Genomic DNA, 66,599 nt, shown 5'->3' with positions numbered 1-66,599 from the left:
TTTTTATTTTTATGCAATCAGTTTTTTTATTTATAGGCAAGTAATTTTTCTTTACTTTTTATTTTCAAATTTTCTATTTTTTAAATTTTTAATCAAAATTTAGATTTGGATAAAACCACCAATGGTGGTTATAATTTTTCAAATTTCAATCTTTTAGATTTTTAACCGTTTATTTTAGTTTTTATTTTCCCAATTTTTACTTATGATTTTTTTATCAATTTTTTATAATTTTTAATTATTGATTTAAGCACTTTTAAAATTTTAATTTTTTAATTATGATTTTTCGGCATATAGTTTCAACTTTTTTCCTCGAAAATTTTAATTATTTTAATTGAAATTAAAATATATTAGAAATGATATCATATGTAATTAAGTGTAGAATAACATTTATATGTCATTAAAAATTAATGATATGATATTATTTTATTGGTACCTGAAATTTATATATTTTAGAAATATATTAATATAAGTTATTCCCATAAAATTTACAAACTATAATATATAAATATATATATTTTTAAAATTATAAATTTATAAAAATATATAAATATATAAAAGAATTAAAATTACATCTGCAATGAATCTGGACAACTAATTATCTGAATATATTTGAATTTGGATAATTACGTTTGTTCTTAATGTATTTGCTATTAGCCTTTATACCTTTTGAAAGTTAAGGATTTAGTTCTTTTTTCTTTGTATTTTTAGTTTTTGTACTTTTCAAATTTTAAAATTTCAGTCCTTGTCAAACGATAATGGTTAAATTCATTAAGTTAAATTCTGTTATTTCCAAAATCTAACACGACAAACATATTATTATATTTGTAATGCCATATCAATTTAACCAAACTGATTTAAAAATTATTATTTGGATTAAAATTAAAATTTCAAACTTTAAAAGATACAATGACTAAATTTTAATCAAATTAAAATAAAAAAACTAAATATATAATTTTCATAAAATGAGAGAACTAATAACATAATTTAACATTATAGATGTTATACTTTTGAAAATTATCATAAAGTAGTAGTGAAGCGCGAGCAACCTTTAGTTAAACAAAATTTAAGAGTGATAACGAAATTGTTGTGAAGAGGATTTTGTCAAACAAAGGAGATAACAATGTGGGTATGCTAGTAGAGACTTAGGAGTTATGCCATCGTGATTGGATAGTTAGTTTCAAACATGTGTTTGGAGTGGCCAATAAAGTTGCTAATTTTATGACTAAATTTGTACAATAGTGGGATGTAAAGGAGATAGCAATAAATTTGTACTCGTAAGTTATTTAAGTTTAACATGAAAAATTTCAATAGGATTCAATAATTATCAAGTCAAACTCAAGTTATCGATAAAATTGGATTTGAACTTAGTAATGCTTAACTCGAACAACTTACGAGCTTTTCATATTTTTACATTATTAAATTGTGTCATTGTCCTTAAAATATATTATTAATCCTGAACTTAATTATTGAGTTGAGCTCAAACTCGAGTAGCTCGATTATATCTAGAGTTGATATTGAGTTTAAAAGTAGGTATTCGATAAAACTCAAGCCGAGTATCTAATTTCATATCGAAGTCAAGCTTGACAGTAGTCGAATTTGGTTCAGCTTGATTACACCCTAATAAGGGACAAGATCTAGAAAAAGGTTCGATGTTCCTCCTACGGGTTGTAGCCTTCTTTGGATGTAGGATTTTGCCAGTTTGGATGGTTTGATTTTTTATTTTTTTGGGAAAAGGGTAATATAAGCTCATAAGCTTTGGCAAAAAAGCTAATTAAGTCCATTCGTGAAAAATGCATTCAATTAAGTTTTCAAATTCTCAAATAGCATCAATTAAATTTTTTAATCAATGTTTTCAACTTTTTACTATTACCTCAATGATGTGGCGTTAACAGCGCTGATGTGTCATATCAATAAAAAAGTAATTTAAAATTTTTATGTATGGAATAGATATGAACAATCAGATTCATTCAAATTTGGACAAATGCAACAATTTGTCCAAATTCATTCTAGACTTAATTTTTAAAATTCTAAAATTAATTTTTTAAATTTATAAATATGTGAAACATTATTAAAATTTATATAAAATATTAAATAAATTCAAAACAACAAAATTATTAAAAATCATTAAAAAGTTTAAGTTGAATGATCATCCAAATTTATACATAATCATTAACAATAAACTTAATTTTGTACACGTTCTAATGAATCTGAACAATTATTTATTCAAGTTAGTTTCATACATAAAAATTTTAAATATATATTTTTAATTTTTAAAATTTGTGTCCATGGTTATCTAGATTTATTTTGGACTCAACTTTTAAAAGATTTTTTATTAATTGGAATTTTATTTAATATTTTTATGAATTTTAATAATATTTTACAAATTTATAATTTTTTTAAAAATAATAATTGGACAACTATTTGTCTAGGTTTACTCTAATAAAAAAATTTAAATAAATTTTTTTAATTTTCTATTTTTATGGATGTAACATTGTCACTAATATAATGTGCTATGTCAATATCACTAACGGTCATATCAACAAAGTAACAATTAAATAAATTGATGCACTTCGAGAATTTAAAGACTTAATTAAATGCGTTTTTGAGAACTAATTTTTCAACAATATATTACCTTTTTCCTTTTTTTATTTATTTAAAGTTTTGCTTTATATATAAAATTCATAATTATCAATACTATATATTGAGATTGTTTACCTATTAAAAGTCAGATCATCCATGTAAGGCAATTGTCCTTTTTTTTTAATTTAAAGTTAAGATTATATATAGAGATTATAGGAAAGGATATTTTAAATTACTTTTTATAAAGTAAATAAAAATTTAAAAATATAAATTAATTAAAATTTAAAAGTATATAATACATAAGGTAAATCAATTCAAAAATTAAAGTAAATAAATAAGTCAAATTTAATTTTATTATATAGAACATTTTTGAAAAAAAAACAATGAAGGAAACATTGTGACATTGTCAACAATCTACATAAGATATTTCCATTTTTACCAAATGTTATGGTTTATAATAATAATAATAATAATAATAATAATAATAATGATAATAATTTAAAACTAACATAAATAATATTTTTGAATTAAAAGTTTGGTAATGGATTTAGCGGTTGAAAATAAGATATCGTTTTTGAATTATATTATTATTTATCTTAATTTTTTTTTAAAATAAATCAAAAGAAAATATTTTATAGTTATAAATGTATATAAATAGGAGTAATCCTCACCCTACTTTGCATTACACATTACAAAGATGAAGAGTTCATTTGCAGCCTTCCTATTTGTTCTTCTGGCTATTTTGATCACCTTGGGTGAACAAGGTGTAGCAGCTGACCGATGGTGGTATCCATCATCGCCACCACCTCCGCCGCAAAATGGTTGGGTTTGGACATGGCCATGGCCTGTGTATAGCTATCCACCACCCCCAACCGCCGTAAAGCCACCTTCACATCATGGTCAAAAATCTCCTCCTCTTCCTCCTCCTCCGCAGCCACCGATGGTTAATGGCAAGTGCTTGGGAACAACCCTGGCGAGCAAACTAACCTGTCTTCAAGATGTCATAAGTTCGATCCTGATGTTTAGACCTTACGTTAGTCCAGAATGTTGCGCTGCTGTTCAAGCGACTCATGAAGATTGCTTGAACACTATTTTCGACGAGTTTAATAATCCATTCCTCGCTCCTCTGGTTCAACAACAGTGTTTTCAAACACCCAATCCCAATCCTAAGCCTAAGCCTAAGCCCCACCATGGCGGCCATCACCGCCACGGCGGGCACCACCACCATGGCGGGCACCACCCCCACCACCATGGCCACCCTTAATAATTTTCCACCATAGGTGATTAGATTTAGCTGTTAATAAGAGTTTTAATGGAATAAATTTATATATATAATCTAGATTGCTCTATTAGTTCTATTAGGTTTGTTTAGATTTGAATATGATAATCTTTTAATACAAATTTATTTACTGTTTTCATGCTCTCTTTTTTATTTATTATTAATTTTATTTTCATTTTGTTCAATCCTTATTAATTTCATAATCATTTTGATGTTATGTTTTATTTGTAGCTTAATTCATAAATTAATAAATTAATAAATTATTAGAATTTTAAATTCTGGTTAAAATGCTTCCAAACCAATTATTTCATTTATAATTATTTTATTTGAATAAATATTTTTAAGAAAAAAATTAAGTTATTAAAATTTAACGAGTTAAAATAATCATTGTCAAAGAAAAATAATAATATAAAAATATGAGTTAAATAAAAAGTATATTTGTTGCTAAAAACTAATTTTTTACATTTATAGATTTATTCTCCCTTATTAAGGAAATTATTTTTTAATAATTTTTATGAAATAATGTAATTAAATTGAAACTTATAATACTTAGTTCTTAACATTTTTAATTTTAAATGCTCCTATTTATTTTCTATTGTTATAATTCCGATTTGATTTTTTCTTGAATCATAATTGAGTTGGGTGTAACTAATATATAATTTAATTTTATATAAAAAAATCAAATTTCAATTTTAATCCCTATGGTTATTAATCATCAAATTTCAACTGTATATCAATAAGTAAGATATATATTACATAAAGTAAATTATTTGAAAAATATTTATATTTAGTAAATAGTAAATTTGGTTAATTGCTTAATTAAAAAATTTTAAGTAATCCTAAATCCTAAATGATTAATCTATTTATATTAAAATTTTGATTTTAAATTAACAACTTTTGTATTTGCTATCGAGTATTGTGAAATAATTTAATATGTGATAAAAATTTATGATAAAAATTTAATGAATGTGTTATGAAATATGCATAAAATATTATAAAAGTGAAAATGTGAAAAAATATAGAATTTTTATGATGGCAATGACTAAATTGTTAAATTTGAGAAAATATGTGGATAAAAAATAATATATGAGAAATACATAGAAATTTGATATGTGAAGAGATATTGAGATAAATTATTTGATTAAAGTGTAACAAGAAAGAAAATTGATTTAATATGATTAATTAATGAATATTGAACTTTTATGACAAAAAAGGACTAAATTGAAAGGTTATGAAAGTTTATAAGAGAATATTTGATAAGTGAAAATGTAGTAGAGAATGTAACATCCCAGTGCTTTGACCCGATGTTCTAGTCGGATAGACTAGAAATATTTTCCGTAAAAACTTTTACGATGAAATAAACGAAGCGATAATTTATTTATTATATATTTAATTAAAATTATTTTTTAAATGATACGATTATATACCTTTTTGGCTGTTAATTAATTTCCTTAATCACTAAGTTACATCTTTTTTTTATTATGATAAATTATTATTAAGTACTTAAGTGAATACAAATGTTAGGCATCTAAAATTTGACATCAAACAACAACTGCTTGAGAGATTAAGAAATGAATTTACCTTTGCTTAAACTCAACTCTAACTTGATTATAATCATTATGTACTCAGTTTTTAATTATTTCATGCTTATATGTGTACTTTATTTTTAATTTTTGTTTAGTCTAAGTGCTTATTGATGTATATATTATTATTAAATTTTTGTAGTTCAGTGATCAATTTTGTAATTTTTTGAAGTTAAGTAACTAAAACATAAATTTATTAATAGTTTAGTGACCTTAGTTGAATTTAACTTAATTTAAATAGTGAAATTGAAGAAAAAGAAAAAATAGTTAAAATATATCATCGTCCTTATACTCTTCATAAATTTAGAATTTAATCCATGTGTTTTTATTTTCATGAATTTTTCTCCCTCTACTTTTCAGATTTTAAAATTCAAGTTTAATTTTTTAACACCATTATAAATTTATTTTAAATTTGTAGGTTTGACATTTTGAAATTAAACAAAAATTTACTTGGTAGCCGTATAATTAAGAAAATAACTTTGTAATGAACCTGAATTTAACAAAATAATTTTAACTTTATTAACAATTGGACCTGGAGTTTGAAATATGACAGGTAGAGGGACTGAATTCCTAAAATAAAAGTACAAGGACTGAAATTTGAATTTATAAAAAAGTACAAGGACTATAACCGAAAAAATAGCAGAAAGAGTTAGTGTAGTTTTCCCCATTTGACTCTCAGCTGAAGGCAATCCTTGGTACCCCACTACCCCTTATCTTTTTTCATCGTTCAAAATTCTCTTTCTCCTTCTTCTCTTCCTGTTTCCCTTCAACTCGGCACCGCCTTATTAACACCCATTATTCCCTTTCTTCGAATGAAAAATATCAATAAGGTGTCGAAGAAGAAAACTTAATTTTGCTTTATTTATTTTTGTTTTTTGTTTTTATGTTGTTCAGCAAGGAAGAAGGAAATCAGGAAGGGAATAAAAACGGGAGAGGATGTCTTGTTTATTGCCACAGTTCAAGTGCCAACCTGACACTTTCTCTATCAATTTCAGGACTCACCACTCTCACCATTGTAAGTTTCCACACTTTTTTTGAATTAGAATTCAAATGATTAGTTGCTTATTTATTAACTTGATTGAATGTGGGAGACTTTATTCAATCAGAATCGAACTGGGTGTGCTATTTTGTACTAGTTTTGAATTTGGTATAGTGTTATTTACTCATAAATGCATTTGTTTTCCTTTTGCTAAAATTGAGACTGTGTTTGAAGTTAGAGACTTTTTAATTCAAGGTGAAAAGGGTGTGCTTTGTCTTTTTTGCTAGTTTTGTGTAGCATTCTCCACTTTTGGATTTGTTTTCAACATGAATCGTAATTTGGGTGCTTTATCTTTGGTAGTAATTTTGATGCCATAAAGCCATTTTATCTTATCTCATTCTATTTTGCTTGGACTGTGGGTAAATCTAGGATATGGGTATGTGTCTGACGTCAGAATGCTCGATTTTTACTAAGTTTTGGAGGATCAAACCCCATTCCATGTCGGAATGTGTCTAATATGTGCCGGATATGGGTACTACAAAGAAAATCCAGAGTTTGAATAACGTAGATCCCAAATAATATGAATGATCTCTAATAGGTTATCAGATGAATTTATTTCTCATCCTCTTATTTCTACCATATTTCAGATCAGTTTTTGCTGGTTTTGTGTATTTTCAAATAAAAGGCACTTTAAAAAAAAAATCAGAAATAGGAGTGTGTTTAATGCAGCTTTGTCACTTTTCGACCTATGTTGCTCAGTACGAATCTTCATTTTTATTGTGGTACTTGGGTTTGACACCAGAGCCCTACACAAGTCAAGAGTCAGGACATAGGTATTGGGATATGATCATCCAAGATTGTCCAAACACATGGAAATCTTGTAAAGAATACATCTGTGTTGGAAACGTGCCTTTGTCCAGCACTCACATCCGAGTCCAAGTAGCGTAGTTTATAACAACATAAGTTATGCCAATACCGCATGGTTTTCACTCTGAACGGGTTTCATTATGCTTTCCCTTTATTTTAGTAGTCAATGCCTTGCTTAAGAGGCAAAGAGTGAACTGTCTTCCTCAGCCTCTGAGGAACTAATTCCCTTAATTTGGTTTTAGAATTATTACACCATTTTATATTTCCCTTGTGGTTAGTTTTACTTTCTTTTGCTAGAATGGGTATTACATTTCTCCTGAGCAACACAATTGTGGAAATTTTACCGATACTTGTATGGTTAGTGGATATATCTTCAAGGGCTTAGGTGTCACTGTTCATATGTTTCTCTCTTTGACAGAAGGATCTAAAAATATGTTTACAAATCCATTTTTCCTTTTTACTGAACTATTTCCAATGCCCTCTGCTGCAGCTAGCCCCTTAACTGGTTGATCTTGTATAAAATTCTGTAGCTCGTAAGGCTTCCCTTTGGATGATTATTAGATGTAAAGCTAAAAAGCTTCATTGTCTTGTAACGTGTCTTGTATGCTCATTATCCTAATTGGTTATGGTATGATTTGTTTTTAATTGTTTTTTTTCCCTAATGATTTCTTGGCTGAATCTACAGCAAGACATAAAGAATCTATATGTTTTCGGGCACATTGTGTTTTATCTACCACTTCACCATCAGCATCAACGAGGACAACTTCAGTGCTTGATGTAGAGAAGCTAAGGTTGCCATTTTTTGAAGCTCAGCCAAATTCAATTGTGGCAGACAGAGAACGGACCTATATTGGGGGAACTGGTCCACCCTCAGAGGTCAGTTGTGTTATCTTGGAGGATATGCAGTTGAGAATTTCAGTGAATGAAATCTGTATTTTCTGTTGCACTTCTCGAAATAGACGTGTTTCTTCCTTCATCTAGTTCATTGCCTCCCGATAAACTTATGAATCATTTATTGCATATGAAGTTCATGCTCAGCAACGAGTCGTAACTTCCAATGAACTGCATTTGGTTAGAAGTGCATAGGTTTTTCTTAGATCCATTTGAGTACGTGTTTTAATTCCAGCAATTATGTTTTCTCAGTGATTTTTTTAAAATTGAGCCAGTTACAGGCAACAGACTTCTGCCCATATTGTCTTGCTATGCCATATATAAATTGGGCCTGTGTATTTAGAGTTATAGCATCTGGTTGAATAATCTCGTTGTCAAAGAGTTAAATTTTACAACCACCTTTTGGTGCTTGTTATGAGGTCAAACCATGATATATGGGATACAGTTATAATTTCACCATCTTTGGCATACCTGCAGGCATGCTTTGGAACAACTTTAGGAACTGAAAATCTTCTTACAAGTGATGAGGCTGTAATTGCTGCCGCCGCCGCTGAAGCCGTAGCTCTTGCACGAGCAGCTGTTAAGGTTTCAAAGGATGCTGTATTGATGTTTAAGAACTACAGTTCTGCTAAAACAGAAAGTAAATCCGCAACTGATACTTCAACTTCCAATTGGGTCATCTTTACTGAAGCAGAGAGGGCTGGAATTGTTGGAGATTCCCTCGAAGATGACTGTGAATTTGAAGAAGGTGATTCAGAGCAAAATTCCACAAAAGAATCTGATGAACCAGAGCCAACAAATGAAGAACTTGAACTTCTTGAGGAACAATTATCTGGAAACATAGCAGTGAGGTCAAAGGGCCAACCTGAACGAAAAGCCAGAAGAATGAGAGCAGCAGAGAAGGCTGCTGCCAATGTTGTTTCTGTGAAATCCAGTTCCACCAATAAAAAAAGGCATGGTGCTGTCCGAGATGGCAATTCTGATCCATTGCGTTTTTTGAGAGGGACTAATGATACTTCCAGGCTTCTCACTGCTAATGAAGAACTCGAGTTGTCGGAAGGAATACAGGTATGATAATTTAAGACTCTTAGGAAGATAACGATCTTGTAATCATGTAATCTGTCACTGAGAGTATATTTCTTATCTTGATATTTATCTGAGATGAAGCCATAATTGGCTTGAGATTTCTGAATGTTCTACTTGGTGCACTTTGTACTGAAAATTTGATGAGTGCTTACTTCTACCCTTTTCATTATGTTAGTTTCTAATTTCCCCCCATGTTCAGGACCTATTGAAACTGGAAAGTGTCCAGGAAGAGCTTGCAAAGCGATTCGGAGAATTGCCGACCTTTGCACGGTGGGCTGCCGCTGCTGGAGTTGATCAGAAGACCCTGAGGAGGCGCTTAGATTATGGTGTACTTTGCAAGGACAAAATGATTAAAAGCAACATACGACTTGTTATTTCTATTGCAAAAAATTATCTGGGAACCGGAATGAATTTCCAAGATCTTGTTCAGGTATGCAATCTCATACATGTGGCCAAACTTCTTGTGAGAAAGGAACTGTGGGGAAAAAAATAGAAGAGAGAGAGTTGCTTTAGGTTACTTTTTAGTTTCTGATTGTTGCTGGTTCACTTGCAGGAAGGATGCCGGGGCCTTATAAAAGGTGCTGAGAAGTTTGATGCCTCTAAAGGTTTCAAGTTCTCAACTTACGCTCACTGGTGGATTAAGCAAGCTGTACGGAAGTTTCTTTCTGAACAGTCAAGGACAATTCGCTTGCCAGTAAGTTCTATAGTGTTCTGGTCCTAAATGCATTGCCATGGAAGTCAGTAAGATAAATTAGACACTACTGATTATTGCCTATCATATTAATATTCCTTGATAAATGCAGTTATTGAAATTAAGGCATCGCATCGGTTAACTTTGCTGACTTTTTCGGCTTTGCAGTTATACATGGTTGAGGCAACATATAGAGTGAAAGAAGCTAGAAAGCAGTTGTACAGTGAAAATGGAAGGCAGCCCGACAACAAAGAAGTTGCAGAGGCAACAGGGCTCTCCATGAAGAGGCTCACCACCGTTCTTCTCACTCCGAAGGCTCCTCGATCTCTTGATCAGAAGATCGGGATCTACCAAAATCTCAAACCTTCGGTCCGTCCTACTTCAAATCCAGCTATTACTGTTTATCTTTTAAAATTTCAACCTGTGAGCATTCTGGAACTTTTTTATTTCAGTTTCTGATGGGTGGATGTTATTTTTAGTTTCTTTCAGGAAGTAATTGCGGACCCTGAAGCTGATACATCGGAAGATATCTTGACAAAACAATTGATGAAGGAGGATCTCGAGAAAGTGTTGGAAAGCTTGAGTCCTAGAGAGAGACAGGTTATCAGATGGAGGTTCGGAATGGAGGATGGGAGGACAAAAACTTTGCAAGAAATCGGGGAATCCATCGGTGTAAGCCGAGAAAGAATCCGGCAAATCGAGATGTCTGCTTTCCGAAAGCTGAAGAGTAAAACTAGAACAAAACATCTGCAGCAGTATTTGATTTCATTTGCCTCGTAATATCAAGCATAAGGATCTATGTTACTCCGACTCTTCATTTTTCTTAAAGTACCCGAGTCAGAGTATCATAATTAAGTAGTACAGATGAATCTGGCAGCATGCGTGGTTGAGGGTCAAAAGGATTGTTTAAGAAACACATATTTCTTCTTTAACCAGAGGTACAAATATATCAAAGGCTGTTCATAGAAAAACAGATGTTCTTTTCAATGATGCATTACCACGTAGCAGTTTATTTTTCTCATTACTCGATTTAGATTCAACAATTCGTGTGTATTGTATTTAGTATTTTTTTTTCATTATATATATAAGATTTAATGTATCATTTAATATTTTTAACATCAAAAGGATATAATTCATATAACTTTGATATTTTAGAGATATAATTTGAACACTTAACAATTTTAAGACCAATTTAAAATGAATATCATAATTTGGTGATATTTAGTGCAATTAACTCATCTATGTATATAATAACCCACAGAAGCTGTGATTGACTGTGTAAGGCATAATATTTGGAAAAGGATAAAAATAGAGTTAAAATATATTATATTTTTTATTTAAAAAATAAATAAATTAGTTTATGTCTAGATTAAAAAGTAAATTGATTTTTTGGTAAAAATTTTATTTATTTTTACTTTTAAAAATTTCTCCTTGTATGTTAGCATGACTTTTGTTGTTAAAAATTAGTCCTAATATGTCACTATGAGGTATATGTAACATGTTATATGATATTGTTTAGTTATTTTTTCAACTTCACTAATTTTTAATAGTATAAATTGATAAAATTTTTGAAAAATATTAATTTATTCTTTAATTTAATATATAAAAACTAATTTTTTTAATAAAAAATAAAATGTAATACAAAGGTATTTTACCATAATGAAGCCGAGAAAGGTGTAGAATTCTCTAAACTTGGGAGTCTAACACGTCAGAAATATATAAAATCTAAAAGAAAAAAAAACAAAATTACAACTACAACCCAAACAAAATTGAATCGAGAAAAAGAAAGAAACTGTAAAATTTTCGATCATCCATAGCTGCAAAAATGGCTCTAAATCCTCAGCTTTTCCCTAATGGCATGCCCATCCCTTTCACTAACGAGATGTTTGTTCTCGTCAGACATGGCGTCGAATTCGAAGTTGACAAGATTCCTGGGTACCCTTCTTTCTTAAATCTTTTTTCTTTCCTGAGAATTTAGATGGAGTCCTTATTCAATTTGATAAATTGGGTTTCGGTTTTTTTTCAGATCTCAAGGAGGTCGTGTTAAAGCATGGGGCATAATATATTTGTCAAATATACGGATGGTCTTTGTTGCAAGTCGCCCTGTTGGGAATTTCTTTGCTTTTGATATGCCTCTGGTATTTTATCCTTTCTTTTCTGTGTTTTGAAATTACTAAATTTAGATGCAGATTAATTATTCGACCCTTTGTCAGGGGCCAGGATACTTTTCTTGATAGCGTTGTTGATAGGCCATTGTTGCGCCTGAAAACCCAAGGTGTCTTATCATTAAAGACAATTTAACTCACTGATTGAATCAATCCATCGTTGCCCATGAATTTTGATTTTCCTATTATTATTTATGTTTTATCTTTGCATTTTAATGTTGTTGTTGGCTGGGGATTTTGCCTTTATCTATCTTTTTGTCAAGGTTTTAGGGTTCGTGCCTCCGGTCTGGTTTATGTTATACTTATTTGTTAGAGAGTTTCGGACCTGGGTATGCATTAAAAAAAAAAAAGTTTGATCATATAGTTGAAAGAATCATACCTTCATAACCATATTTGAAAACTAGTCTCAGGATGTTGGACTAGAACATTTTAGGGACATTAAAAGTTCAAGCAAAATAAATTCTTCCACCAACAAGTGTTGCTTGCAGTGGTAAGGCAAGTTTGCACTTTTAGGAAAATAATTCAAGTTCGAATCTTGGAGATAAAATTGTTAGGAGGGGCTGCTACGAATCCTGAAATAATTAATCTTTATGGACAGAACATGGAGGATACTTTTATTATGCCAAAAAAAACATAATTTCTTCTTACATCAATCATTGTGTACCTTTCAAATGACTGGATAGCAAATATGGCATATGGCTTGGCATTGCTTGTTTGCCTGACATGCATGGCATCTGATGTTTCTACCACAACCAACTTGCTAGAGCTTTATATGTTTTAGTACTTCATATTGTTAATTATGGTGCTGTAAATCTATGTGGCATTATATAATGATATTACCCCTAGTTCTTAGCATAAATAATTTGGTTTTGGATTTTGGCTTTTGCTTTCTTAAACTACAATTCTGTTCTTTTTTCTTTATGTGTTAGTTTTCCAATGGTCTAAGTTGATAATATTGAAGCTGAGTATTTGAGCTATGTTGCTACTTGGGTGAGTATTTGGTATTGGTATATGTTCCACACGGGTGTGCTTAAATCTTTCAAAATTTTTCTATATATTTGGAGGATTATTCCTCATGTTCGATTTCAAATGTGTGCCGGGTAAGACTATTTCAAGAAGATTGAAGAGTCAGAATAACATAGCATATGTGTCTTTTGAAGAGTCAAGAGTAACCTTGCCAGTCTTTCCTATACTTTGAGACTGATTCGATATATTTATTTATATTTTTGCAGCTTTATGTGCATGATGAAAAGTTCAACCAACCAATATTTCATTGCAATAACATCTCTGGTCAAGTGGAGCCTGTAAGTAGATTGGGAAACCGCTTTCTTCCCTTAACTGTCAACAGATCTTTTAGTAGTTCCTGAATGTGTCAATTTATGAAATTCTAGGTGGTCCCTGAAAATGAGCATAGGGCTCTCTACTCCACTCATTCATTCAAGATTTTGTTCAAAGAAGGTGGATGCGGAACCTTTGTTCCACTTTTCTTGAACTTGATTGCTTCAGTGAGACGATATAATCAACAAGTAAATCATGAACCACAGCCTCGTGTGGATCCTTTACAAGCAGCACAAACTCCAGTCGATGAAATGATGCGACATGCGTAAGTAAACTAGTTAGCAACAACATAATCTATGTTTATCCGGGTGTTGTATGAGTATAATGTCCGAATGTGTAAAAATGAAGGGCACGGGTATCCTAGCACATACTATAGCTAAGTAAATTCTGAAATAGCTTATAAGTAACTGTTCTCTCTCTGTTTTTGCAGATATGTTGATCCTAATGATCCAACAAAAATCTTCTTACAGCAGCCAACTACGGAGTCTCAGTTAAGGCGACGTACGTACCAATCCCAACCGGTTGAAGGTTTGATGTAAATTTAACCTTGGCGTTTTATAACATCATATTGCTAAGAAACTTAAGTGATGTTTATTGTGTTGTGTGATTAAATGCTGCATCATGGCATGGCATAATGCTACAATTTCATTTTCCTCTCGTCCTTTATCTTTATGAGTGAATAGCAGTCGCTTGTTTATATATAAAATTTATGTTAGTTCGTTGGTTTCATGTCCCATTTGTAATTTTGCATCAAATTGTTTGTTATTGAGGGGCAAGAAAATAATATTAACAGTTTAAATTAACTCCAAACTCAACCTTAAAAATTAGCTTTATGCTTAAGATTAAATCCATTTATTCGAGAAAAAAAATCTATTTATAGTAAATGTTTTTTTTCTACCCAATTTCATCTGAATATTGAGCAAACTTTAATATTTGAATGATCAATATATTAAGAAAACCTTGAATTCTTATGCTTTTCATAAAAGGCTTTGATTTTAGATAAAAATTAATTTTAGTACCCAAAGTTACAGACAATTTTCTTGAAATATTAAGTTGTCAATATTCAATTTTAGTGTGTGTGTGTGTATTAAAATTTGAGAGTTTGAAACAATTTTAATCACGTAGAAATTTAGATTAAATGTTTTGGTAATATTTTATAATCAATAAAATCCTAACCAAAATAAACATAAAAATATTTTATGCGTTCTTCAAAATCAGCAAAATTTTATCATATTAGTATGTTCTAAATAGTTTATTAATTTTAATCAAAATTAATTTTATTTTTAGTCCAACTTAAGGAGATTATTATTTAGTAGCTAACCTCTACCGATACTAGAAAAGGATTCTGGTGAAGAAAGATAAATGCAACGGACATTATTTCTAGCATTTTTGCTATAATGTAAGGTAGGGTTTGAAAATTAAAATTTCAGAATTTGGATTTACATTCCAAAAATAGTATCAAGAAATTAATATAAATCTTTGACTCTGCGTATGTCACCTAATTCTAAGCCAAAAACTAAATAGTAGGGTCAAAATTAAATTAGAATTTTTATAATAATAAAAATATAATTTTTAAAAGATTAAATGAAATTTTTTAAAAAAATTAAAATAAAATTAAACTTTTATTAAATTAAAATTTTAAAAAATTAAAAGGGCTGCTGGCATCCTAGATTGGCCCCTTCCTAGATGGTACAACACCTAGCAGCTGATAGTACTCTGACTTCGGGTTATTGCTATTATCTCTAATTATTGTTTGTTCGTTGATTGGAAGGCGAAATATTAAAGTGATATCTTTTAGTATTATAATGGTTTCTTCGCACAATAAATGAAGTAGGTGTTTTTGGTATTATTTCATAGATATTGTAAATAAATAACACTTGAAAGCTATGTTGGAGAAGACCTGACACTGGTATTAAGTACTTTGTATCAAATAATTTATTTGATTCAACAAATAAATAAATAACTCGATCAAAGTTGGCTAACTTGAACTCAGAGGTCCTATACCCTAGACATTACGCTGCTTTTCTCTTGACAAACATACAAATTTCGTGGTGATTTCACTATCCCTAAGCTTAAAGCCATACTCCTAAACCCAAAAAAAAAAAAAAAAGAAAGAAGACGGCAAAATACCTATTTTAATGCTTAATTAATATTTTCTATCAGATTCATATAAAAAAAAACAATTTTAGATGATGAATAATTTTTAAAAAATTTCCCCTTCCCTCTAATGGACCACGTTTAAAAATTTTGGGTAGTATACGACGTTATAAAATTTAACATGATATTGTTAAATGAGTTTTTAACTCAATTGGAATGAATATTGTTATTAATATAAGAGGATGTAGGTTCGAGTGCGTTGAAACGCATTATCCTTCTATTTATGGGTTGGGGAGGAGCTATAAGTAGTTTTAAGCATTATGCCAAAAAGAGTAGATATGATCATAACCTATAATGAGATTGTTTAAAAAAAACATGATATTAGAAAATAGTATTAATATAATATAAATATATGGATATGTTAAAATATATAATAAATTCTTTTTGATATAATTTCCAAACTTATTTATATCCTAAATTCTTATATGAAAGGAAAATGTGTATTTGAGTACAATTAAATTCACGTTGATTTAGTTATTGCAATAGTAACAATGCTAAATGAGCTGAAACTCAATTTATATAATAAGAATTATCAATGTATTAAAATTATAAAATATTTTATTTATATAATATATATAATATTTTATTTATTTAATATTTGTTTAATTATTAAATTGATATTAAATAAATATTTTATTAGTAATAGAGTTTTTATTTATTTGAACTATATAGTTAAGAATAATATATAAAATATTTTTATAAAAAAATAATAGATTGAATCATATCAATAGTTTTTTTTTTGTACCATTGAGTATATAATTATTATCAGGAAAAATATTTGGTGTACTCTCAGTAGAGTTTTTAGATTCCACAACCATAGTTAAAGGGTTGACAAGTGTCTATAAAGATATGGTAAAATATTAAAAAAATTAAAACAAAAAATTTAATAATTTTTTAAAGCTACTTACAGAATAAAAATAAGGACATTGCTAGTGTACCAAATATTAATCCTTATTAATAAATATATTATTTTAAATCAATTATTATTTAATTAGTATTATAATTATATACTAATTAAAATTAAAATTTATGATTATAAATAGTATTCAACAATCAGATATTATTAACATTGGTAATTTGAAGTGTGTCAAAAATAGTAGACTACTAAAGAAATGATTTTTGGAAGAGTAAATTTCAAGTCATAGTCAATTTTGAAGGCCATCAGAAAGATTGAAGTAGAAAATTTAAATATACTTGTAATGTTGGTATTTGTTTTTAATTAGATTTTATTTTAACTTTTTAGGAAGTTGGATTTTTGATTTATCATTAATTTATTCCATTTTTTAATAATACAATTAGATTATTTAATCTAAATAACTGTTCCACTTACAAAAATAAAATATTAAAAAATTAGAAATTATATTTTGATTCATAAAATTTAATTTGATTATATTTAAGTTTACAGTTTAATTAATAACATTTTTATTTGATTTTAAATTAGAAACAAATATAAGATGTTAAAATAGTTTTTAAAATAAAATGAAATAAAACAACTGAAACAATAATTTTAAATTAATAGTTAATTTAATAAATTTAATACATTAAAATCATAATTAATTTTATGCACATACAAACTAAACTAAACCAAACTCTAAACTCAATTCTCAAAATACCTTTTATTTTTTTATAAGATATTTACATATATTTTCAGGTAGAATCCTTTTATACTTATTCAAATTATTTTCACCATTTTAAATATAAATAGTTGGTCTATAGTATAAAAAAAATTAAATAAAATGAGCTCTGATTTTGAGTAATCACAAATTCTTAACTTGTATTCCATAATCTATTTAAATATTTCAGTTCGGGTCAATTTTACGATACACAAACATATTAAAATATATAGAAGACTAATTATTAATAATTAATAATACTTAGAACATAAAAAAAAATACGAACACGTTATAAATTAATAAATTTTTTTTTCTAAATTGAATTACAATAAAAAAAATAGACAAAATATGTTAGCGATTGAGAGACAACATAAACATAAAAAATTGTCTCTACATTGAACAAATATAAGAATTGACAAGTTATACAAAATATGAAAATGATGAAGACATGACCTGAAATCAATATAGAAAAAGTAACAATAAAACAAAAATAGCATAAATACAAATGTGTAAGTTTTTCATAAAATGAAGTATTAGAATGTAAAATTTTATACGTGTTTATAACGTTTTACACATTTTTAATACTTTGACTGACCTGTACTAACCCAAAAAGGCTTAATTAATATATATATATATATATATTTGAAAATAAAAAACACACACACACATACACAAAAATTTCTTATTTTCCATATTTCCTTTTTCTTATTTTTTGTTACATTTCTCTATTTTCTTATATGCATACATTTTAAAATACTTAAAAATATTTTAAACACTTGTCAATTGAGTATTGGTATTGACATTATTGTCAATATAGGAGTATGTGAGTTTGAGTATTCTAAAACGTATTATCCTCCTATTTATAGATAATTTTAGGTATCTTTATGATTCCAGTCCAGAGTATCTTCCTATTTACCGATTAAAGTAATGACTATCATAAACGAAATAATCTTTTATTATTTTTTAGCTTAAGTCTATTATTTTCGTAAAATCTAAATTTAAATCTACACATTTATTTTAAAATTATTATTATATAGCAATCTTTCATGGTTACTAACTTTTTTTTATAGTACATAGGTACTATCTGTAAAGAAAACAATTAAAAAAAAATCCGATTACCACTGTTTTATAACAAACAAACAAATTATTGGATGAACTCAAACAACTATCACATAATGGTTCAACTAACACATATAAACCAAAGGATTGGATAATCAAAATTCCATATCCATCTTCAACAGAACTGACCCACTTCCACAGTACAAATAGACCCCATTTTTAACTCCCGAGGGAACATTACTGTTCTTAGCTTTTCGAAAAGAACCCCAGAGAGAGAGAGAGCAATGAGTAGTGAAGGGCCATCGCCATTGGTGCCATCTTTAATGGTGGGAGCGCTGGGATGGGTGATCTTTGGCCCTAGTTTTCTATCCATTATGGACTCTGTTCTGCCATGGGCTCAAGCTGGAGATCCAGATAGTGGCAACTTTTATGTGCTGTTGGTGCTTGTGCTTCTTTTATTGTTGGTTCTTGTGCAGTTGTTGTCCAAGTTTTTCCCAACTCCACGGCTACGCATTGGTATGTTTCAGCAAACAAGAAGTGGCTCTGCTGGTTCTGATGATGGGTTTGGACTTGGAACTCTTCTTTTTGTTTTGATGTTCTTAGTTTTGTATAATTTTTGGTCTGATTGAAGCCCTTCAATTCATTCTTCCACGTGAAGAAAGCAAAATGTCTTTTTCCTTCTTTCTTTATGAACTTAACTTGCATGTACAAAGTTTGTATCGATTCAGATTTTAATCCAATGAATATATATCAACAAATCTATATGTAAAATAATATAGAAAGCGAACATACCAAATTATCAAGTAAATATGATTCAATATACTGATCAGAAACAAAATCACGAACGAAGATTATTTATATACCCATATCACTATCTTCCCGAAAAAATTAGAGAATAAGTGAAATGCTTAACAACTTAGAAAAATATATTTTTCTTGTTATTTTCTTCTCAAAAACGTGGAGGGTCAAGTTAAAGAGACTAACTCCTTATTTTTATGCTATATATCCATGAAATTGCCTCGGACGGTTTATTCACTATGTGAGGAGTTATTCAGTGATACATAATGGTCACTATTATTCTCGCATTTAAGCATTAAGAGATTCTCATCTCTTTTCATTTTTCTTTAAATTTCATACTAGGAAGTGACCAACATACATTATTCTTGAAAGTTGATTGCTATATAATTGTTAGACGTATGTAGCAGCTCGTGAATATAAGTAGAGTTTATATGTAATATCCTAAATTCATTTAGTCACATTTCTAATTGCTCATGAACTCTTTTATTATTAAATTATAATGAATGTTTTTGTATTCACAATTATGTTCACTATTAGAACATAGTTGATTGGTACATGAATACAATTAAAATAAACACTATAATTATCTTCTCTTTTCCTCAATCTTTCTATTTCAATTTAACTACTCTCCATATATGTTCAGTTAGAACGAATCATATTTGATCATTAATAACATTCTAAGATAACTAACATTGAACTGAAACTTCAACAAACAATCAAAGGTCATAAAGGTACTTTTGTAGAGATATCTAGTTGATCTCATGGGTCTCACACAACTTAGAAGCAAAGATCAAATCTTTTTTTATGAGACACATGCTAAGATATTACCCTCTCATTTCTTGGGATGTATGTCTATTATTGAGATTTCAATATCGTACAGGTGAAAGTTTAAATACACTTAATATCCATAACTCTACTTTTAATGAATATATCAACAGGACTCCCACTCAACAATAAAGGCAGAGAAAAGTGAATTTTGGGGTATATTATTCACTTTCAATCATAACTTCATCACCATATGACTTCATCATCATCTGTTATCAAGGCGATTCTATTTTGAGCTTGAGATCTCATTAAAAACTTTCAATTTTGTAAAGCTTAAAACCAATCTCATCTCTATGTGACACTAAACGATAGAGATGATTACCTATGTGAGTAGGTCAATCAATTGTCCAACATACCTTAATTATTCATATATATATTTATATATATAAATATGCTCAACATATATAGGCACTTATATAGTGCACCTCGTGTGTACTACCCGTATATCCAATGATATTTAAATAGTTTAACGGGCACAGTTCTATTACGAGTTTATAAGAGTTTGATACGAACTAGTACAGGTATTTACATGAATTACATGGAAATGATTTATATATGATATATAGATACATGGTATAGATGTTACATGTATATGAAATTTGAATAGTGGTTGAATTACATGATTAAAATGGTTGTTGAGGATATGTGTTTAGGCTTTTGGCCAAATTGAGTTGGATATGTTTTGAATGCTTACCTTAAATGTGATTAAATGGTAAGTTAATTCCTTTGTTATACAAACTTACTAAGCTTTAATGCTTACTCTGTATTATTTTCCATGTTTTATAGTGATTCGGAGGCTCGTTCGAGTTGGAAGCTTGTCGAAGCTATATCACATTATCTAATAGCTCTTTTCGTACTTTCAATTAATTAATTCCGATTATAATGGCATGTATAGGTTAATTTAGCCAATGTTGGCATATAAGTGTTTTGTTGAGACTAACCACTAATTTGACTTGTGTTTGGTATATTTTGAGGTGTATATATATGTGACTTTACCATATTGGTTGTATGTGATGATATTACTTGTTTTAAACTTGATCTTGGCTGGTTTTGGATGTCTATTTATGACTTGGTTATATGTAAATTGTTGTGTTTAGGTTGGTACCAAATTGGGTAAGAAATATGGCTTGGAAAATGGCATATTTTTGTCCACATGGGCAAAGACACGGGCGTGTGTCTCAGCTATGTGTGACACACAGCCAAGTGACACGACCATGTGACCCCTGTATCTTCTTAAGAATGCAAGTCAGTATGCTTACATGACCTAGCACACGGGTATGTGACTTGGCCGTGTAACACCCCTTACCCGTGTTTGACACCAAGACAGGATACGAGGTAGTACCGGACTTTAACATAAGCACTCAGCCAAAATCGGGCCATAAAGAAAATTTCATTCTATTTCCCAAGTACAACGTCCTTTAAACGGGCTTATGAGGCCCAAATTATACGTTGAGGTGGTTCGAGACCAAACCGAAGACTTTGGAAATGTTTGAGGACTTAGAAAATTTTCATCATGAAACAAGGCCACATGTTCGTGTGGGAGCGCAACACGCCCGTGTCCCAAACCTGTGTGAATTTAATTCCAAATTTGAACCTACAGGGGTTTTCACATAGCCGACCACACGCCCGAGTCCACAGCCCATGTCCTTCACACGGCCATGACATGCCCGTGTTGTAGCCCTGTGTAAAAACCTTGACATTCTGTTTCTGATGTCATCAACTTTTAAGGGTCACATGGCCAAGGCACACGCCCGTGTGCCAGGTCGTGCCCTTTATACGGCTGAGACACACAGCCGTGTCTTTGTTCGTGTGTTTACTACCATGCATACTGACTTGTAAAATTGAAGTGTAGGGGACACACGATCGGACTCCACGCCTGTGGGGCAAACCATGTGTCACACACGATTTAGACACACGCCCGTGTGTCTGCTCGTGTGGACAAAAATAAGGCTATTTACCAAGCCTTTTTGCGACCCTTACTTGCACTAACTTACACAAGATCAACCAAACCAATACAAGCATAATATATATAACCAAATCAGCCACAATCGTTGGAAATTTGCATCAAATGAATCTAATAATAATTAATATTAGCCAACATTAATGGCCTATACAAAATGTTATCACATCCATCATAAGAGCCAACACTTGTGGCTGATCGAACAAGACACTAAACCAAAGATTTGAGTCCCTATACATGCCAAAATTACAACATTTAAATTAACTATACCAAAAGCTTCAAGTGATAGTGTGACCAATGCCTCCGACGTCCCTTGATCCCCGATACGAGCTTGACAACACTATAAGAAAATGGAAAGGAATAGAGTAAGCATAAAGCTTAGTAAGTACATATATACAAATAATGTATAAGAAGGAACTCATTCGTCAGATGATAATTTATTAAACTTGAATGATATATATCATTTAGACCTTTCTATCTTACTCTTCACTTCATTTACACATACTTGCTACATCTTGTCACATAATAAGGCCTTATTCATAAGTTTAGTACACATACCTGTAATCACCCATAAAAATAACTCAAGTTCATTCTCTCTAATGACATAATTCATCGAAATTATCACCAACTCACCTTTCGAGTTACCCGTTGAACACTCAAAATACTAATGGATACACGGGAAGTTTGCACCTAAGTGCCATATAAGTAGCCAAAGCTACCTCATACTATGTAATGCTTGCATTTTGAGCTACTCACGGGCATTTTTACCTAGTCAGTACCCGGACTCCATAGCATTATCACGTAACGCCTGCTCATTAAGCTACTCACGGGCTTATACACAAAGTCACCACCCGGACCCATATAGCGTTAACATGAAATGCTCGTTCAGCGAGTTACTCACGGGTTTAGTCACGAAGCCACATTATATATAACATTCATCTCATGAACTTAGACACAACTCATGAGTTCAGACCACATAATTTCTCATGACCTACTTTGTGTATTCTATACTATTCCTGAGGTTCAATGGGATTTCAAATCTAACCCGATGTCATCGCACTTGCTCATAATGTAGGTTACTCTTATATCACATTATTCATAACAATAAAATTATGATACATGATAACAATAAAACATTTAAATATATATATCAACACATTTAAAAGTAAGCTACAATGACATATTATTTACATATGTACTTACCTCGGTACAAAACGATGGGAACAAGCTTAATCCTTATAAACTTTGTTCTTTCCCTGATCAAGACCCGAATCACATTTCTCTTGATCTAAAATGTCAAAATTTAGCTTATTTAATACTCAAATAATTCAATTCAACTCAAGACTCATACTTTGGCAAAAATGACCGTTTTGCCCTTAAACTTTACAAAAATTACAATTTTACCCCTAGGCTCGTAAATCACTTTTTATCAGATTTCTTTAAGTCTTAAGCCTAGAAGATCCCTTTTTACTCTTATAGTGACCCAAAATTCCCATTATTTCACCACATTACTATTTATTTTACAATCTTTACAAAATGGTCATATTAGGGTTTTCATGAGAAGTTCTTTCACAAAAGTTGTTTATTTAACAACCAAGATTCATTTTCTTCCCTAAAAACTTAGAAAACATCATAAATACTTTCATGGAAAATCCCTAGACTATCAACCATTTTGGAAAATGGTCCCCCCATTATCTAGCTCATGCCATAAGGGTTCCAAAAGTACAAAAATTATAAAAAATAAGCATCTTAAGCACTTACTTGCAAGAGGATAACCTAGCTGAAATTTTAAAGCTTCAAAACCCTTCCCTTTGCTGAAAATTTCGGTGGTGGTGAAGAAGATGAGAAGGTGATATCATCTTCCCTTTATTTTATTTCTATTTTATCAATTAAGCCACAAAAACCTACCTAACATTTGACCATTTGAATTTTTCTTGTCTCTTGGCCGGCCATCACTTATCCATTGGCCTAATTTCACTTTAAAGACCCCCAATATAGGTTCTTCAGCAATTTGACACCTTTTTCTATTAAAACAGGACTTTTGCACTTTATGCGATTTAGTCCTTTTTCACAATTAAGCTCATAAACGCTAAAATTACTTCATCAAAATTTTCATACACTCAAATAATCATGATATGACACCAAAATAATAATAAAAATAATTTCTAAACCTCGTATTTGTGGTCCTGAAACCACTGTTCCGACTAAGTCCAAAATCAGATTGTTACAGGCCGTGTGACATAAGTCAGTGAGTTACACAGACACGAACACGGGCTGGGACACGACCATGTGTTCTTATTTCGAATGTCCACACGGCCTAAAACACGAGCGTGTCTCTTGGCCGTGTGACCCCTACAGCTTTGAAAAATTTTAATGTTTTCTGAAAAATTCTTTGAGTATCTGATTTAGTCCCGACTTGTTTCTAACGCGTATTTTGGGCCTCAAAGGCTCGTATAAGGGACAATATGCTTGATTTAGATTGGTTTCTGACATGAATATTATATGATATGAAATGTTTGAAATGTGTGTTTATTTGATCTGTAAACTCTGATAATGCTCCGTAACCCTATTCCGACAATAGATACGGGTTAAGGGTGTTACATGTACTCATAGCCTTTAACTATGATAACCCAGAAACTAACAGTATACAGGGACACGAATGAGACTCATAAAAGGCTCATACAAGCTGGATACTCACACAGATTGGAGACTTACAAAAGGTCTCAAAGAAGCTGGTGACACCACGAAGTCTTCCCCTACACTCCACAACCTTCTTTTGCTTCTCGGACACTCAATTGTTCTTCTCTAATGAAGAACTCCCCCTTTTTCGGGGTACAAGAATAAAAAAATAGAACGAAAAACCCCTACTTCACCAGCCATGTTGTTATTTATAGCCCAAACGACCTTCACAATAACTCTACACATGGCCAACAATTCAGAGTTGATTCAGCATCCCTTGGTAGCCAACATATCAATCTATAGACAAATCCTACAGTAAATATCTTTTCACTCTAGTTGATTTCCAACTAGATCTTAACAAGGAACCAACTAAAATTGAACAATATACCCACGTGCCACATGCAAACATGATAAACTATTCCACAGCTGCAGCCTTACCCATCGTGCTCACCAAGAAAACTATCGGGTCCATGGCCCAACAATTCACCACTGGCAGATTCTACATGCCAAGGAAACAAACGACTAGGCGGATACTAACAGAAGGGTTCGCCAACACAAAACTCGCCAAGAGAATCCGCTGATTAGCAGGTTCTCCACACTGAGCATGCCAAGACGTATAAACCAGTAGCTTTTACTTCGCCAAAAGACGAATCTTCAACCAAGTCTTTACAGACTTACTTGGTTTTCCAAACAATCCATCAATCATGACGCGACAACCAGCACTAACTTATCTTGGTGGATAGGGCACATTCTGCCTTCCCCGACTCATACTTAGCCAAATCCGCCCATACAATCCACCAAATGGGACCACATTGAGTAGGGTGTTGCAAATGGGGTATACAAAATGAAAGTACAATGGCCAAATTGATAACAGAATAGAGTACAAATACCAAATTGATAAAAAAAAGTACATATACCAAAGTGATAATTTAATTATAATACTGTGATAAACAGAGATATTAAGCCATATATATGTGGAGAGAAACATTTGAATTAGCAGCAAACAAGGATTTTATGCCAAGATGTATGGATTAGCAACATACGTATAGAGAAAGGAAGTAAGTCACGGATGATTTAGCTTCTATAACTTATTTTTACTCATTGATTGTTCATTCCTTTGTACAATCACTAGAAGAAGTGTTAAACCACGTTCATAATGACAATAATAACTTAGCTTTACCAAAAATAATTAAAGAATTTCTTTTTTTTTTCAAAAAAAAACACAAAAAAATAGCATAAATACAAAATATATAAATATTCAAGTTATACATCAAATGAATTTTTAGAATGTAAAATTTTATATATATTTATAACCTTTTACACATTTTTAATATTTGACTTGTCCTAACCCAAAGAGTTTAAATAAAATATAAATTTTTATATACAATTTTGAAAAATAAAAACACAATCACACAAAGAATTCCTATTCTTTTATATTTCCTTTTTTAATTTATTTGTGGGAAAAAATCAAAAAACAAAACAAAAAAAGAGACATCTATCTCGCTGGTAATATAAAACTCTATAAAACACCCCTAATATAAAAGTTTCTTATTGTTTATATTTCCTTTTTCTTATTTTTTTTACAATAATTAAATACATTTTACACACTTTTACTGCCATGCCTTACTTATCTTAATCTAGGGATCACAACATGCCCAAAATCTATATTTTTATTTGAAAATTGTACTTTTATTTTATGAAATTTAGTTATTCTATCTTTCATATTTTAAAATTAAAGTTTAGATGTTGATATTATTAATAAATTTATTATTATGATATTTTTTAAATAAAAAAATATTAATATATTTGAATTTCGAAATTACATAAAAATAAACCTTTAAAATTGGAATTGGTCTATTATAGCAACTAACTCCCTGGCTAAAACGATGTTTGATAGTTACAATTTTTTATTTTGAGAATACATAATTAATATCTTTGAAGAAAACAATTTAAAAAAAAATCCTCACCTGCCTCCGATTACCACCGTTTTATATACAAACAAACAAATTATTGGATGAAGTCAAACAACTATCACCCAATGGTTCAACCAGCAAATATAAACCAAAGAATTGGATCATCGAATTGCGTCAAAATTCCAGATCCATCCTCAACAAAGCTGACCCACTTCCACAGTACAAATAGACCCCATTTTTAACTCCCGAGGGAACACTACTCTTAGCATTTCAAAAAGAACCCCAGAGAGAGAGAGAGAGAGAGAGAGAGAAATGAGTAGTGAAGGGCCATCTCCATTGGTGCCATCTTTAATGGTGGGAGTGCTGGGATGGGTGATCTTTGGCCCTAGTGTATCGATTATGGACTATGCGCTGATGGTGCTTGTGGTTCTTTTATTGTTGCTTCTTGTGCAGTTGTTGTCCACGGATTTCCCATCTCCACGTCTACGCATTGGTATATTTCAGCAAACAAGTAGCTCTGCTGGTTCTGATGATGGGTCTGGATTTGGAACTTTCCTTTTTCTTTTGATGTTCGTAGTTTTGTATAGCTTTTGGGCTGTTCGAGGCCCCTGAATGGATTCTTCCACATGAAGAAAGGAAAATGTCTTCTTTTTCTTTTTCCTGACTGGTTTTAATTTAATTAAGTAAATTTAAAGTTGGAACATCAAATATATATGTGTAAACATCAACGATTAGATATCAAAGAATACAAAAAGTGAATATATCAGATCGTAACATAAGTATAGTTCAAATATAAATTGCCGCAATGCTTATCCACTATGTGAGGATTTATCTGGTGTATGAATGTCCATTACCCAAATTCATTTTGTCATATTTCTATTTCTTCATGAACTCTTTTATTACTAAAATTATAATCAAACGTTTTTATATTTACAAATCTGTTCAATATCAGAAAATAATTGACTAATTTGTAAATATAATTGAACGAAACACTATAATGATCTTTCATTTTCCTCAAATATTTTCTATTTCAATTAATCTGCTCTCTAGATATGTTTTGTTAGATCAAATCATACTTGATTATTGACAACATACCAAAATAGTTAACATTGAACTGAAACTTCAAGAAATCGTAAAATGTCACAAGGGTACCTTGTAGAGGTATTTGGTTGATCTTATGAACTTAATTTATCCTGATTTAGGTTTTAATCCAAGTAGATAGCATTCAATAAATTTAAAGTTTGAATCTTGGTTATAGAAAATGTAAAACATTGACAATGAGCTTATATTGTTGATTTTCAACATATAAGTTTAATACATTTTTTTAGTCATTGAATTATAGTTAAATTAACACTTTGACACTTAATACTTTTTTCTTCTTTTTTTTTTATCAATCTGACTTTTATACTTTTCGAACTTTACTACATAATTCTTGAATTCAACGTATGGTTGTAATAGAGTTGATTCTATCATGTGGACCATCATTGGGTTATATTAGGACTCACTTGAGATTTCCTAATAATTCCGCTGCTACTTTTTCATAATATCTCAAAGCCACATCTTATAACATTATAAGAAGGTTGTCCATGATTCTACCATCAAATCCTATACAATAAGGCAATCTGTTTAGGAGACTTGCATAATTTTTCTTACCAATATAAGTATTCTCTTCATCACTCAAAAAATTTAGGAGTTAAAATGCAGTTCAATGCATAGTACAGAAGGTTTGTGATACTTTTATCCAAAAAAAATGAGAGAATACCAAAAAGTATGATGGAAAACAAAAATAAAAAATAAAAAAAATGAAGAATTATCAAATATTGGTTCGTTTTATTAAATTTGTTTTTTTTTCAAATTTAAAATTTATTATATATAAAATATTTTATTAATATGTAAAATTATTTCTTTTATACCAAAAATTAATTTAGCAAGTCAAAATTTAATTTTGAAAGTATAGGAGAAATTTTGAGGGCATATAAAAAATTATGTATTTTGAACATGTAAATCATTGATAGCCAACTTATAATCATGATTTTCAGAATAGGTATGTTGACAGCAGGGGTGGAATGTTGTCGGAGATGGACAGCACATTAGTCTCTCCAAAATTTTAATTAGGTCTATTTAAAATTAAAAAAGAAATTTAATTAAACCTGTTAAAAATTTTAAAATAACTTAATGGCCTTTCGAGAGTTTAAAAGAATTTAATCAAACCCTCTAATTAGTCCTCTTAAAAATTTTAAACATTTTAATTAAACCCCAAAATTATGAAAATTATTATTAACCCCAAAGTTAATGGCACATGGCTACTGATGAGAGAAACATGTGAATTAGCAGTAATTTATGCCAAGATAAATGTGGCTTGGATATGGGCATAAGTCATTTTTTTTCTGGTCAATATCTATGGGCACAAGTCAAACAAACGAAATGGAAGAGTCGAAGAAATTAAGAACCCAACTAATGACGGAGTTTGAAAATACAGAAAAGGTGATTTCTGGGCCACAATTTAATGGTGAATTTTACTACAAACGAAGTTAAAGAACATCCTATGGTTGGAAGTTGATTCAATCATATGGACCAACATTGGGTTATATTACTACTTACTTCACATTTCCTAATATTTCCGTTACTTATTTTTAATAATATCTTAAAACCATGGTTTTTCATGATTCTACCATCGTTTTTATACAATAAAACATTTGTCTAAGCGTTAGGTTTGCTGAATCTTATATTTATGGCACACATATTATTATATTTCAGAATAAAATCATGGTATTTAAATTCTCAATATTCCAACAATCCCGTATTCTTACTTCTTTAAATAATGTCAAAATTTTATAATATAGAATGTAATCTCAAAACAATCATATAAAATTTCAGATAAAATTTTATAATTTATATTGTCCAAAAAAATTCAAATTTGATGGCTTAGGTGTTCCAAAAATCTGGCAAATTTAAAAACTTCATGGCAGTTCATCTTTTTGTAGACAAAAATAAAAAATTATATTTAAACTGTTCATATATAATATTTGAAATTCTCACATTTAGTGAGAAATATATATAAATTAAAAAAAACAAATAAAATCTAATTAAAGACATGTTGGTTTAGATGTGTTAATTTCTAATCTATCCTTCTCTATTGACCCAAAAGATCTTCCATTCTCAAAATTGATTATTGTTATTATATTTTTGAATTTTTTAAATTAGGAACAAATTAAAATAATATGTAAATGCTGAAAGTTATTTTTTAAAATCATGATCCAATTGACATGATACGTAAATATTAAGGGCTAAATTTATTATTATATCAATTTTTAAATTCACTTCTCCTCTTCTTCACAAAGTTATTGGCACTAGACCTGATCATGAATGAGGTTCGAGTCGGGCCAATGCAAAATTTTATACCCATTTTCTAGGCCCCGGCCCGGCCTAAAATATAGGCCTAAAATTTTGTTCAGGCCCAGTCCAAATAAAAAATGTTAAACCTGAGTCCGGCTAAGCCTGCCTATATTAAAAAAATTATGTTATTTTTTTATATAAAAATAAATTTAAAAGATACAATAAATTAAATAAAATAAGTGCTTCCTAACAAATTGAAAATACATTCAAAACAAGTTTTCACACTTAATAAGATTAAGATAGTTGTAACTTAGCAAGTAAATGACCCTAAAATAGTAACAAAATTAACAATAAAACAACACTACAGGAAAATAGACTTTTAGCGGCGCTTTTTTAGCCTTTAGCGGCGCTTATAAGCGCCACTAAAACTTTTAGCGGCGCTTTCTAAAACGCCGCCAAAAATGCCGCTATAGGTAACGCCACAAAACCTTGTGGTGTTTATTGAAAAAAACGCCGCTAAAAGCCTTGACTTTTAGCGGCATTTATTGGAAAAGCACCGCTGAAAGCCTTGACTTTTAGCGGCGTTGATTGAAAAAACGCCGCTAAAAGTCACGGCTTTTAGCGGCGCTTTTATTACAAACGCCACTAATTTTGGCAGATTTGCAATATTTTTTTTACCAATATCCAGCCCTTCCTGCATTAAATTCCAACCAAATACAACAAATATAGTATAAAATGCAGCCAAAAACAGCAAATTTAGCAAAAAAATACAACAAAAAAATTAATTCTAAATGATATTTCAAATTTAACTAAAGATATATGATATAATTAATAAATAAAGTATAATTTAAAATATTTTTACAATACTGTTAAACGTGACAAAACTTAAAAACATTCTTACAATAAGAAAACTAATGTCTAAGATGGCGACTTTTGCGATTGCTGAAACATATGCATCATCTGCTGAAGCTGTAGCTGGAGGTCATCGTACTTTTTGCTTTGCTCTGCTACCATCGCTCGTGCCTCTGCCTCTCTCGCTGCAGCCGCTGCCTCCCTCTCTGCTGCCTCCCTCTAAGTTGTTGCTGGAGTTCTTCATATTTTCGTTGAACTTCGGCAATTTGCTCAACCGTGTTCGCTTGCATCTGAGCTATCTGGTCTCTTAACCTCTGAACTTCAGCTTGAGCTTGAGCTTGGTCTCCTATCCATTTCGTAGTTCTTGAATTCTAAAGTTGACAATAAATTACATAGGTAAGTTGTTTATTATGTAAGTCTTGATATGATATATTTTTATGTTTTATGTAAGTTATGTAAATTATGTAAGTTATGAAATTTGAACTTTAAACTATATGCTTTTAAGGAAACTATTAGATTACACTACATGTATTAGTTAAGTTCCGTAAGTTGTTATGTACGTTATGTGAGTTATGTAAATTATGTAAGTTATGTGAGTTATGTAAGTTATTTTTTAAGATTCATCATACGTGGCGTTGTTACACCTAGGGAAGATCCATTATATCTTACAGCTCGATATAAGGCAACCCGTCAGGTTTCCAGCCTATATACCTTGAATCTTTAAAATATTTAAAAAAAGGTTGGAGAGAAGGTCAGCTATTGTTGTAATTTTAATGGACAAGCAAGCTACATGGTAAAAAATATTCAATAGTAAATGAGCTCGATAGAACTTTTTTCAAGTCTTTTGAATTTTTTAAGATTCATCATACGTGGCGTTGTTACACCTAGGGAGGATCCATTATATCTTACAGCTCGATATAAGGCAACCCGTCAGGTTTCCAGCCTATATACTTTGAATCTTTAAAATATTTAAAAAAAGGTTGGAGAGAAGGTCAGCTATTGTTGTAATTTTAATGGACAAGCAAGCTACATGGTAATAAAATTAATTCAGACTTATTCATACTTAACAACATACGCAAAGGTTTCCAGTAGCAATGAGAAGAACATACGCATTGGAACTAGTAGCAAAGAGATCCAAAGGATAAGCAGAATAAGCAAATTAAAAAAATTAAAGACAACATAACAAGTCTCAAAGGATAAACAACATAAGCAAATTAAAAAAAAATAATCAAAGGACAGACTTGAAATAAGTTAAAAACATGATCCATTAATGATCCATTAAAAAATAAGTTAAAAACAAATTTAACAAATTAAATATACATACCTATTTGAAACTGTAATTACCTTGTAATTAGCTCATGGAATACATACCAAATATAATCTCCTAGAAATAAAGATTTAGCAAATTAAATATACACACCTCTTACAAAATAAGACCAGGCATTTCAATATTGATGAAACATACATCCCAAGATTATCAAATATAGAAAGTACCTGCACTTCCACAACTGTTGAACTTTGCAGAGCATCCGTTATCAGCTGAATATTATCAGTCAAAAGTGAAACCTGAAAAGGAGAAGCCATAGAAAATATGCCGCATTTGTACAGCAAGCATTAAAATTTAGAAAAGAAAATTGCTTTGGGTAAGCAAAATCACTACAAGCTTATCCAACAACAAATTTCTAAACCAATGTTGTTAAGGGCGCAAGATGCACAAAGTGCAAAAAAAAAAGCACGTTTATGTGGGATGCCTGTAAAATAAGCTTAAGATGTATAATTATGATTAAAAAACACAAAATTGATTTGGTATATCTACAAAACATGAAATCTTTTTCTTTTAATCATGTAGGTCAATATGCACTATTATCTCCTAGCCCATGCTTCTTGTAGAATACTCAAATACTGAGAAGTAGAGAAGTTGATATTGTCCTCATTTTTACTAGCAAAGAGAATTTCAACCATGTAGACATTTTTTATGAATATTGCCTAACAAAATAGCATGCCTAGGTGCATCAAGCGAGTGCCTAATCAAATGGTCTTGGTTATAGGGACTTGACGCTCTATGTTTTTTCAGGTTTGATGCTCTTTGTTATTCAACACAAAGGCACAAAACCAAGAAAATGATGCTCACTACCTGATCTGGAAAGAAATGACATAATCATAAAAGCTCAATTTCCAGAGGATGATGGTAGATCACTACTATATATAGGACTACCATCCAGAAGATGACAGTTGGTGCACTGTTATGTTCCAAGTCTGGGATCAAACCACCATACAATTAATAGAGAACTAAGATTTGAAGAAAGATTTTTCCCGTATTTCAATTCCAAATTTTGCCTATGGTTGTGGAACTCCAAGGGAGTTGCATATGTTGGAATGGATTTACTGAAACTTTCGACTCATTTTATTCATTAATAATATTCCTTTTAAGTAAAGGTTTACAATTTAAAAAACAAGATGCAAAACCACAATTTCATGTTCTACCAAGAAAAAGAAGATAAGAAAGCTAAGTATAATAATTTATAAGGAAAGTTTATTTAAACTAACAAGGGAATTTTAAGAAATAAAAATCAGACGCAAATCTCAAGAAAATCATAATCAAATCTCCTAACATGCACTGTGTTATACCTTAGGCAAAAGGTTCAAATATGATAAGATTATTCCAATAAAACTTATGAGTCATAATATGAAATACTGGGAAAAAGTCTTCGAGTAACATTGACGACAACATGCTAAGATTGTGGAAAATTAGTTTGAATTCATGCCCCCAAGGCAATGAACTTTGATGGGCTTTAGACAAGAACACAATCCCTCTCAAATATGCCAGTATAATGTGATATGCATGGAGTGATTACAAACAAAAGAACTTGTTGATTTAGAGAAAGCATATGACAGAGTACCTAGAGACATTCTTTGATGTGTTCCAAACAAGAACACAGTCAAATATGCTAGTGTAAAGAGGTATTAATGGAGCAATTATAAACATAAGAACCTGTTGTTGATTAAAAGATGAAGTATAGATTACAAAATGGGTTCATCAAATACCAGGTTGAAGAACAAGTAAATAAGATTACCTTGATTTGATGGACTCGCCAAAGGTAGCCTTCAATCGGGTTTGATTTCAAAATGAAATCCCTTAATCTTTCTACTTGCTGCAAAAATAAAACAGAAGTGAAATCGAAGTCGAAATGAAATAAAAAATAAACGGCTTGCTTGCTGCAATGAAATCAAAATGAAAGAAGGAGCTTTGGGTTTGATAAGAAAATTATAATACCTGTCGATCGAAAAGAGAGAGGGAGACAGCAAATGGGTTTGATTTAGGGAAATTTTGGGGTTTTGGGGAACTATGATTTGGGAGAAAATGAGGGTTTCAGGGGAACTATGATTTAGGCAAATGGCTTAGTCAGAAAAAGGCTGAGAAAGAAGGGAATTGGGAAAGAAAAGGGAATCGGGGGAGAGAATAGAAGTACAGGCTGAGAATGGCTGACAAAGAGAGTGAAATCGGGAAAGAAGGGAATTGGGGGGGAGAGAAATAAAACGGCGTCGTTTCAATCAAAACTAAAATTTAGCCGCATATTTTATCAAAACGATATCGTTTTATTTAAAATAAATTACTTTTTGTGGCGTTTTTATCATAAACGCCGCTATTGATTGCCTTTTGCGGCGTTTTATATAAACGCCGCTATTGCTTGTCTTTTGGGGCGTTTTTATCATAAACGCCGCTAATTTTTGACTTTTTTATAATTTTTATATTGAATTTTTATATCTTTTATATTAATTTTAAATAATTTTTTTTAAAAAATTTAAGTAATATTTAAAATAATTAGATTAATTTTTAATTTTTTATATATTTTTATATATCAAATTGTTTAGATTAAATATTTTTAAATATAAAAGCATTAATTGATTACATAAAATTTCATCATTTAACAAATTTCATCATAAAATGGAGATATGAGTTGGGATATTTAGAATTGTCTTTTTCTTATGTAAACCAGTGGATGTTAGAAAAGAAAGCTGCTTAAAATATTTCCATAACAAGTATAATATGTTGTTGGAGTTTCAACACACTTTAACCGGGTAAAGTAAGAATTTCAAATAGAGCACCAGCAGCAACGTATTATACCCAGGTAAAATATGAAGGAAAAATTTTTATTAATATATAAATTTAAAATATAAATTTATTAATATATATATATATATAAAGTAAACTCAATCAAACAAGGAAAAGATAATAAATTCTTAAATATATAAATTTTTATTAAAACAGCTTTTCAGAAAAATATTTTCAGGAAATCTGCCAAACAACAGAAAATATTTTACACAGATTCATCCAAACACCAGAAAAGTAAATCATTTTCCATAAATCATTTTTCAAGAAATCATTTTCCAGAAAACATTTTACCTGCAAACAAACGGAGCCTTAATATTATCTCTTTTACGAATATATAAGAAATTATTTAATATATAAATTAAAAAATACTAATTAACTAATCTAAACCTAAACCCCTAACTTTTATCCCCTAAACCCTAAATCATACAACATAACCCTTAAATCCATAACCCATAACCCCTAACCCATAACCCCTAACACCTAAACCTTAAACCCCAACCCTTAAACCATAAACTGTAAACCATAATCCATAAACCCATAATCCATAATCCATAAACCTTAAAATAGTAACTCTTATATTTTAAACCCTAAATCATATACGCTAAGCCATAAATCTTAAATTATAATGATAATTAATTTAATATTTTAAAATTTATTAAGACTATATATCTCTTTTACTATTATATAAGAATTTATTTAATATATAAATTAAAAAACAATAAGTCATATACCCAAAAAACTTTAAAATTATTTTAAATAACAGTATTTTAATTTTTTTCATTTTTAACAAATATTTTTCTATAATAAAAATTCGAAACACAATTAACTTTATGATTAAAATAACAATTAATTTTTATATAGACTTTTAAATTAATTTTTATATAAACTTTTAATAAATATACGAGTTAAATAATATTTTCTCACATAGGAGTGTTAAATCTTAAAAAAGAAAAAGTAATTCTCTTAACATACTTTAACAAATTGAATACTAAACTACTTAATCTGTAAAAGCTAAAATATGAGATAAGTATTTGTACTTTTCGTAAAATTAAAATTTAGTCATTATATTTCTATTCTTAAGAATTTAATTCCTCTATGTTTCAAATTTCTGAATTTAAGTTTAATTATTAAAATTACTTTTATTAGTATTATTAAATTCGCTAGGGATTTGGATGTCGTATTTGGGAATGGGTGATAATACTTTAGGGATTTAGGATGAGGAAGAAGAGGGAAATAGAACTAGGGAAAAATGGAGAAAATGTTAAGTGTTTCAGGTGTGGGTAAAAAATATATAAGACAGATAAACGACGAAGTTTTCAACAAAATAATTTAACATTAGCGGCGTTTATAACCAAGCGCCGCTAAAAATGCACCTATTGCGTCATTTAGGGTTTTAAGGGTTATAGTTTAGTGTTTAGGGTTTGTTAAGATTTAGGGGTTTACTATTTTAGGGGTTATAAAGCAGTGTTTATGATTTTTTTGGGGTTTAAGATTTTAAGAGTTATATGACTTTTAGCGGCGTTTTACCAAAAGCGCCGCTAATGCTCTGTCTTTTAGCGGCATTTTACCAAAAGCGCCGCTACTGCTCTGCCTTTTAGCGGCGTTTTACCAAAAGCGTCGCTAATGCTCTGTCTTTTAGCGGCGTTTTACCAAAAGCGCCGCTAAAGCTTTGTCTTTTAGCGGCGTTTTACCAAAAGCGCCGCTATTGCTCAGTTTTTAGCGGCGTTTTTGGTAAAACGCCGCTATTGTTCTGTGTTTTACAATTTTTGTTGCGTTTTTTGATAAAACGCCGCTAAAAACGCCGCTAAAGCCCTATTTTCCTGTAGTGCAAGAGTTATACAATATCTAAACACTAGTAACAAAATGGTAGCAAAACAACATCAAAATGACAACAAATAACAACAAAGGATAGCAAAATAACAGTAAAAAAAATTAAGCAATTTCGGACCGGCTTAAGCCAAAAAAATCTTACCCTAGGCCTGACTTGTTTAGAAAACGGACCTTATTTTTTGTTTAAGCGCATTTTCCGGGCCTATATTTTTTCCCAAATCCTTCCACTTTTTAGGTGGGCCTTCGGGGCTAGGCAAGTGGTTCGACTTACGATTAGGTTTAACTGACAATTAATAGAACTGAACCAAAAAAACAAACACGATTAATTAAATGATTGTATGGCCCAAATTTTGCCCGAGGCTCAAAAACCAAATAAAACAATGACAAAACCCATTACCCAGTTGCAAGCCCAATAAGCCCAATAAACATAAAAACTTAGCCCACAAAATATTTTCTGCTAAACAAGTAAAAAACCCTAGCCCAAAGCATGTGGCCGCCGAACCATTGGCCGCCCCACACGTGCTCGGCCACCACGGCTCTGTCATCGCCACCCCGCACGCCTCTGAGGGTCATCTGACACCTGCAAAATGAAGCAGACACCAAGACAGAAGCAGACAAACGAAAATGACAAAAATAAATAATATTTTCCTAATATTGTAACCTGCTATAAAGCCGAGAAGAAACGAAGGTATTAATGGGGGGAGGATTTTTGATATTTCAAAGGGGGAATCGATTGTATTTTAGGGGGGAACCGATGGTATTCTAAAAAAGGGAAAAAAGAAATAAAAAGAACAAAAGTTTTGTACCAGGATTCAAGCAATCAGAAAAAAAAGGGGTTGAAATTCATTCTTGCGTCCCTTCATTTCCGTTTCTTTATTTGTATATACATCTTCTGTTTTTTTTTTTTTGATTTTCTTTACAAAAAATATGTTTTAAAACGAAAAAGAGGAAAAGGAAGAGAGAAAGCTGTTACCTAAATCTTGAACCGTCGGCACTGTCGGAGTTCTTCTCCGTTTGAACCGAATCCAACGAAGATGGGGGGCTTCCATTTCGATTTCTCATGGAGGAAATACTAGATCCCCGAATATGGATCCAAAAGGGGTCGAACAAACCCTTCTCCTCGAGTCATCGACCACCGCCTGCGGTGGTACCATGGCAACGGCGGCCATGAGGGCTTTGAGACTCTAGTCGCAAGAAAGAGGGGGAGAGGATGGAAGGGGCTGCGTTCTTTTAAAGTTTCCTAGGGCTAAATGAGATAAAACAAAAAATGAGGCTATTTATGTGGCGAGTCCCTTTGATTTTGAACCGCATTACAATGTGGTCCTGATTCGTGTTTTTCTTTTCTTTTTTTTTTGCCCTATTATTGTATTTCATTTCTGATTTAGTCCCCGACCTGGACAAATGAAACGAAGCGCATAGGACTTGGGATATTGTCCCATTTCGTCCCCACAACTTCGAGCGCATAGTGATTTGGTCCTCGGCAACTTTCTGTCATTTGTAATTTATACCTTTCCTTTTACTTTAATTTTTATTTAACTATTTCCTATTTTATTTCAAACTATTTTATTACATTTTATTATATATCCTATTTTTTATATATCATTGTTGTTCCTAACATATAGTATTATTAACGTACTATCATTTGCTACTATTATTATTATTATTATTTGTTTTACTTACTATTATAATTATTATTTTTGTTTTATTGCTATTTTCACTATTGTTATTCTCCTTATTATCTTTCGTTACTATTATTATTATCATTATTACTATCTTTATTATTTTTATTTTTATTTTTTGTTATCACCATTATATTACTATTATTATTATATACATATATTTTATCTTTATTGACATATTGCGATTGTAATTTTATATTTCTCATTAACATATATCATCTAGTATTTAATTTAAACCGTTTTATATGTTATTCATTTTGAAATTTTTATATTATTTATTTTTAAAGATCCTTTTATCTATTTATTTTAAATTTTTATACATTATTCATTCGAAACCCCTTTTTATATTCTTTATTTATAATTGTTTCATTTGTTATTTTTTTTTAAATCGTTCTATTCACTTCAAATTTATTCATATATTATTTCATTTCATTCTTTTGGGATTATTAATGTTGATCTCTTAAAATAGTACATTATGTGGATGTGTCTTCAACGTAATCTAGAAATTATTTGTTAATATATTCGTGTTGTTGACATTCATTAACCTCAATTGTATTTGTCCAAACATGGACCGTTTTAATCCAAACAAATGATACACGTCGCTTAAGTATCACACTTGCTATGGTTTTAAAAACAAAATTTTCTAAATAAGGCAATGTCTTGCGTTTTGGAATATCGAAGAATCGTGCCCTAACTTACGGGGTTTCGATTTTTCTTGTTAATTCTAAATAGCCAAGTATCCTTTTGAGTTTTGAAACACACATAATTCCAATTAAAATTAAAGACAAACTTGCGCTCGGGAGTTCATGGTATCGTGTCCTAACTTACGGGATGTGATACTCCGATACCTCGAGATAAGATTTTTTTGCAAATAAGGCAATATTTCGTGTTTGAAAATTTCGAGAAATTGTGCCCTATGTGTTGGGTTTCGATTTATCGTTTGACCGAACAACCAAATATCCTTTTTATAATTTCAATGCATAAGTTTTGGAAATCATGAGATGATTTTGGTATCGAGGGTTTGAAATGTCGTGTCCTACGTGCTGGATGTGATATTTTATTTCTTCGGAACAAGAGAATCTTAATATCCACTTCGAGTTATCCAAACATTCATAAAAAGGGATCGTATTTCAAAATTTATTTTAAATCTTTTTAATTTTTGATATTAAGACATTAATTAATCAATTAGGTACCAATTTTGGGCGTTACGAGGGTGTTAATCCTTCCTCGTACGTAACCGACTCCCAAACCCGTTTTCTAAAATTCGTAAACCAAAATCGTTGTTTTAGTAAATCAAAATATTTTATTAAAATGACTAAACTTTTTGGTGATCTAATCACACCTAAACAAAAAATATTGGTGGCGACCCCCGTTTTAATTTTCACTTTCAAAACCAAAGTCGATCCCCGTTTTTTTTTTTAAAATGGTTTCGACAATGATTATTTTGTAACTTTTTATAGTTAATTGATGAAATAAAAAATTAAACATAATTGGGTTACTTGCAATATAGTTTGCACTTAAATCTTTTGAGTGATGAAGGAGAGCTTACATGAATGAGGCGATTTATGCAAGTGTCCTAGATAAATGTTTTACGTATAGGATTAGTGGTACAATCATGGAGAACCCTTTTAGGTTGTGATAAGACATGATTTTGAGATATTATAAAAAAGTGTAGCAGAATTATCATGAATTATCAAGTGGGTCCTAATATAACATTGTGATGGTGCACGGGATAGAAAGATGCTAAGAAGTGATAAAAGGAACCAAATGAATTTTGATCGATTGAGTTTGATCAAAGTAGTTATAATAGATTATGTTAATTGATTATCAATTATAAATTTTTAATATTAAATTTATCGTCTAATCTTCTATCTTATATAAATCCAACGTAAATTGTTTTAATCGATTGAATCATTCGATATTAAGTAGGTTTAACTACAAAGAAAAAGAAGATTAGCCCCTTCAAACACCATTTTCTTGGTGGTTGTTTGTTTCCCTGGAATTTGGTACAAACCACTTGTTAACTCGCGATTGAGCCAAGAGAACCTGCAGATAAATGATACATATAATATCAGAGTATGTTGTTTATGAAACAAGGAAAGTTTGAAGCTTACCTGCTTGTCCCAGTCAGTTTTCCAGATGATAATAATAAGAACAAGAGCTTGAACAAATATTCCTAGCAACATGCCAACCCAAACACCCTGAAAATGAAAACTTTATGCAAATTTGAAACGCTGATAAGTTTGCTTCTTAAAATAGAAAAGATGTGGATGTGGTAAAATCACCTTGACTTCCATGTTGAAGACGTATCCGAGCACAACACCAATTGGAATGCCAATTAAATAGTAGGAGGCTATGTTAACCCATGCCACACTGCTTTGCCATCCAGCACCAATAGCAATTCCTGTCAAAAACATACGTCCCCTGTGACCAAACTAAAAATAATCCATCTCCATGCATGAATACATTCATGTTGTTCCAATTCTTCATTTTCCTTTTAAGCACTCAACAGGGAGATATGACCCTCTACGAACGAACAAACACAGGGACAATCTTAAAATAAAAATGACACTTTCCACCTGAATCAGTTGCATGTAATCTATGTTTACCAGAGAGGACAGGTTGAACACTGTCTAAAAGTATGGAGCAAGCCAACAATGGAGATAAATCCACAACTGCATTGCCCACTTCTTCGCTTTCAGTGAATACATATGCTAAACGTCCTCTAAGGCATAAGAACAACACAAATGTCACGCATCCAATGCAAAGCGATGTAAGTGTTATGATCATAATTGAGAATTTCACACTTTTGGAGCTTCCTCTTCCAAGCTCATTTGACACCCTAACACTGCAAATTTTCCAGGAAAACAAACAATATGTTAACTCCTACCAAACAAAATGCAAAAATCCATGTCTGGTTCAAGCTTTAAGATGATAATAATACTTTGGTAAAAGGACCTTTCCAGTCCCTCTCAATTTTGAAATTAACCAAATTAGTCTCTCTCCAAGAAAAATTTAGAGAAATTTAATCATTGTCAATTTTGAAAGTGAGCAACTAAGGACAATTAAAGGGCATTAACATCTTCCATCAATTGTGTGTAAATTTGATTGATATAACAAAATGTATAAACTTTGATAGACATTAACTCCGTTTAATTGTCTTTAGTTGCTCATTTTTCAAAATTGATAGAGATTAAATTACATTTATTTTTTTGAAAATGATCAATTTACTCAATTTCGAAATTGAGTGGAACAGTTGATCTCTTTTTACCTAATACCTTGCTGCAGCTAAGAAACCAAGTGATATCATCATTTGCCATGCATTAATGTTTAGACTGAAAATAAGAACATATGGGTATTAGTTTTAAAACAAAAATGAACCTCGAAGTGAAATAATTTAAATCGTTTCGAAAACATTGCCCCAAAACACTTACCAAATGGCAAAAGCATCAATTGCAATCTCAGCGTTTTTCAAGTTTCCAGTTAGAAGAACCAATATTGTGTTGTACCAAAGCTCAAGACTGACAAGGACAACAAAATTCCCAACATCAATATCTTTGTCATATATTATTCCATCAAGAACGGTTGTTTTAAGCTGACAAAAACCTTACCAAAGCATAGCACCAGATGACAAAGATAGCTTTACAACAGGCCATAGATCCTTGAAAGCTAACATTGAGAAACCCTTCCATGTATCTTTACAGCCTCCACATGTAACAAAGATAAGCTGACCTATATTCGGTATCCAATAGGCCAAAATTGTGGATAGCAAAGCTCCAATGAGCCCATACTTGAGTTTCATTGTTAAGAGCCATGAAAGACAGATGTGGGTTCCAATAGAGAATGCTGCTAAGTATGCAATAACCATATTCTTGCTCTGTGATTGTAGGAACATTTGGCAAGTAAATGATATGATCATTGAAAACATGATGAAGATGAACCAATGACCTATATAACCTGCCACTATTGCTATCTTTTCATCTTGGCCTAAAGCTATAAGAATTTTGGTTGTGAAGATAAATAAAGGAAGAAGGCAACTGGTAGTCAAAAACAAAAGTAGCCATGATCTTTGAAGGTATATCCCAAGCATATGGTATCGTTTTGCTCCAAATGCTTGTCCACACAATGTTTCCAATGCACTAACCATACCAATCTGTATAAACAAAAGTTTTCAACATTTAACACTAGTCTAAGAGCCTCACCAAGAAGTTCATTCCATTGCAATGTCAATCTGAAGGATGTACATACCAGAACACCATTGCCAAACCTAAAAAGGACAGTGCAACAAAGGGAAAAGGCAGCAAGCTCAGTAGGTCCAATGTGACCAACAAAAGCTTGACTGATTATAGTGACACCGAAGGTTGAAAACTTGGTGAAAATTGCAGGGCCGGCGACAATCCACAACTTCTTTGACTCAGTCCATAGCTTTTCTTTAAATTTCAAATCTCCATCTTCATTCTTCTTAGCTTCTATTAGCAGCTTCTGGTTGATATCTCCGCCCATTGCTTTACAACAAGTGGCAAATCCTGGGAATAAATTTTGGAAGGCTTACTAAAATATTTAAAAATTTTGGAAGTTTACTAATTAAATTTTTTGTGAAATTAATGAAAGTTTTAAAAAATTTGAGGGGTGTAATTAAATTTTGCTAAAAACTTCAAGGAAGCATATGGTTTTTTTTTAAGCAGTAATCATTATGATTTTTATTCTTTTTATCATTAATCATTAACCATATGATTTTCATGCTTTTATCAAATCTATGCTTAAGAAAACATAGAGAAAGATTGTTTCTTTTTTAAACCATATCAAATATTAAGTGGAATTACCCTTTTATTATTTGAAATGCCTATTAAAAACACAGGTAAAAAACAACAAAATTAGAAATAGAACAGAATTTTTTTTTTTAAATTCAACTTTGATGCTAAATATATAAAGCTAATGAAAAGTCATAGTTTCATCTTTCAATGTAAGAAAATGTTGTGGTAACTTCAGAATTTTTAGGAGAAAGTATTTGAAGTGTGTTTTACTGAGTAATTGATTGAATCCTTGATAATGATTGATATTGTCTTTGAGTTATGCTAGGATTTTTTCGCCAGACACTAATGAAAGCTTAAGCCTGAGACAGGGTTTACAAAGTGGAACCACCTCGTTAAATCGAATCATACGTGATATATGAAACACCTATTGAGGGGACGTGCACATCTCGCATTCGATAGGGTTCAAACTCCCGACTGAGAGCATATAGATCATTATGGGGGAGGTATGATGCCACTTGGCCCATAATGACCTATATTCCTTAAGCTGGGGGTTTGAATCTTATGAAGTGCAAGACGCACACGTTATTTCGATAAGTAGTACGTACATCACACATAACTTGATCTAACAAGGTTTTCCGCTCTAAAAACTAGGCTTGGGTTTTCATTAAAGCCTAAAGACAAAATTCCAATATGACCTAAAGATAATATTAATCATTATTGAAGATTTAATTGATTACACGACATATGACACTTCAAAAAACTCTTGAAAGAGTTGGAAGTTCTTAGGAGCAAGAACACCAAAATCAGGTTTAAAAGTAAAATAAATTTAAAGATAAAAACACATCTTAAAACTTACAGGGAATTCCAAGCAAACAGGGAGAGGCAGCTGGGATTGGAAAATGAAGACTAATTCATGTTTATCTTCTATTCTATTTTGTTAGAATTGTTTTTTTTTTCTAAACATCAATAATCATTTCTTTTTGCTCATCCACATCAGCAAAATCCATAAAAGTAATTAAAAATTTGAATAAATAAAAATAATAAGCCAAAAAGGTAACAGTTGACTCTATTGAATCTGATAAGTGACAAATTGTTAAAAATTATGTATGATATTTATTTATTCTATAATTAAATTATTGATTAAGTTAGTGCAATTAATAATTTAAAAAATATATATTATGATAAGGTGTTTTTTCAAAATAAACTCACAAATATCAAATAAATAATAGATAGATAAAAAATGATTTTAAGAATATTTGCAATAAACAACATACAACAAAATTATATAAAAAAACTTAGAGTATTATATTACTTTATCAAAAATTAAAATAATATTTCATCTTAATCGGTGAATATGATCCAATATTGCATCTTCAAAGAACTATTTCTTTTCTTTTATATATAATTCTAACTTATTGATGCTAACAATTTTCAATTATTTTCTTACTAGTTGATCAAATATGTCTAACTACAAGAGGTTATTTATAAAGCTAAACTTAAATTTTAATTTATATATAACTCTAATATTAATTAAGTGATGATTAAGATGCTTAAAATTCTATTAAAGTAAAAAACTCCATTTTACATCAATAAAATTAGCAAAGTTCTTTGATGTCAAATGTTTATTAACTAATAATTGGTAATTGTAATTGTAATTGTAATTGTAATTGTAATTATACTTATAATAATCATCATAACGTTTTTCCTATATTTTACACTTAGAGTTTTATTCAAGTAATAACTTTATTTTAAAATTAGCATAATTTGTGATTATCACAACTTCTATTAAAATTATAGTTATTTTTAAATGTATAGTTATCACAACTTCTATTTTACTTCAACTTTTTTAACTAATAATTCTAAATTAAATATTATAATTATTTTTAAATATGATTTCAGTTCAAAAGTTTTTCCAAGCTCGTACTTTTATATAGATTATAAACTAGTTACATCCGTTGCATGTGATTTTAAGCGTTTAATTTTTAATTAATTTTTAAATAATGTATTTTTAATCATTGTTACCTACTGTTGATAATGATAACTCCTCTTACTTTTTAAATAATATAAAATTTTGGAACTATATAAGAAACTAAACTATAATAAAAAAAAAGATAGGCAAAAGAACATACAACAATTATAATAATAGTTCAAGATAAATATGAAAGATATTTAAACTAAATTAATCATCACATTTAATAATAGTGATTAAAAAATGGTTTTAAGAGTGCTTGTTTCACAAAATTATAAACTTTTAAAAAATAATATCATAATATTATATTTCCCCATCATCAATAAAAATAATCTTCAACCACTCTCCGCCGCCATTATTGTATGAATATGATTCAATACTGCCTTTTCGAAAAACCATTACTTTAATTCTCCATTCTTTTTTTTTTATAATTTATCTTATTAATGCTGAACATCTCCAATTTTTTTACCAATAATTTTTCTTAGATACTACTTGATTGAATTTGCCTAACTACTGAATGTTATTTATAAAGCTAACTTAAAATTTAATTGGTATATAGCTCTAATATTAATTAACTGATAATTAAGATGTTTAGAACTCTATTCAAGTAATTACTTTATGAATAAAATTACCACACCTTTTTTAAAAAAATTAACACAACCTTTTTTACGTAATTTTTTAACTAGTAATTTAAATTAAATTATAATTATAATTATCACAACATTTTTTTTATATTTTATGCTTAAAGATTTATTCAAGTAATAATTCTATTTTAAAATTAACACAATTTTTTAACTAATAATTCTAAGAAAATTATAAATATTGTTAAAATTAATTTAGTAATATGATGAAAAATAAAGGATATTCTCGTCAGTTTAAAAATTTTACAAACTTCTTCTTTTTTTTTTGCAATAAAAAACTGATATTCTATTAAAACACAGGCCCGAGGTAAAAGTCCAACTACAGAAAATAAAGAAAACAGAAACGACAAAACTTTAAACAGCACAAAAGCACGCAGGAAACCCAAAACCATGGAAAAATAAAGAAACATCCAAACACGTAAGCCACTATTAAAACCAACCACTAAAATCCCACCTCGCACCAGAAACGAAGCGCCATCAGAATATCAGTCGAAATGGCTTCCTTTAACCACACAGATAATTCTCAAAAATAATCAGTCAAAAGCTTCTTTGAAAACCCACCCATGGAGAAACTGCAGCACGTTCTCCTTCTTCAAAGAATGCCCGAAACCCCTTAACCTTGCTGAACCCAGGCTTACCAATCCTTCTCCATAACTTTTCGAACCGAATCAGGAGGTTCATGAAACCAGCAACTTGCAATCTGTCGTCGACGACCTTCCAAAGCCAGGGTATGCGCTACACAATTAAGCATCCTCAGCACAAAAAAGTACGAAACATTTACAAACTGTTGCCTCAGAACTCTGATATTGTTGATAATAGGTCTAAGTATCAATCTATCCTCCTCCTCAGAGTTCAGTTTCTTAATAGTAGTCAGGGAGTCACCCTCTAACTGAATCCTCGTCCAACCTAACTCCACCGCAAAAAGCAAAGCCCTCTCACATACTCTCGCTTCCGCTACCACCGCGTCTAGCACATCTCCATAAGGGTAAGTACACGCACCCATAAATTGCCCTTCATTATTTGTTGCAAGGACTGCTACAAAGGAAAATCCAGATTCTTTAATGAAGGACGCATAGAAGTTTAATTTAAGCATCCCACTGTCAGGGGGACGCCAAAGTTGTTTCCTCATAGGAATAGAAGGAGACTTCAGTCTAGTCTGGTTAGATTGTAATTCCTGGCTATATCCATGAATAAAACCCACGAGATCCTATTTTGAGTACTGAATTCCTTCATATATCAGTTTATTTCTTCTATGCCAAAGGGCCCATAAGGAAATAATAATAATTTGTCTCATGCAATCATCCCCCTCGATGAACTTCTTAATTAAATTATCTTTACCATGCGAGGTGAGATCATTCGAATCAAAGCTGACCTTGAGGGAGACTCATAACTGCTGCAACACTCCACACTTCCAAAGGAGATGATCAGAATCCTCCGGGGTTTCCTTACAAATAGGGCAAGCCACATCTACTGAAAGGCGCCTAAGAAAAAGGTTAACCAAATATGGTACATGATTATTAAGAAGTCTCCATGCATGGATTTTAATTTTATTGGGAACCTGTAACTCCCAGAGAAGTTTGTAGAAGTCTTTGTAATTGCTATCAATGCATCTAATAGAACTATTAGTCTTTAGTTGCTCTGTAATCAAAACCCTGTACCCGCTCTTCACTGAGTAAGTCCCAGATCCCTCGAATTTCCAGACCAATAAATCATGAGAGCTTTGACAACCAAGAAGGATTGAGAGAATTCGCCTTGCTTGGTCTTCATCAAACAGACTTCGAATTACCTCCTTTCTCCAGGTACTAGACTCGAAATCGATCAACTGGTTCACAGTAGTCCATGAGGTATTAATAGATTGCACTAATAATCTATTATTTTCATGACCAGGCAACCAGGGGTCATTCCAGATGTTCACACTGTTACCATTACCAATTTGCCAGACCAGTCCATCAATAATCAAATCCCGAGCACTACAGATGCTCTTTCAGGTAAAAGAGGAGTAAGTACCCACTTTAGCCGAGAAAATATCTATTGAAGGAAAATAATGGGCTTTTAAAACCCTCGATAAAAGACAATCGGGCTTAGAAAAAATGCGCCAAACTTGTTTAGCTAACAAGGCACGATTGAACAAAAATAAATCACGAAAGCCCAATCCACCAACACATTTAGGTTTGCATAAAACCTTCTAATTGCTCTAATGGATTCCTTTAGCCGATTTGTTGTTAGACCACCAGAATTTGTTTAAAATGCCCTCCAACTTTCGACAAAGAAGTTTAGGTAAAGCAAAACACTGCATAATATAGACTGGAATAGCTTGTAATACTGATTTGCTAAAAACTTCCTTACCTCCCGTAGATAGATAGCGCAAACTCCATCCCTCGATTCTTTTCCTGAAGCGGTCCACAAAATGAGCAAAAGCCCACTTCTTCCTACCAATCATCATGGGCAACCCAAGATAATTCTCCGGATTTGTAGCCACTCGGACCCCCAAAATTCCAGTCACCAACTCTCTAGTCCCTGGTTCCATATTAGCTCCAAAATATATAAGAGATTTATCAAAATTTACCCTTTGTCCTGAAGCCAGTTCATTCTCTGTAATAAGCTATTGCATTGTATTAGCTCCCTCTATCGAAGCCTCTCCAAATAGAATACAGTCATCAGCAAAAAACAGATGGTTAATCAACAACCTTTCCCTTCCTATAGAAGCTCCCTTCAACCATTTTTCCTGCATAGCATTTTGAAGAAGTATAGAGAACCCCTCTGCACAGAATAGAAACAAATAAGGACTTAGAGGATCCCCTTGCCTCAAACCTCTCGAAAGGGAAAACCATTTGCCATGTTCCCCATTTATCCCAACCGAATAAGAAACTGAGCAAACACACCTCATAATGAGAACAACCCAGTCAGGATGAAAACCCAATCGGCTCATCATACCTGCCAAAAAATCCCACTCGACTCGGTCATATGTTTTACTCATATCGAGTTTAAGCGCAAAATTTCCTTTTCGGCCTTTTTTCTTCATTTTGAGAGAATGTAAAATCTCATATGCAATAAGCACATTATCTGAAATATGTCTCCCTTGAATAAAAGCCCCTTGGGATTCACTAACACACACCTCTAAGAAAAGACTCATACAATCAACTAGAACTTTTGCGATAATTTTATAAATGACGTTACAGAGACTAATGGGTCTAAATTGAGCAAGGTTTTTTGGTTTCTCCACTTTTGGAATTAACACAATGTGGGATTTATTAATATCCTCCATCCCTATCTCCCCTTTTAAGATTGATAAACAGTACCGAAATACTTCAGGACCAACAATGTGCCAGTAATTTTGGAAAAAGATTGATGAAAACGCATCAACACCTAGCGCCTTTAAAGGCGGCATAGACCTAATAGCATACATGATATTATCCTCCGTAAACGGCCTTAGTAACTCTTCATTCATTTCACTTGATATTCTCTTATCAACCAAATCCAACAAACGAACATCATCCCCAGGACTTGAGGCCGTAAATAAATGCTCAATTCAAAATACCTCGAAGCATGCTGAAACATTTCCTCATTCATTAATATTCGACTTCCATCCTCACATTCCAACCCCAAAATTCGATTACGATAAAACCTCTGAACAGTGGCTTTGTGAAAGAAACTGGTATTTCGATCACCATGTTTCAACCAATTTGCCCAGGCTTGTTGTTCCCAAAAAATCTCTTCCTTGTCAATCTCCAAATTAAGATCAAGTTGAACTTCCATAATTTCTTTTAAAACCTCATCGGAAGGGTCCATGCCATAAAGCTCTTGGAGACATTTCTCTATATCCGACAGCGAGCAACCTTGCTCTCTATTTTTTAACTTGCTCCAATGTTGTAACTGTTGTCCCATGAACTGGAGTTTATCTGGGATACTTCCATCAAAGCTATTCCAATTCGAAAGTACCACCTCTTCAAAGTTCTATTCTAAGCACCACCTAGCCTCAAAACGAAAAATTCTGGGCATAGATCGTTGACCTTCATGATCACAACCATAAGTATCCAATAGAATCGGACAATAATCCAAGAACGAATGACTTAAATGCTCCAACTGGTAATAAGGAAAAAGAGACATCCATTCAAGTGATGCGACTCCTCTGTCAAGACGTTCTCTAATGTTCGTCGATAAAAATCACCCACGCTTCCACGTGAACCACCTTCCAACAAACCCCACATTAACACATCTCGAAACTCAGACATTTGACGATCTGATCTAAGCCTGCCCCCTTTTTTTCATAAGAGTGCATGATTTCATTGAAGTCTCCTACAAACCAAGAAAGCTTATAGTCATTGCCCAACCTTCGGAGTAATTCCCAAGACTGACCTCGGTTCCTTTCCTCAGGATTTCCATAAAACCTGATAAAACGTCAAACCTCTCCACACTCCGCATCCTGCACCTTAACAACAATATGAAAAGAAGAATAACTTTTAAGCCTAACAAGCTCATTACCTTTCCAACCAAGAGATAAACCCCATTTAGAACCAATCACATCAATATCAATGCCATTTACAAAACCACACTTCAAACGTACTTTTTCCATTTGCTTTGAATTTAATTTTGTCTCCATAAGAAACAAAATTCGGGGATTAATGGCTCGAATTTTGTTTTTGAGCCTACTAACCGTTTGAGGTCTCCCCAAACCACGAACATTCCAACTTAGGACCTTCATTGCGACCGGCTGCTCTGCCCTGCAGAGCCAGCCAATAAAACATTAGAATCTTCTTCATAAATGCTAGTTACAATTGCCGCGGCCCTCACTAGCCTTTGTCTTTTCTTTCCCTCCATAGTGGTAAGAGGATCATTTTCCTCAGCTAAAGTCAATTCCATGGGCCCACTAGAATTAAAGGCATCATCTTGCACCATGATACTCATATTGCGGAGATTAACATCCTCATTGAAGGAAAGATTATGACCAGATTCCTTAGCAATTGACTGGAAGTTTAACGAAGAAAAATTCAAAATTCCCCTTAAATTACGCCCAGGATCAAGAGCATCTCCCGAATTATGATCTTTGGGATTTCTTACCATAACCTCCTTACCGCACACAGAACCATCCGCATCCCATAACCACCTACTCGTCGTAGAATTCCGCCGTCTCACAACCGTTCGTAACGAGATATCCCACCCAAATACAATTTTAGCTGGGTCAATGCGGATACGAAACGGACAAAAACTTTCTCAATGGCCTAATCTACCGTAGATAAAACAAAACAAACTCAGTTTTTCATTCTGAAAACGAGCATATAGAGTATTATAGATAACATAAACATATCAACGTTATACTATTTTGGTTTTTTTTTTCATTGAAATGTATTTGCATATGAAATCTCTATACACTTTTCTTTTCTTTTTTAAGTTTCACAAGTACAATTAGAGTATAATTACAAGTATAATGTATATACAAATATATGTTGGACCAGCTATAGTGTAGAATTCAATCACTATAATACATAGTGGACAAAGAACTAGACAAAAGCTAGACTAATTCAGAAAAAAATAGATAAAACTCACACAAGACATACATACATAGTGGGAGAGACCCACACATCACAATTGTGGATGGTGAGATTTAAACTCAAGCCTACAAGGTCCAAAGTCTCAACTTTTGCCAACAGTGCCAAGGTCTCATTGGCACTTTATCTATACATTTGTATACATCTATACCTATTATTAATCTTAAGACAATTGCTAATAAGTAAGCTAAGTGCTGGAAGAAGCGATTAGGAAGGTTGGCACATTTTCAAGCACGGCAAAACAATGAACAAAAATCGGATACACAAATATTATTTATGCAGTTTGGTTTCCCTATATCTGTAAAGCTTAGCTCAGTGAGAACTAGCCACTATCTTCAACACTTACAACAAGTGAATCTAAATTTATCACACATTAGTGACAATTTCCTCACTTTTGTCTCCTAGAACACTGGTACTTTCACCACTAAATTCACCCTAGTGAACATAGCTTGTATAACCACAGTACGAGTTTTAGAATCAAATACACTATCATAAATAATGTTCCTCACTTGAGCAGATCAAGTACTCTCAATTCTAAGTATAATAACCTATACAAGTCTTAATTAAATATAGATTTCAAGACTTGCTAACCTAATGATTATATACATATATATATCAATCTCTATTAAACAACAGCTAAACTAGGATTGATATATATATATATAAACAACAGCAGTTTAAAATTTGATTGAAATGTTAATGTGGAATTTTTTATTGGTTTAATAATAAATCTAGCCTTCTAATATTTACATATTCTATCAATTTAATCCTAAATATATAAAGTTCAACAAAGTTAGCCCTCAAAATTTGTCATTTTAGTTCAAATTCTAAAAATTCAATAAATTTAGCTCTTAACATTTACAAAATGAAAATTTTTTATTTTTAAAAACTTCGTAATTTTGTTTTAAAAAAACCAACCCCCAAACTTGAATAATTTTTTTTAAAAAATAATTATCTAATCTCTTAGCTTTAACATAAGGCTTCAACTTTGGGTTAACCCAAAACAAGGTAAGACCTAGAAAGTAAGTATAATAGAATTTTTCTAAAACTTCAATAAATGTAGTTCTCAACATTTACAATTTTACAATTTTTTTTTAAAATTTTTAATAACTTTGTAAACTTTTAAAAAACCAACACTCGAACTTAAATAATAGTTTCAAAACGAGACTTCAACTTTGGGTTAACCCCAAAACAAGGTGAGACCAAAAAGTAAGTAATAATAGATGCTATTGATTCCGCATCTTTTCGGCCAAACACACAAATTTGAAGGCTTTTTTTATAAAAATAACCTAAATAATTTAATTAATTATCAAAATGACCCACAATTTTAATTAAATACAAGAATGACCTGAAATCTACAGTAAGTTGGTAGAGCCAAATGATTTGGCGCCACCAACATGCCACATCAGCAGGGAGCATAAAAAAATTAATTTTTTGGTGGAGCCATGTAGAATGACGCCACCTGTATAAATACCAGGAAAATATTAAAATTTTTAGAAATATGGGGGGACTTAAAAAAAATTAACCATTTTCTGGTGGAGCCAATTAATATGGCGCCACCAGATTCCCTACTTGTCATGTCAGTTTCCTTTTTTTTATTTACTTTTTTTACTTTTTTGACTTTATTTTTTATGTTTTGTTTTTTATGTTTATTTATTTATTTATTTTATTTATTATTATTAAATTTAAACAATTTAGAATATTTTATATATATATATATATTTTAATATTTTAAATATATATTTTGAAATTATTTTTTAAAATTTTAAATATTATTTTTTAATATTAAATATATTTTTAATAATATAAAATATTTAAATATTTTAAACTTTCAAATTTGTTATTAATTTTATAATATTTTAAATATTATTTAATTTATTTTATAATATTTTAAATTATGATTTAATTTTATAAATAAATAAACATAAAAAACAAAACATAAAAAAAAGTAAAAAAAGTAAAAAAAAAAAGAAAAGAAAGAAAAGGAAACAGACATGGCAGGTAGGAAATCTGGTAGCGCCATATTAATTGGCTCCACCAGAAAATGGTTAATTTTTTTTTAAGTCTCCCCATATTTTCAGAAATCTCAGTATTTTCCTAATATTTATACAGGTGGTGCCGTTCTACATGACTTCACAAAAAAATTAATTTTTTTATGCTCCCTACTGACGTGGCATGTTGGTGGCGCCAAATCATTTGGCTCCACCAACTTTTACCGTAGATTTCAAATTATTCTTGTGCTTAATTAAAAAAATAAGTAATTTTAATAATTAATTAAATTATTTAAGTTATTTTTATAAAAAAGCTCAAATTTTAACAACTTTATACACAATTAGGAGCAGTACTGAAAGATCATTAATGCCCCATTTTCAAGCACCAGAAAAGGAACTTTTTTTTAACTATTTTTCAAGCACAAGAAATTGGAAAAAAGAAAAAAGAAAGGAATTTTTTTGAAACTATTTTTCAAGTACAGGAAATTGGAAAAAAACGAGTAGAGTACAATAATGGAATTTAGTGTGAACCCAGATTAGCAAAACAACTTAACAAGATTCACAGTTTTCCAAAAACACAATACTATATTTCTAGAATTTTCAGTAAACAATGAGATAAGTATTGAAATTGACAATGTTTTAATGGTAAATAATAATTTACACCCAATGCCAAAAAAAAAAAAGAGAGAGAGAGAGAAAAAAGATAGAAAAAGGTAGAACGATAAGATTTAATTACTTGGAATTTTACTCTTTAACTTTCTTGTTAATTCTTGTACTATTATTGCTAAATGTGTTTTTAAATGCCAGATTGATTATTTTGGATTTTATTCAACTTTTTCATTAATACTTGTACTATTATGACTTCTAGATGGTTGTGGTTATGATGTAGCAATAATTTTATAATTTTTTTTGCGGGATTTTTAATTCAAGAATTTTTTTTAAAATTAAAAATAATCATTTTATAAATATCGAGGGCTAAATAATGTTTTAAAATTTGAATTAAAAAATTAATTTTAAATATTGAAAGCTAAACTTATTATTAGACATAAAAAAGAAGACCATGTCGACAAATTTATCAAATTTCAAGTTGTTAACATTTGATGACAAAAATAGAAAAATAATAAAAGTTGAATGATAAAAATAAAACTAATGCAACCTAAAGATATGAAAAATTTGATAATATATAACACATGAATGTATAAGTATGTAAAAATATATATACATAACATGAATGTACAAAGAAGCAAAAATCTTAATGCATAATATCAAGCTATAAATATGTCAGAAATCTATAAAATATAAAATATTCAGTCCAGTATAAATAATTTTGTTTTGTTTTAAGCTAATTTTGATAAATGCATTTACCTTTTAATAGTTAACTAAATGAGCCGACCCAACAAAACAAGACAAAATGGCACCAAAACTTTTCTTATAAGTCATGGGAAATCAAAATCCTGACGCAGATGTGTCAATGGTTTCAAGAAATGATATATAGCAACAAAAAATATAAGTCCATTAGGAAGAAAAACAAGATTGACCCCTTCAAGCACCATTTTCTTGGTTGCTGTTTGTTTCCCGGGATTCTGGTACAAACCACTTATTAACTCGTGAACGAGCCAAGAGAACCTGCACATAATGTTTACATAAATATCAAAGCATGTTGGATGCTATTAAAAGTTAAAATTTTGAAGATTACCTGCTTATCCCAATCAGTTTTCCAGGTGATAATAATAAGTGTAACAGTTTGAAGAAGTGTTCCCAGCAACATGCCAACCCAAACACCCTGAAAATGGTCAGGAAGTAAAATATATACAGTATTAGGATCAGATAAGGTGATGTAATTAGGAACAAGCAAAACTTGATTCGGATCGAAAAGATCACCTTCACTTCCATTTTGAATACGTATCCGAGAACAACACCAATTGGAATGCCAACTAAATAGTAGGAAGCTATGTTAACCCATGCTACAATGCTTTGCCATCCAGCACCAACAGCAACTCCTTTTTAACACAAAATTCCCACATGAGCAAACTAAATGTTCAATCTCAGTGTATCATGTATGCATGTAGTCGGTTTATGTTGTTCCATTTCAACACATACTCAAATTCGACATGAAGGTACAAAATGTTAACAGCAAATGAAAATTTACCAGAGAGGACAGGTTGAACACTGTTTAGAAGTATGGAGCAAGCCAGCAATGGAGACAAATCCGCAACTGCGTTAGCCACTTCTTCACTTTCTGTGAATATGTATGCTAAACGTCCTCTAAGAAATAAGAAGAGCACAAATAGCATACATCCAATGCAAAGTGATGTAAGCGTTGTGGTCATAATTGAAAACTTGGCACCTTTGGAGCTTCCTCTTCCAAGCTCATTCGACACCCTAACACTGCAGGAAAACAAGCAATATGTTAAAATCCATGGTCTGGCTCAAGCTTTATGCTGATAATAATACCTTGCTGCAGCCAAGAAACCTAGCGATATCATCATTTCCCATCCATTAATGTTGAGACTGAAAAAAAAAAAAACATATATGTATTAGTATCGAAATAAAATAAAATAAAATAAAAAACCAGAAGTGAAACCATTGAAACTGGATAAAAACGTACGAATTACTTACCAAATGGCAAGAGCATCAATTGCAACCTGAGCATTTTTCAAGTTTCCAGTTAGAAGAACCAAGATTGTGTTGTACCAAAGCTCAAGACTGACAAGGACAACAAAATTCCCAACATCAATATCTTCTGTAACACTTCAGTTCATATTATTCCATAAAGAAGAGTTGTTTTAAGTTAACAGAAACTTTACCAAAGCATAGCACCAGATGACAAAGATAGCTTAACAACAGGCATTAGATCTTTGAAAGCTAACATTGAGAAACCCTTCCACGTATCTTTACAACCTCCACATGTAATAAACAAAAGCTGACCTATATTTGGTATCCAATAGGCCAAAATCGTTGATAGTAAAGCCCCGGAGAGGCCGTACTTGAGTTTCACAGTCAAAAGCCATGAAAGACTGATGTGGATTCCAATAGAGAATGCAGCTAAGTATGCAATAATCATATTCTTGCTCTGTGCTTGCAGGAACATCTGGCAAGTGAAGGATACAATGAACGAAAACACGATCCCGATGAACCAATTACTGATATATCCTGCCACCGTTGCTATCGTTTCATCCTGGCCTAAAGCCATCAGAATTGGGGTAGTGAAGATATATATAGGAAGGAGACAGAGGGCAGTTGCAAACAGAACTATCCATGATCTTTGAAGGTATATCCCAAGCATATGGTATTGTTTTGCTCCAAATGCTTGACCACACAGCGTTTCCAATGCACTGGCCATACCAAGCTGCATAAACAAAAGTTTCAAACATTTAACACTCGTCCAACCCTTTCACTAACTTCATTCCATTGCAATTTTCTAGAAACGTTAATACCAAACCGGGGCTTAATCCAGTTATGCAATCATCCTTTAAGGGATGAAATCCAACATGTTTGAGATTCGAAACCCAGCACTTGCAATCTTCCCCTATCTCCAAGTTACGGACTTATGCCTCAAAAAACTCTAACAGGGGAAAATATCAAGCTAAGTTTTCACGTTGATAATCAAGATGGTAAGTACTCAAATTGGTTCTGAACAGTAAAAGTACCATGGAGACCCCTTGTACTAGTAGTTAGATTGCATTTTGCCCCGTCTACTCAAAAAATGGGCAAATTTGACTCTCTATTTTTGATCAAAGAGCAAATTGATTAAAAAATTCATCTCATTGGGCTGTTAAAAATGGAGATGACTGCCTGAATAACCATATAGTGAAATGAAGTGTATCATGTGTATCTCATGCTAAGGTGCAGGACCAAATTGCTTTTTAATTTAACATACAGGAAGTAGAAGGGACAAACCTAATTTGACTCCTAGTACAATCGCCTCCATTGTACTTTTACCTTTCTGAACATATGATGTGAAACCAACAGCTTATTATAATAAATTTATAGACCTTAAAGAAACTAAGCCAAAGATGCCTTCCTACTACTAACCTTTGAACCAACATATCCAAATGAAAAACCTCGTTTAAGTTAATCAATATTTTCACTAACAACACACTTTCAGAAAATCTCTGAAACAATCCAACAAACACTATAAAATCTCGGCAATTAAAAGATAAGCCATTTGCAGAAAAATTAAAAGAAAACCAAACAAGAAAAAGCATGTACGTACCAGAACGCCATTGCCAAACCTCAAAAGGACAGTGAAACAAAGGGAAAAAGCAGCAAGTTCAGTAGGACCAAGATGACCAACAAAGGCCTGACTGATTACAGTGACACCAAAGGTTGAAAACCTGGTGAAAATTGCAGGACCAGCCACAATCCACAATTTCTTTGTCTCGGTCCATAATCTTTCTTTAAATTGCACTTCTTCCTCTTCGTTCTTAGTAGTCTCTGTTAGCAGCTTCTGGTTGATATCTCCTTCCATTTTCTCACTGATCCCAACCTGCTTTGAATGTTTCAAAGCACTATTCAATATAAACAGGCAAAGTCAATATCTGATGCCAACGGAAAAACGGTGACTAACAAAACCAGTAACGTGGAAAATCCAATCACGGCATATTCATCATCAACCTTACTTTATATTACACGTTGATTTTAATTAGTCGTTAATTTGAGACGGATTATTAATTTATTATTCAATAAATATTAGACTAAAAATCAGATTATTATAAATATATAAATGTATTAAAATTTACGTACCAAAATTATTAATATTGTCAATATGGCCTACGTACGAAAAGCGTAGGTCCAATCATATCTATGTTCATTTTTGGCATAAAATCTATCAATGGATCGAAAGTGGCAACCGTGCAACAACACCATACAAAAATAATAATTAAATAAATATATAGTACTTTATAACATGAAAGTAAAACTTATTTAATCACTAATTAAAATTTAACTTATTAAATTTAAAAATGATTATGAAAACACTTTTATTGGGCTAAAGTAGTCCAAAAAATTTCATGCTTCTTACTTTTACTGCTGCGCAAAAAAAGAGGGCGGCCGAGAGTGGAGATGTTAAAACTTCAAAGTTTTAGGGGTAAATTCGTAATTTCAATATTATAAATATTATAAATAAAAAAACTCGAGAGCTATTCGAATAGGGTAGTAAAATATTCCAACTTTCACCAAAAACAAACATTCCAACTCGATTTTTGATAAACTTTTAATTGAATTTACTGAAACTCGGTTTTCAATAAATTTGTTTTTCCAATACTAATTTGTAATTTACATAACGAACACCGCATCGTTTTAAATTTTTTTTTTAAAAAAAAAACTTTTGAGTGTCATCACATAGAAACCACGAGTGAACTAATGTGAAGAGAGAGAAACCACGGGTGAACTAATGTGAAGAGAGAGAGAGAGAGAGAGGGGAGAGGTTACCAAATGATATGAATAGAATGAAGAAAGAGAGAACCACTAGAATCCAAGAGAAAGTAACAAAAGGAGCTGAAGAATACTAATACTAAGAATGCATATCAAGGCCTTTTCATTTGAACCAAAACCCTCCCTGCAATTTTGGTGGAAACGGATGGAAACCGCCCCCAAGGATCCCAATATCAATATTATGAACTTTGCCTACACTCAAAATATCGACACCCATGCACCTCCACAGCACCAAAACACAAATGAATCTAAAAGCCTAAACGCTATATTTTTATAAATCCAAAAACCACCATAAGAGAAAGAGAAGAAAAAGGTTTCCAGATGATACGATTCCAAAGAATCCCAGGGAAAGTATACAAGAAGAAAGAATATAAATGGAGCGTTGGTTGGAAGCAAAGGCCAGTTGGGCTGAGGCAGAGTAATGAATCAACCACCGATCCAAGTGTGGAATGACTGATAATGGGAGAATGGGGGTTGCTGGAACCAATGGAGTGAAATAAATCCACGTCGTCGACTCAGACACTTTTAAAGCAGAATCATTTAATGCAGTTTTGCCAATGAGCGTAGCGTTTCGATCCCAGTGAAATACCCACAACCGTATACATACAAGCTGGCTGGCAGTATTAGGTTGCGGCATTCAATTTTATTTTATTTATTCACGGATTTTCCATATTTACAATAAACCTCCTAATTAGTCTCTTTCACTTTAATCAAGGCAATCTACTAATCATGACATTTATAATATGCTCTAATTCTTCTCTCACTTTTTAAACTTTTTAAATTTAATCCTTTCTACTTTTAATTTCTCAGTTAATATTGTTATTAATTGATTTTTTTAAAATTGTCTCCCTCATCACTTTTTAAGAATTGTTCATTAATAGCATTGTCAATTAGACTGATAGAAGGGTTTATATTAAAATTAAAAGCAAAAGAACTCAATTTCAGAATGTCTTAAAAGTATAGGGACTAAACACGGAATTAAATTGATAAATTTTAAGATTAATACTCATTATTTGCCCTTTGTGAATATTATACTCTAATGCGATTTTACATATTTAATATTTAATTATTTTTTTAAAATATTATATTTTAAATTGTAATAATTAGTATAAAAATATTAATTAATGGTAAATTATAATCATCACAAATTTTTTCCTATATTTTCTTAGAATTTTATTCATGTAACACAATTTCATTTTAAAATTAGCATAAATTTTTAACTAATCATTGTAATTTAAATTGTAATTATCTTTTTCAATCAACACAAGTAAAAAAAAGTTTGCTTTACTAGCACGTCTTTGTCTGCCCTCTCTGGTAGTTTTAGGGTTTTCTCTTTTTTTTAGTCTTTTGTGTGTCTGACGGCGGAAATAGTTCTACAATTTCTTTCATTCCTTTGTCAAAATCGAATCCCACAATTGATTCTCAATTGAGCCGAATCCAGAAAGAGAAGTGGGAGCTTTTCGACTAGTGGATTGTTTCTTAACAACTAGTATTATTCATTTTCCATCAATGAAGAGTACCATGGCAAATTTATGGCATCCTGTACGAGGGGTTAAAATTTAAAATCTAGGGGAGAAAAGGTATTTGTTTCAATATTATTCATGTTATGGAAATAGAGAGGGTTTTAAAGGGGTCACCATGGACTTTTAATAATCACTTATTGTCGTTACATAAGTTGCAATGGGGTAAGGATCCATCAAAAGTTCCATTAATTTACACAACCTTTTGGGTACAGATTCATGATGTTCCTATTGGTTTTTTCTCTGAAAATCTGGCAATGCAATTGGGTAATTTTATAGGTACCTTTATGGAATATGATGGTTCAAATCTAAGGAAAGAAAACATGAATTTTATGAGAGTTAGAGTCCAAATTGATATACAAAGTCCTTTGAAGAGAAAGAAACATATTATGTTTTATGGGAAGTGCTTATATGTCAAATTTAAATATGAAAGATTAGCGTTATTCTGTTATTATTATGGTCGGTTGGGCCATAGTGACTCTTTTTGTGAAGCAAAAATGGCTCTCGGAGTGGAAGTTGCTGAGATGGGATGGGATTTATCGTTAAGAGCACAATCTCGTAGAGCTTTAGCGATGACTAGTGTTTGGCTCCGGAAAGAAAGAGAGGGAGAATGGGGTGATAATCGTGAGAAAAGTTAAATATTAACCCAAGGGGTTTAAGGGAAAATTAGGGGAATAGAAATAAGATAGGTCCAATACAGGGAATTAATTTGGAAGGGAGTTTGTCTACTTCATGGAAAGGGGGTGGAAGTTCATGTGTGGGTGAGTTCCATACTTCAATGGAACATGATCTGGAAGATGACGTGCTAATTGGAGAGGAGGGTAAAAAAAAGTAGGGGGAGATTGATGATTTATCGACCAAGGAAGAGATTAATACCTTGGCGGTAAGAAATAGGAGAATGGGGGAAATTAATCATTTATTATCGGAGGCTGCCAAGAGGCAAGCCAATCGGGCGCAATGAAAATCTTAAGTTGGAATGTTCGTGGTTTGGGGAATCCACGGGCTATTCGTAGACTTCAGCACTTGCTGAAGCTACACAAACCCCAAATGATTTTCTTTATGGAAACAAAAATTAGTAGGAGTCAAATGGAGTGAGTCCGAAGAAGTTTTGGTTTTTTTAATGGCATTGATGTTGATTCAAATGGATCTGGAGGTGGATTATGTTTGGCTTGGAAGGGAGACAATATTGTTATGCTTCAAAGTTTTTCGAAAAGGCATATTGACGTGATAATAGAGGAGGTAGATGAAAGAAACAAATGAAAGTTTACTGGTTTTTATGGATCTCCTTATTCAAAAGACATAATTGAAGCGTGGAACCTTTTACGACAATTAGACAATGTTGGAGGGATCCCATGGATGGTTTCTACGGATTTTAATGAAATAATGTATGGTTTTGAAAAGAAAAGGGGTATACCACAAGAAGAGGGGAGAATGAAAGCTTTTCGTACAGTGTTAGAAGAGTGCAATTTGATGAATATGGGATTTACTCGTAATTGGTTTACTTGGGAAAGGAAAAATTTGCTAGAAACGAATATTCAAGAATGTTTAGATAGGGGGATGCAAATGCTGATTGGTTTTCTTTATTTCCTAAGTTTCAAGTTCAGCATCTTTCTCATTCTTTTTTAGACCATTGTCCATTATTTATTATTATGAAAATGGAGGATAAGCAGCGAGTATTGAGGTTAGGAGAATTCATTTATCACTGAAGTTAGAAGGATCTGGGAAAATTCTGAAGGTGATTTATTGAGTAAATTAGAAAGTGTCAAAGGAGACTTAACGAGATGGGCGGGCCAGATCCGAAATTGAAGAAAAGAAAAAAAAAGGTGTTAAATGCTAAACTGGCTAAACTGGCTAAACTTTTGGAAGCTGAGAGGAATGTTGAAAATATGGCAAATCTCATTGATACAAAAATTCAACTCAATTTCGAAATTAAAAAAGATGAGCGTTATTGGGAACAGAGGGCACAAGTTAATTGGTTAAAATTCGGGATAAAAATACAACATTTTTTCACAAGCAAGCTACACAGAAGAGAGATGAATTTTATTCGAAAAATGCAATATGATGATGGGAGTAAAAATGGAAGGAATAGCCAGATCATATTTTCAATAGTTGTTCTCCGCTGGAAGAAGGGGCAATTATGATTATATCTTATCATGAATTAATCGTTGCATTTTCGAATAGGATAATTCTAAGCAGAATGCGAGATACACGGAGGAGGAGGTTCGAAAGCCATTAAGCAGAGATGGGTCCTACAAAAGCACCAAGAGAGGTGGATTTCTGGCATTATTTTACCAAAAGTACTGGTCGATAATAGGGGAATATGTTACATCTTTTTGCCTTAATCAACTGAATGGAGGTATGGACATTAGCTCTATCAATAAAACTAATATTGTGTTAATGCTGAAAATTTCAATTCCTTTGAATATTACTCAATTTAGGGCGATCAGCTTGTGTAATGTGGTTTATAAATTGATGGCTAAAGCTATTTCTAACCATCTCTGAACGGTAAAGGATAAATGTATTAATTTGGCGCAAAGTGCTTTTTTGCCTAGAAGATTGATCTTTGATAATGTGTTGCTGGCCTATAAACTTTTTCATACACTAAAATATAAGAGGGCAGGGAAAAAAGGGTTTATGGCAGTGAAACTGGATATGAGCAAAGCGTATGATAGGGTTGAGTGGTCCTTTGTAGAATAAGTAATGAATAAATTAGGATTTGATTCAAAATGGGCTGCTTCGTTAATGAAATGTGTCAGAACAATGTCTTACTCGGTGGGCTTAAATGGTTTTATTGGAGAAATTTTTTTCCCTTTTAGAGGACTAAGACAAGGCGATCCTTTAAGCCCATTTTTATTCTTGTTCTGTGGAGAGGGCCTATCTAGTCTTATGAGGCTAGCAATGCAAAGAAAAACATTTAGAGGAGTCAAAGCAAGCAGAAGTAGTCCGCAGATTTCTTATTTACTGTTTGCAGATGACTGCATTCTATTTGGGGAAGTTACTGAAAGAGGCACTACCTCATTGAAGCAAATTTTACATGAATATGAAATTTGTTCGGGGCAAAGTGTTAATTACTCAAAATCTACCATTTTTTTCAACATTAATACGTAGGAGAAGATCAAAAGAGTAATAATTAGAGTACTTGGAGTAAGCAGCTCAACTGATCCGAAACGATATTTGGGTTTACCTAATTTGGTGGGTAGAAATAATAAAGCGTCTTTTCAGAACTTGAAGGATAGATTACAGAAACGGATTGATAAGTAAAGTATCAAACACCTTTCTCAAGGTGGCAAGGAGGTTTTTATCAAAGCAGTTCTACAATCTATTCCTACTTATTCAATGACATGTTTTTTGCTTCCTAAGTCTTTATGTGCTGATTTGGAGGGTATAATTGCGAAATTTTGAAGGAAAAAAATAGAGATAAAAAGGGTATTCACTGGTGTACAGGCCAATTTTGGGCCCTAAACCAAACAACCCACAAACCCAACATGACCCATTCACACTAAAGCCCGTCAAACCCAAAATACCACCAGCCCAATTAGCCTAACCCAAGTACTACTAGCCCAATACCCTAAATTAACCTAGCCCAGCAGCCCAAAACAAATCAGCAGAGAGGAAACCCTAATTCCACTTGTTCTGACACCAGCCATCAGCCCCATCCCTGGCACCCCAGCTCTCCATGCCACCATGTCGGCCACCTGCTCCTCTGTACCACCATGCCTCTGTCACCTTCACCCATTCCCTGCAGGACCAGAAAGAAGACAAGACAATAAACATTAAATACAATTTTGTAAAGGCTATAAAAGCCTATTTGGCTTTCTGTAAAGGGGGCTTGATTTTGAGATCTTTTGAATACACATATATTTCAAAAAAGTCAGTAGATATAGCAAGAATACCAGTCCGAAATAGATATCAACCCAAAAAAAACAACCACCAAATCGGCGCACAAAACACCAAGATTGCAAATCGAAAACAAGAGGTGGTTCTAGATTTATTTTCATTTTTGTTTATTTTCTCACAAATACATACATTAAATGTAACACCCCTTACCCGTATTCCTTACCGGAACAGAGTATGAGGTATTACTAAATTTTTAAAAATTTTCGACAGCATTCCTACTTGTTTTTGCTTAAACCTCCTGCAAATTTAGAACACATTCCAATATACCAACCAATTTCATTTGTATAAACACACATATAGTTTAACTATTAATAAACACTACATTTAAAAGGGAACCATAACATATATTTACATGATGATCCCACATTACATAAAGTGTCTATACATGCCATAAAATTTTGGAACACTAGTAGTAAAATACCCCAAATGTGAAGGATAGTGTAGATGATTGTCTGACTTCGTTCCAATTTCCGAGTTGTTGGAAGTCACTATAACCAAGAGAAAAATAAAATCGAGTAAGCATATAGCTTAGTAAGTAAACACATGATAAATAAGTAATTACTCCCATAACTACACCAAAATATAAACTTATTCATGAATAACTTTATTGTTTAGGCAATTTCCAGCAAGCTGTTTTTCTGCGTCATAGTCGCTAATTTATTTTTATCTGGAGCTACAGGGCTCCAAATTGAGTTCCGTAAATTTTCCCTGAAACTAGACTCATATACCATTTCACCATAAAAATTTCAGAATTTTTAACCCAGCAAATTAGTACAGTTTATTCATTAAACCTTCCCTTGTTTCACTGCCCAACGGTTCTGACCTTTCCTCACTAAAATTTACTTAACTCTCTGTAAAAAATTTGAAAAATGGGTTTTCTTGTTTCTAATAAAAATAGACTTAATAAGGATTCCAGGGACATAAATTTCATGCCATAATTATTTTTTTACAATTTTTGGTAATTTTCCAAAGTTAGAACAGGGGATCTCGAAATCAATCCAGCCCTGTTTTAGTAAAATTCAGATATCTCCAAAAATACAACTCTTTTGCTTATTCTATTTCTTTCATATGAAAACAGACACATCCAGCTTCAATTTCATATATTATTCAGCTTCCCATTCATTTTCCACCATTTATGGTGATTTTTCAAAGTTACCCAACTGCTGTTGTTCAACACAGTTTATAATTAAATCGTTCCTTTTTCGTTTTTGATATTTTCTCCCATCTCATACATGGATCGATTTAGTGTCCAACTCAATATTTACCCCATAAAATTTTCCACCATATGGCAATATTTACCTTCCACACTTTTTCGTTGAACACTTGGAATGTTAACCGTTATTGGTGGATCTCGCACTTAGCACCACCGCTGAATCGGGGAATCAGCACTTAGCAACCCCTCGGGGGAATCAGCACATAGCAACCCCCTTTCACATTTCAAAGATATGGTGGATATCGCACTTAGCACCACCAATGAACCGGGGAATCAGCACTTAGCAACCCCTCGGGGGAATCAGCACATAGCAACCCCCTTTCACATTTCAAAGATATGGTGGATATCGCACTTAGCACCACCAATGAACCGGGGAATCAGCACTTAGCAACCCCTCGGGGGAATCAGCACATAGCAACCCCCTTTTCACATTTCAAAGATATGGTGGATCACGCACATAGCACCACCAATGAATCGGGAATCAGCACACAGCAACCCCTTTTATATACAACATACTACGGCTTATTCCGAGTGTTCAACCCATAACCCATATATTGCAACCCTTTATCACCTTTCCCGATTTAACAACATTTTTAGGATATTGCCAAACATTTATTTTAATTCCAAATAAATCTCAACATATATCAAATAATATCAAAATAATACATTAAGTCACGTGTTTACTTACCTCGGTGCAAAATATCGTAATTTTGCACTTTACTCCACTATCTTTTCTTTTCCTCGTTTGATATACTCTTCACGTCTTTCTTGATCTATAATAGCAAATTTAACTCGTTTAAAGTCCACATTTATTAAAATAATCCACCACCCAACTTTTTTGAAAATTACAATTTTGCCCCCAAACTTTTGCATAATTACACTTTTGTCCCCAAGCTCGGAAATTAAACTTCATCACTTATTCTTAAGTTTTATAACATGCTGAACATTTTTCCCTTCTATGGAAACATCAAATTCCCACTCCAACACATACTTTTGAATATTAATTATTTTTACCGATTATGTCTATTTACCCATTTTCGCTTAAAATTGCTTAGCAAAAGTTGTTTAACATAATCTCTAGCTTCATATTCCACCATAAAACAGCAAAATAAACACATTTCACCTATGGATATTTTTCCAAATATGAACCCTAACATGAATTAATGGTAGAATAAGCTAAACCAAGTTACCGGGACTCCAAAAATACGAAGAACATTAAAAACGGGGCTTAGAATCACTTACTATGGAGCTTGAAAGCTTAAAAACCCTAAATATGGCTTCCCCCTTGCTGATTTCGTTCACCATGAAGAAGATGAGCATATTTTGCCATCTTTTTCCCATTTAATTCTATTTAATAA

At 31.6% G+C, this 66,599-nt stretch overlaps 4 protein-coding genes and 1 long non-coding RNA gene across 8 annotated transcripts; 2 read left to right on the top strand and 3 right to left on the bottom strand.

The window, feature by feature from the left end:
- Positions 1–6,128: 6,128 nt before the first annotated feature.
- Positions 6,129–10,977, top strand: LOC121204734 (RNA polymerase sigma factor sigB). 2 transcript variants are annotated; one of them, XM_041075163.1, is made up of 7 exons: positions 6,129–6,457; positions 7,974–8,164; positions 8,657–9,247; positions 9,465–9,695; positions 9,819–9,959; positions 10,125–10,325; positions 10,446–10,977. In XM_041075163.1, exons 1-7 carry the CDS (start codon positions 6,379–6,381, stop codon positions 10,734–10,736), a joined length of 1,725 nt encoding a protein of 574 aa, XP_040931097.1. In that variant the 5' UTR covers positions 6,129–6,378; the 3' UTR covers positions 10,737–10,977. The 2 variants fall into 2 exon arrangements, with proteins under 2 accessions (XP_040931097.1, XP_040931098.1); XM_041075164.1 differs by having other exon boundaries at positions 6,130–6,457; positions 10,436–10,977.
- Positions 10,978–11,628: 651 nt separating this feature from the next.
- LOC121204733 (UPF0664 stress-induced protein C29B12.11c) lies at positions 11,629–14,188 on the top strand. The gene is made up of 5 exons (XM_041075162.1): positions 11,629–11,891; positions 11,983–12,094; positions 13,354–13,425; positions 13,513–13,724; positions 13,890–14,188. Exons 1-5 carry the CDS (start codon positions 11,782–11,784, stop codon positions 13,996–13,998), a joined length of 615 nt encoding a protein of 204 aa, XP_040931096.1. The 5' UTR covers positions 11,629–11,781; the 3' UTR covers positions 13,999–14,188.
- Positions 14,189–32,117: 17,929 nt separating this feature from the next.
- On the bottom strand, positions 32,118–34,085 carry LOC121204732 (uncharacterized). The gene is made up of 3 exons (XR_005899933.1): positions 33,926–34,085; positions 33,726–33,803; positions 32,118–32,217 (listed from the first exon to the last, which is right to left on the bottom strand). It is a non-coding gene; the product is annotated as an uncharacterized lncRNA (long non-coding RNA).
- Positions 34,086–40,140: 6,055 nt separating this feature from the next.
- On the bottom strand, positions 40,141–42,802 carry LOC121204731 (protein DETOXIFICATION 21). The gene is made up of 8 exons (XM_041075161.1): positions 42,523–42,802; positions 41,886–42,427; positions 41,709–41,795; positions 41,553–41,609; positions 40,884–41,122; positions 40,560–40,678; positions 40,389–40,475; positions 40,141–40,320 (listed from the first exon to the last, which is right to left on the bottom strand). The coding sequence occupies exons 1-8, from the start codon at positions 42,775–42,777 to the stop codon at positions 40,237–40,239; spliced, it is 1,470 nt and encodes a 489-aa protein (XP_040931095.1). The 5' UTR covers positions 42,778–42,802; the 3' UTR covers positions 40,141–40,236.
- Positions 42,803–54,587: 11,785 nt separating this feature from the next.
- LOC121204729 (protein DETOXIFICATION 21) lies at positions 54,588–59,222 on the bottom strand. 3 transcript variants are annotated; one of them, XM_041075158.1, is made up of 9 exons: positions 58,609–59,222; positions 57,392–57,686; positions 55,983–56,524; positions 55,795–55,881; positions 55,630–55,686; positions 55,325–55,563; positions 55,057–55,175; positions 54,872–54,958; positions 54,588–54,801 (listed from the first exon to the last, which is right to left on the bottom strand). In XM_041075158.1, exons 2-9 carry the CDS (start codon positions 57,644–57,646, stop codon positions 54,718–54,720), a joined length of 1,470 nt encoding a protein of 489 aa, XP_040931092.1. In that variant the 5' UTR covers positions 57,647–57,686; positions 58,609–59,222; the 3' UTR covers positions 54,588–54,717. The 3 variants fall into 3 exon arrangements, with proteins under 3 accessions (XP_040931092.1, XP_040931094.1, XP_040931093.1); XM_041075160.1 differs by having other exon boundaries at positions 57,392–57,667; XM_041075159.1 differs by having other exon boundaries at positions 57,392–57,664.
- Positions 59,223–66,599: the final 7,377 nt, after the last annotated feature.

This window comes from Gossypium hirsutum, chromosome A08, assembly GCF_007990345.1.
Source record: "Gossypium hirsutum isolate 1008001.06 chromosome A08, Gossypium_hirsutum_v2.1, whole genome shotgun sequence".
NCBI lineage: Eukaryota > Viridiplantae > Streptophyta > Magnoliopsida > Malvales > Malvaceae > Gossypium > Gossypium hirsutum.
Note: the sequence above shows the minus strand (reverse complement) of the source record. Positions and strands in the feature narration are given on the sequence as shown.

What these genes read in the sequence shown, in the direction of transcription:
- LOC121204731 (XM_041075161.1), bottom strand. Translation starts at nt 42,777, where the DNA reads ATGGGCGGAGATATCAACCAGAAGCTGCTAATAGAAGCTAAGAAGAAT. An exon ending in ATTGATGCTTTTGCCATTTG is followed by an intron (nt 41,610 to 41,708) that starts GTAAGTGTTTTG and finishes TCTTATTTTCAG; the next exon opens with TCTAAACATTAATGCATGGC. An exon ending in TCTTCAACATGGAAGTCAAG is followed by an intron (nt 40,476 to 40,559) that starts GTGATTTTACCA and finishes TTTCATTTTCAG; the next exon opens with GGTGTTTGGGTTGGCATGTT.
- LOC121204729 (XM_041075158.1), bottom strand. Translation starts at nt 57,646, where the DNA reads ATGGAAGGAGATATCAACCAGAAGCTGCTAACAGAGACTACTAAGAAC. An exon ending in TCATCTGGTGCTATGCTTTG is followed by an intron (nt 55,882 to 55,982) that starts GTAAAGTTTCTG and finishes TGTCCTTGTCAG; the next exon opens with TCTTGAGCTTTGGTACAACA. An exon ending in TATTCAAAATGGAAGTGAAG is followed by an intron (nt 54,959 to 55,056) that starts GTGATCTTTTCG and finishes GACCATTTTCAG; the next exon opens with GGTGTTTGGGTTGGCATGTT.
- LOC121204734 (XM_041075163.1), top strand. Translation starts at nt 6,379, where the DNA reads ATGTCTTGTTTATTGCCACAGTTCAAGTGCCAACCTGACACTTTCTCT. An exon ending in GAACTGGTCCACCCTCAGAG is followed by an intron (nt 8,165 to 8,656) that starts GTCAGTTGTGTT and finishes GCATACCTGCAG; the next exon opens with GCATGCTTTGGAACAACTTT. An exon ending in ATTTCCAAGATCTTGTTCAG is followed by an intron (nt 9,696 to 9,818) that starts GTATGCAATCTC and finishes GTTCACTTGCAG; the next exon opens with GAAGGATGCCGGGGCCTTAT.
- LOC121204733 (XM_041075162.1), top strand. Translation starts at nt 11,782, where the DNA reads ATGGCTCTAAATCCTCAGCTTTTCCCTAATGGCATGCCCATCCCTTTC. An exon ending in GAAGTTGACAAGATTCCTGG is followed by an intron (nt 11,892 to 11,982) that starts GTACCCTTCTTT and finishes GTTTTTTTTCAG; the next exon opens with ATCTCAAGGAGGTCGTGTTA. An exon ending in TCTCTGGTCAAGTGGAGCCT is followed by an intron (nt 13,426 to 13,512) that starts GTAAGTAGATTG and finishes ATGAAATTCTAG; the next exon opens with GTGGTCCCTGAAAATGAGCA.